This window comes from Citrus clementina, unplaced genomic scaffold, assembly GCF_000493195.1.
Source record: "Citrus clementina cultivar Clemenules unplaced genomic scaffold, Citrus_clementina_v1.0 scaffold_6, whole genome shotgun sequence".
NCBI classification, from domain to species: domain Eukaryota; kingdom Viridiplantae; phylum Streptophyta; class Magnoliopsida; order Sapindales; family Rutaceae; genus Citrus; species Citrus x clementina.
Genome location: NW_006262139.1, coordinates 1 through 58,629, shown reverse-complemented (window position 1 = coordinate 58,629; position 58,629 = coordinate 1). Strand labels below are relative to the sequence as shown.

Below are 58,629 nucleotides of genomic sequence, written 5' to 3'. Positions count from 1 at the left end.
TGATTCTACAATTATCGAGTGCATTTTTGCTTTTGCTGCAATCTGAACACCCATTCTACTGCTTCGGCTTTTGAGTATCTTGCTTCTCCTCTGAAAGGCATAGTTTTGAGAACTGCCATTACTATTTTGCCATTAACTTCTCTGACCACAACTCTCAATCCGACTGTTTGCGATTCTTCATGAATGGTTGCATCAACATTTATCTTATAAGTTCCACTAGGAGGAGGTCCCCACCGTTTTTTAACTTGCTTAGACTTTGACTTAAGGGCAGTGTCACCATCATCTCTCACTCTCTTAAAGGCTCCTACAACAGCTTCTGCTTTGGCTGCAAACACCAAAGAGTTCACCTTTTTGCCTTCAAAAATCTTCTTGTTTCTTGCATTCCAGGCAGCCTATCAATAAGCTATTAATAGCTCAATCTGAGATTTGGAAAGCTTCTTATACAAATCCTGCATCATATTCAAAATATCCTAACTTATGCCGCCATGAAGCTCTATTGTGAAAGAGGCTTGTCTCCAAATCTTTTGGGCATTTTTGCAATGTAACAGTGAGTGAGCTATGGTTTCCACATCCTTATTGCATATTCGGTAGATTGGGGATGGCGGGATCTTTTTTATCCACAGGTTCTCTGCAATGGGGAGAAGATTTCTGACAACTCTCTACATAAAAATTTTAATTTTCTCCTGCAACTTTAGGGTCCATAAGTCCTTTCAACATTTCGAAACATTACCTGAGCAACTTGGAGTGTTAGGATACTTTAATTGAAAGGCAATTTGATAACCACTTTTAATCGACTATTGCCCTTTTTTGTCAAAATGCCACAACACTTCATCATCTTTAGCTTCCCTTGGCAATAAAATTTTAATAATTGCTTTTGCATCCTCTTCCCTGAAATTTTGACAGATCAAGCCTTCCTCTCATTGATTCTCTGAGCCAATCATTTCAGCCACTCTAGCATATTTGTGTAAACTTGATGGGAAGATTGGTTTAAAAGTCACTGGCCTAAGAATCCAGTTGTCTTTAAAAATCTACACTCTATCTCCATTTCCAATTCTCCACCTAATTCCTTTTTGTAGAATCTGTCTCCCGCATAATATGTGTCTTCATATGAAAGAAGGGTTGCAACCAACCTTGGTGTGGAGAAACTCAGATTGCTTATAATATCTTGCTTGCATAACATTGGCTACTAGTGAGTTTGGATACTACAGCAGTCACCATCCTTGCTTAACAACCAGAGCTTAATTAAAGCTGGTGAGGTTTCTAAATCCTAAGCCCCCTCTGCTTTTTGCAAAGCTTAGCTTCTCCCATCTTGCCCAATAGATACCTCTCCTGTCTTCTTTGGAGCCCCACCAAAATTTGGGCACTGCCCTCTGAATATCATCACACAAACCTGCGGGAATCCTAAACACACTAATGGCATAAACTGGGATAGCTTGTGCCACTGCCTTTATGAGCACCTCATTGCCTCTACTAGACTAAAGCCTATGCTGCCACTTCAAAATTTTGTTTACTACTCTAAGCTTCACTTCATGAAAGAAGTCTATTTTTTCCTCCCCACCATAGAAGGAAGACCAAGATACTACTCGTGTCTAGACACCACTTTGAGCTAGAAAATATCTGTAATGGCAGCTACTTGTCTTTCTAGAATCTTGTTGCTAAAGAACATTGAGGACTTGTCATAGATGAAAACTTGTCTTGATGTTGAAACATATCATTCAAAGATGGCTTTACGATGCTTGCAACTTTCAACTGATGCCTTTGCAAAAATCAAATTGTAGTCCGCAAATAATAAGTGAGAAATGATTGCAAAAATCAAATTGTAGTTCGCAAATAATAAGTGAGAAATGATTACTTTTTTGTTGAACTTTAAGCCTTAGATTAACTTTCTTTTTTCTACCTGCAACAACATATTAGAGAAGGCTTTTGCACATATGATGAAAAGATAAGGGGATAAAGCGCAGCCCTGTCGTAGCCCTTTTTGAGGTTGGATTAATCCATTTGTAGTTCCATTAATAAGCACAGAAAAAGATGTAGTAGTGATGTAATTTAGAATTAATTATATCCACCTATCAAAAAATCCTAACCTTTTCATTGTTGCCTTTAAAAATCCCCATTCAACTCTATCATATGCCTTACTTGTATCTAACTTTAAAGATATTTTACCATTTTTCTTGCCTTTACTAAGCCTAATTGTGTGGAGGCATTCATACCCAATTATGATATTGCCTGTGATAAGCCAATTGGGTATGAATGCACTCTAAGTGGGGGCAATGATTTGAGCAAGGATTGACTTTAATCTATTTGCAATTGCCTTAGTGATAATTCAATAAATTACGTTACAAAGGGTGATAAGTCTATAATCTATGACTTTCTTAGGCTTAGCCAGCTTCGGTATTAAGGCAATTTAAGTATGATTCAAAGAGCATATGGTATTGTGGCTGTTGAGAATCTGGAGACATGTTGAAAGCACCCATTCTTTCACTGATTACTAGTGCGTTTGGAAGAAAACAACTGGTAATCCATCTGGTCCAGGTACTTTTGTTGGGCACATATATGTTAAAGCTTCCAAAATATCTTCGGCTGTGAAAGGTTTAGCTAATATATCATTCATCTCCTTTGTCACCTTCAGTATCATTCCTTCAAGGGCAGTATCCATCTGAGCTTGGGTTGGGTTTATAAATGTGAACAACTCTTGAAAATACTCGCAGAACTCCTTTTTAACATCATCTTTCTTTTCAGTCCACTCGCCCCTGGCTATTCACGATACCTCAGATCTTATTCTTCTTTTTCCTGGCTGTTGCTTTGGAGTGGAAGAACTTGGTGTTTTTTCCCCTTCTCTAATCCAATCGGCTCTCGATCGTTGCTTCCAATACATCTCCTCGTCAATGAGTAAATTGTTAAGCTTTTGTTCTATTCTTGTTCTCTCCTCCCCACCTTCATAATGCTTATAATTCTGCTTAATCTCCTTTTGCTACTTCATCAACTTTTCCCTTTCTTTTTGTCTGCCCCCAAAGGCCTCCTTGCTCCAAAGCTTTAAAGCAGCCAATGAGCTCTTGGTTGTTTTATGAAAAATTTGAACCGGATTTCCAACTTTCCACTCTTAGTAACTCGCTCATTCTTGCCTCACTATATCCTTGCATGCATCATAAGCACTCCACATATCTTCATAATGCACTCATGAGAAGGTTTTATTTACATATCTCGGCACTGCACTCTTCTCTTTTACTTTCATAAGGACTGAAGAATGATTCGAGGCCCATGTTATCAAATTATTTACTGCTGAATCATAGAAATTATTCCCTAAATATTTGTTGTAAAAGAACCTATCTAATCTTTCTTCAATGAAGTGCGGTCCAAACTTTCTATTCGACCAGGTAAAAAGGTAACCCGTGTAGCCTGCATCCACCAAATTGCAATCATCTATAGCCTTTCTGAAATATGCCACATACTCACATTTCTATTTTTTCCACTCGATTTTTCCTGAATATATAGGATTTCATTGAAATCGCCAAAGCACAGCTAAGGATAAGAGAACAGCCCAGCCAATCTTCTAAGCAACATCCATGTACACTTTTTTTTCTTCATGTCATAGTGTCCATAGACCCCTTGCACTTCTATTTCTAGCCACTTCCATTTTTAACCATCGTGTCTATATGATGACTACTGTAACACATGATTTCTAATTGCACATCAGCATCCCAAAAAAGAGCTACTCCTCCACTCATTCCATTTCTTCGAATCCCAAAGCCATTTTCAAAATGTAGATTTCTGTATTCTTTTTAAATTTGTCCAGACCTTAACTTTGTCTCACTCAAGAACAAAATTTGGGGCCTGTGCATTTAAAGAATTTTTCTCAATTCTAGGAGCGTCCAAGGATTCGCCAAACCCCGAACGTTCCAACTTAATTCTTTCATGGCTGTTGGCGGGGTTGGTCACCAGCCTCAGCCAATATTTCCTCCTACATTTCCCCTGAGTTCTCCATTATTACCTCTTCTGTTGCTTTTCCGTCCAGCTTAAGCTCGGTTTGAAGGGAGCTAATTTGTGAATGCCAAATCAAACATTTATTGGGCTCATCCCTTTTATTTTCTTTTTCTCTAGGCTCTTATATCTAATTTCACCACCTAACATTTTATTTCCAGTTAGCCCATCACGCTCCCTGTCTTAACTCTCATGGTTTTTGCTTGTAGCTTTCATTTTTTGCCTTTTGTCCTTTTCCTGTTTTGGTTAGTCCTATTATCCATTTCTTTTGCATCAAAATGGCCTGGAAAGATTTCTTGCTTTGGTTGGTTTAGGCCCATTAAACCCACCTTATTCGGTTCCCCTTCATTTTATTTTTCCCTCTCTTTTCCATTTTCAATTCTCGCTTCTATGCCCATGAGTGTCTCTAGACCAACTATATCAATCTTATCCATGTCGCCGGTTGTCTGTTGTTGCAAATCTCCCTCCCTTTGCATTAATGAGATCTCATATACCCCCACCACGTTGCTTAATATTATTGGGCTGATTTCTTCATTTTGCTTAAGTCGGTTCAACTCTGACATGTTTTCTTCATCCGAGTTTTGTTGCAAGTTGTATTGGGTTTGGTGTGTTGTGGTGGAGAAGATTGTGTTGGCCTGATTATGCACTTGATTCCCTTTTTCTCTGTTTTTGGCTTTGTTTTGCCTCGCTCTTTCTGCAAGAGTGATTGCGTTCATCTAGTCACCAAAAGCAAGCTTTTCTTTTGGTTGTCCTTTATACTTCAAGTATTCTCTGTATTGATGCCTAACATCCCACAGTAAAAGCAGAAATTCGGTAATTTTTCATATAAAACTGCTATTGGAATCTTCATTTCTTCTTCTAGTTTGAGAAATATGATTTTCCTTAGCGGGCGAGTAATGTCTATAGAGATTCGAGCTCTAGCAAATGCTGTAATAAATTCTCCATCTTCATCTGTATCCACCTCCTCCACTGTGCCTACTTTCTCCCCCAGCTCTTGAATGGCTTCCTTATGCATGCACATTATAGGCACATTATGGAATTGTACCCATAATGTTGCATGGGTGAACGATTGCTTTTGGATATCTCCTATTCCACTTGGCTCCGACAAAACTATCAGCGCTCTGTCAAAATGCCAAGGGCCTCTCGTTAACACCCTTCTCTTATCTTCTTCTGTATCGAACTTGAATAAGAACACATTGCTTCCCATGCTCTCTATTTTCGCCTCTTTAATGGACCTCCACACTTGTCTTATGGTAGATATCAGACCCTCCAAGTTTACTCCTCTTGTTAGAAGTATTTTACCCACTAAATAATTTGTCGTAATCTTTACTCCTTTAGCCCTCATCTTGTCAATCACTGTTACCGTGTCTTCTTCTTCTTCTTTTAGCATTATAGCTTGACATTTCCAAATAAGTTCTTCCATATTCATGTTGGATTAACCACCTTCCTCAGAAGAAATAACTATCCCACTAACCACACTTAAAAAGAAGACTTGTCTATTTAAGAACTTAGTAATTTAAGTGAACACCCAAGATTTGGGTGACATAAAGAGTCATAAAGACTCATACGCCTTTCATTCATGGCTTCTGTTTCAGAGAAAGAGAGCCCTTTGGAAGAAAGAGATTGAATTTCTTTGAGTTTTGCCAACATTAATCCTCTGATATTCAAGTTAGTTTCTAGTTTTCATCTAAAAAAATAAATAAAACATAGAATAAATAATGGATGTTTGATTTTGTAAAGAGTAGATGAGCGTACTTACTTTTATAGGGATTAGAACCCTAATCATTGTGGAATTTGATTTTCAAATCTCCTAAATCCGGTGGTTAAGATTTAATATTATACTCCCTAACTATTTGGCAAAGAACCTCCTTGTGAATTATCAGCTGTGACTTAGTAGAAAACCTCCACATGGATTTTCTACTCCTGTGAAGGTTTTTTTGCTCATCATGAAGAAAATCTTCAATGGTAAGTCTGGATATTTTTTAATATAAGGAGAGCTCGTTAGGTTTTTAAAATGAGCAAAATACTTGATTGTGGTCCTCGTTTTTATTCTCCAAGCACTAATCTCATAGTTTCTGTTGTTGAGAAAGTTAATGAATCAAGATTGAAAACTACTATATATCATAAATAGGGATGGCAATGGGGAGGGGAGGGGAGGGGACCGATCTCCCCGTACCCATCCCCGATATTTTGCGTATGTCCCCATCCCCTCCCCGTCCCCGTCAGAATTACTTGAGAGAATCCCCATCCCCTCCCCGAATAATAACAGGGGATCCCCGAGGGTCCCCGATCCCCGAATAACTAATACATTTTTTTTTATTTTGAGTTAATCATATTAAAATAAAAAATTCAAATAAAAATAAAGTTCGAAATATATCTTACATTAATATTTATTACAAAAGTCACATACATTAAATTAGTAAGTAACGCAACATGCAAGGGATACAAACTTATTTTACAAACTATCATGAACAAATTAATAGTCTAATACAAAATTGTTACAAATAAAATCGAATTTAGATTCAAAATTAACTTTTTCAATGGTGGCGTGGGCACTTTATAAATGTGAATTATTCCCTTTACAACACAATAGTTAAATCGGAGCAAATTAAAAGTAAATATTAGATTAGATTAGATTAGATATTAAAATTGTGATTCGTTGTGGACAATTATAACATCTAAAATTAAATAAAAAATAGATTTAAGTTTAAAATATTTAAAGAATATCAAAATTAAAAAAAAATGTTTGGCTAATAGAATCTACTCGGTCTTTTTAATGTCCTAAATAAAAATTTAGAACTTTAATTAGCTAATTAGGCCTAAAAGTTTAATAATATAAATATTTTGATATTTTTTATTTTTACCAATATTTATAATTTTATAATTTAAATTTTATAATTTATTTACTAATAATTTTAAAAAATTAAAATTAAATTAAAAATTAAAATGGGGAAATGGGTAGGGGATGGGGATTCCATCTCATCCCCGTCCCCTCCCCGAATAAGAAATTGGGTAAAAAAATTTCCCCGTCCCCTCCCCGAATAAGAAATTGGGTATGAAATTATCCCCATACCCTCCCCGAATGGGGAAAATCCCCGAGGGTACCCGTCCCCGTGGGGATTTTTGCCATCCCTAATCATAAAATGGCCTCGAGATGAGTTTTGCAAATTGATTCGAGGTTGCCAAAACACCCTTTTTTACCTCCCTAACAAACTTTTTTTCAAAAAAAAAAATTTGACTTAGAGTGTTTCCAAGTGGGGTTTAATAGTGGGATAATCATTTATGAAACAATAATAATGCATTTATTAAATAAGAATAATTTAGTGCGTTTTAAGAATATTTTGAGTGTTTTGATTTAGTGTCCTATATTCTACAAACTTTTGCAAATCATTTTATTACTAAATGTTTCATAACTAACAATAATAGTAACATATAATTAATTGAGTTTAATTACATATTTATTTTAAACTTGATAATATTGGGAAGTTCTCTTCATATGAATTCATGAAACAAGATATTCTGTAAATGACACTTGTAAAGCACTTAATTTTTTTTTGTAAGTGGGGAAACAACTTGTGCGATCGGACTGATTAAAAAGAAATTCTAAATTTTAGAAAGCTTTAAATTAAATACTTAATTTGCGCAGTGCAAATGAACATCAATTATCTAAAAATTAGAAAAATCCAAACTAGTGAAGTTTAATAAATCAATCCTATTTCTTTCCCCAAAATTAAAAAAAAAAGGAATAAGAAGAAAATGTAAGCAAAGTGCCACATAAAATAACCCAAATATCTTATTTTTGCAGATAACATTAGTTGAATCCTCAAATACCCAAAAATTAGAAAAATCCAAACTAGTGGAAATAAAAACCTTAGAACATATTGACCAAAAACAATTGCTTTAGGATTTTTTTAAGTGGTATAGCATATATTCAATTATATATATCTATATATATATATATATATATATTGCTTTAAGAAAGTATTTCATGTTTGACCCAAAAAAATTAAAAAAAAATGCCCTCTTCCTCTTTTGAAAAACAAAAAACTTAATTTCGAGTATATATGTGTGTAAAATGTATAGTAATTAGTTAAATGGATAGAATATCCACAGGTATATATAAGGAGCACAAAAAAAAAAAAAAGATAGAATATAAGCGAAACATATCGGCTAAGAATCATGATTCTCCTACCATATATGAACTTTTACCAAAATATAATTGATCATTTGTTGTTAATGAAATATAAAACCAAAAAAAAAAAATGACTGTATATAGGCAAATACAGCCTCTGCCAGTATATTTAAACTACACCATAAGAAATCTATCTGCGTAAAGTCTAACAAATTTATGATTGATTATGAGACAACCATAAACCTCTGAATTTAATTGCAGATCACAGTGATTATTTTTCCTGTGTATTAAAAGTGACTTGCGACAATCACATCCACAGAATTCAGCTGTGTGAGAATTCTATGGGCTCAACACAAATATTTGAGAATTATTAGTAAACATACTTAAATGAATTTTAATCTTCCTATATATATTACAATTACTTTTCTCAATGGCTTGTCCTCAAATCAAAGGTCAAATCAAAGGAGAAAGACAAAAGGGGTAGTAAATTTTTCTGTAATAACTAGTAAAATCTTTTAGCTGAAAATCGTTTCTGGTTTTTTCTGACTTGTAGTAATTAATGCAATTTGGTTGCTTGAAGTATATGTACATAGCCAAAGTTGACAACCCCAAGATAAAACTGAAAGCAAAAAGCTTTTCATTTATTTATTCATTTTTCTTTATGTATTGAAGTGTTCTAGCTATTGGCTTGTTGCCACACCTTTGTCCCATATATGCAAAAAAAGCCCAAGTGTTGAAAGAAATTAAAAATCTTGAACGGTTTCTAACCTTTGCATGAATAAAAAGTAGAGTGTTTGAGATTTACTTTCCCAAATTTTCTGTTGCAAAAGTTCTGACCAACTCTTTATATAGCTCAAGCATCGACATTTTCCTTTTCTCTCTTTAACTTTCCCTCTCTCCAAACACCCTCAAATAGCTAGTGTTGTAGCTAGCTAGGTAGCTGAGAAAAGAGAACAAAAGAGAGAGGGGGAAAAATGAGAATGTTAGATGATTTGATGCCATTTTTGGCCATGGTTACAGTGCAACTTGGCTATGCAGGCATGAATTTTACATCAAAATTGGCCTTGGATTCCGGCATGAAGCCTCTTGTTCTTGTTGCTTATCGGCAAATGTTTGCAACCTTGGCCACCATCCCCTTTGCTTATTTCATTGAATGGTATTTTTTTTTCTTTCTAAAAGAAATTAGACAATACTTTTCTCATCCTTTTCTTTGCTTATGCATTATTATTGTTTTTAATGTTATTTTGGGCAGGTTTTCAATATTTTTCCCCTTCTTGTTTGCTAATTAGACTTCACTAAATGGAGTAAATTAATTTTCAAATTAATTAGTACAAGTTTATATTATTTCTTCAAATTTCTTTACAGTGAATGCATGCATGGAGATGGGTTTCAAATCTGTTGCATAAAATGTACAACTCCCCCAAAACAAGGAAAAAAAAAGGGTTAATGAAGAATCTTGTTACTGTTTGGTTCCTGAGAAAGCATAAGAAAATGTCATATTACAGAATTCTGCATTTTTCAGTAAATTAGATCCATTATTAACAAATCAATAGCTTGACAGTTCCCGCATAATTTGAGCAACAAAATCGAGGTTTATATATTTACTTTTTTATTTTTCCTTTTTTATCACTAATAATTTTGTATTACTCTATTCCCTCTCTCATGTTTTCATTATGGTCTTAATTTTCTTGCTTTTCGGAGAAAATGTGGAGTTGCATTTTGAATCACCTAAATTAAAATTTCTTTTGAACTATTTGAAATTTGGTTTCATTAATGGTCATTGAATTTGAAAATAATAAAAAATACATATTTGTAATAAATAGAGAGGTTCATGCATGGCTGACAAGTCATTTGTCTTTGTAATTTTGAGCCAGCTAGCATACGAAAAACAGATGGCATTGAATTTGCAAGAATGCAATTCACAATTTGACTTTACAAATGGCAACTGCATGCTTGCCATTTCATGCATATTTGTTTGTCATTATAAGCGCCAGCTTTAGTGCCTTATTGTCAAAGATTCAAAAGCTAGTTGTTATTAGTGCTTTGCGATACTTACATGCATAAATAAACATTAATTGCTGCTTACCAAAAAAGATTAAAAAAAAGAGAAATTAATGAATTTATCTACTACTAATACTTGCTTTTGATGTTTAATTTGGGTTTAATTATTTTTTCTTAATTCAAACAAACTGTTATTTTGAAATTTGTCATTTTGAGTATGAATGAGAAATAGTGTATGACTATCGTACAAATGTTATATATGTTATAATGATCACAAAGTTTCTCATGAGCTTTTTGCTACACTTTCTCAGTTTCATATATGTTAAAAACCTCGAGTTAAATCATACATCTGTGAATTAGTGAAAATTTTGAGTAGTGTAATACAAATTGGCGATTGATAACCAAAAAATCAATAACCGTTGTAACCATAATCATTCTCAGACGCAAGTGCCGTCATTTTTTAAAATACGGAGATTTGCATTAAAGGAGGACTTTGCACAACCATTACAAGTAGTTTTATCCAAAAAATCGATGCTCATTAGTTTCTTATTTGTAAGAATACACACCTTATTAGCCAATGCGAGAATTGTTGTATTAGTGACTGATGTGGCCTTTACAATACACTTTCTTTAATTTTTAAACATAAAAGCTTGACTCAATTAATTTTATATATTTTTTGTAGGAAAACAAGACCCAAGATCACATGGCCGATTCTTTTCCAGATTTTCTTATGTTCTGTTACTGGGTAAGTGTTCTGTTCTCAAACTTATACATAAAAATTATGATGTGCGTGTGTATATATATAGAGAGAGTGATTCGTGAAACTTTGAACATTTTAAACATCTTTTCTACTAATATATCATAATTTGTACATATCGTATAACAATTTTGATATTTTGTTACTTATGACTTATAGAAGATTCCTAACTATCGTTTTAAATTCTTAACCGTTACTAAGGTATTTTTTTTTCTTATGATTATTGTACTATAGTAGCTATTTGAGGTGATAAGGCTCTTTATGTTCTCTGAGATAATTTTCCAACTCATTTTTATGAATACAAATTAATTCCCTCTATTTAACGAGTACAAAATTGTTTCCCAAGTAACTAACCTTGAGTTCAATCCTGAAGAGCGACCGGAAACCAGGTGCTTTACTTTGTTGGGCTAGAAAATTCTACTCCAACAATCGGATGTGCATTGACAAACATACTACCGGCAATCACTTTTGTCCTTGCAGTCATTTTCAGGTAATGAATTAGTCGCGTCATGTGCCCCATTTATTCATTAAATATTGCAAATCTTAGGTAACTTGATCTGTAAGTCATTTGAATTTTTGTATGTTTGCTAGGCAAGAATATGTGGCAATCAAGACCAAACCAGGACAGGCCAAGGTATTCGGAACAATAATATGTGTTGGAGGAGCCATGGTACTGTCATTTTATCATGGGAAAACATTTGGAATACCGAATTCTAGCATTCACTGGAAGTACGCCGAGAAAATGAGTGAAGAAAATTCTGGGAATAAATCAAACTTGATTCTGGGTTCCATTGCAATCATAGCTAGTTCCATTTCTTGGGCAGCGTGGGTCATAATCCAAGTTAGTACTCTTTATTTTGAAATCTATGCATTCATTTGTCTGTTCTGTATTTAAAGTGTTCGATAAATTTCAGACAAAATTGAGCAAGAAGTTTCCAGCTCCCTACACCTGTACCACACTGATGTGTCTCATCAGCAGCATTATGTGCAGTGTGATTGGTCTGATAGTTGAACGCAAGCGGGCTGCATGGAAATTGAATGCCACCATCCGGCTTGTATCAGCTCTTTACTCGGTATATACTTCACATTAATATAGTACTTGTTTTGCAAGGCCCCACTGATCCCAGTGATTTATTCTATAAGCACCCATCTATTTGTAATCTCAGGGAATTGTGTGTTCTGCACTTGCTTTTTGCCTCATCGTATGGAGTATTCAACGCAAAGGTCCTCTTTATGTCTCCGTGTTCAGCCCCTTGCTACTCGTGATTGTAGCAATTGTTAGTTGGGCTCTGTTTCAAGAGAAATTGTTCATTGGAACGTAAGTATGGGAATGGTTTTAACTCATTATTTCTATATTTACTGTGATGTTATTTAGTTGCTTATAGCTTGTTATGACTTGTATGATTAATTAAGATGTTTTAGGCTCGAGGAACTCTTTTCTGCTATGCTCAATTAACGCTTTGCTGGATTTCTTGCATATGAAGTAAACTTTAGCTGAAGAATGGATCTATTTCAGCTTATGCTTATTAGTGGTTATGTGATTGATACAGGGCTATAGGGTCAGTTTTGATTGTTACTGGGCTCTATGCCGTGCTGTGGGGAAAGGACAAGGAGCTGAAACCAGATAATGTCATTGTGGAACCAGAACTAACAAAGGATGCTGAAAGCGGGGACATAGGACAGCAACAGCTGTTTTGTACTCGTTCAAATGGCAACATTCATCACGTCGAAGGTTAGAAATCGAAGACTACAAGCACGACGAAGAAGATGATCGACCGCATTTCATTGTGTTAACTAGTATTTCGAGTGCTCCAAAGAGAAGCTGTTGTGCATCATTTGTCCATGAAGCGTTGAGAAGCCTAAAGGGAGATGCATATTTTCAGTTTCCTTTGGATTTGCTTGGAGAGTGTCAATAAAGAAGTTATATATAATGTATGTCATAAAACATGTCCTTTTCTCCTGTACTTTTTTTTTTTTATTTGTCCCCAAATACGTTAAGTGCTTTTTGAGTTTTCATAAGTGCTTCCCTCTTAATTAAGCTCAAAATTTATTTATACGGAAGCTTTTCAAACTGAATTGCATGACGGAAAAGAGAAGCAATTAATTTCAATCAAATTATTTTTCGGTCTTCACCTAATTTCGGGTACGCACTTAGTCACATATTAGATCTATGTCTCGCATGAAGGCCTACTTAATATGACCCATCACAATTGATTTTTTCACGTTAAAAATAAGAGGTCAAGTTTTCGACGTTTAATTTGGAATGAGATGAAGTAGGGTGTTTGATAATTAAAAGAAATGCCTAATATGAATTCACCATGATTGGGTTTAAGAGAAAAGAACAGCCCTCAGTGATTTGCCGAAATAGTCACATAAGCCTCTTTACTTTCAGAAATTATCAAACCGGCTTTTGTTTTTTCTAAAAAATAAACCTCTAAGGTATATGTGTTCCAAAAAAAGATTAATATGAATATTTATAAAAACAAAGATGTCTCTATAAATATTTCACCAAGAAGCAGAGCCCGCTTTAGAGTTTTTGGGGCTTTAGGCAAATTTTATTTAGGAGGTCTCTTTTTATTCTACAACTTCAATATTGAAAGAAATATAAAATATGTCAAAATTCATTCCATATTTAGTTCTTAAATTTGAACAATAATTAAAATCTTAATTTTTTTTTAAAAACCTACAAAAAATAAACAAATAAATAAAAAAATACTAATTTAAAATAGAATATTTAGATTGTAGCACATAGAAAGTTGAGAATATGAATTGATGATCAGATAATGGATATGAACTTTATATTTCAAGAAACTACTTTTTTCATTTTTAAATGAACCAATTAATATAATAATTTTCTTTATAGATAAGACATCAAGAAATTGTTTCATCTATTGATTTATGAGATGATAAGGTTTTTAATAGAAATTAAAAGAAATATTAAAAGTCAAAGATTCGAACATTAAATAATTAAGTTTTTTTAGAAAATTGAAAAGGTAAAGAATTTAACTTTTTTTTTTCTTGGAAAGACTAATAATGAATGAATTAATGGTTAGACAATATTATTAATTATATCTCTTAATACTAAGGTTAACAAATAAAGATAGGCTTTCCTACGATACATAATTTTTTTTTAAAAATTATTAATTAAAGAATTATTAAGAAAATACTCAAGATGAGGCCTTCCCAAAATATGAGGCCTTAGACCACCTTATTTTCCTTTTATTTAGAGCCAACACTAGTAAGAAGTTGTTTATTAAACTCTGGACGTTTGATATTTTATTCATTTTAATTTGTTTTTAAATTTATTTATTTTTTATAACTTACGTCTAATTTTCAGACATTTGCATCGAAATAGAAAAAATTAAACTTTTGTAACTTTTGTCTCAATTGAAAAATATTTACATGAGGAGTAAATATTATATTAAAAAAAGTCTTTATAAAACAAAGCTTTTTTTTTTTTTGATTTGAAAGAACATAAATGTCAAATAACCCTATTTGATTATTTTTTATTTGTAGAAACAAACAACATGATACTTCATTCAGACATTTAAAAAAAATAAAAAAATAAATTCATTATTTAGATATTCATATTCTTACCATTTAGAGTTTAGAAAAATTAAAATTGATTCGGATTCAGACAAAAAAAAAAGGTTACGTGCCTGTTATTTTTCCGGTTAGTAATGAAATAATAACAAATAAAGAAGAATATCATTAACAGAAGGACGAACGATGATCCTCCTTCAACTGCATTAATCTTCCCATGCACCTTCCCACACCAAACACAATTTTCTAACGATCGTAAACGCCCATCACCAGAAACAAACTAAACGCCGTCAATCATCCGTCATGTCACCCCATCTATAAATAGCATTATAGCCCCTCAAAATTTCATTTACCATTCTCCTCGTTTTCCCTTAAGCAGCCTCCTCCTTCAGATCTCGTAATCTCTCTCTCTCTCTGAATTTGTTTTCCTATTGCATATATTTGATTTCAATTGAATCATTTGTTTCTTTGTTCAATGTGATTATTGGGGAATTTATTAATTTTACTTCATGCTTCGTATTTAACCTAGATCTGAGGTTATGTTTGGATCTGATACCGTTTGAGCTTTTTTTAGTGATTTTCGTATATTCTACACGAAATCTGATCTGGGTTTCTGTTAAAGCTTTAAAATTTATTGATTTACTTGTTGCTCGAATCATTTAACTTGATATGTGATGCTTGTGGGATTGTTTGTTTGCTTAATCTGGATTTGATTTTCAAATACTCTATTTGGTTTATTTCATTTTTATTGTTTGTTTCTCGTTTAAAACGAAATATTTTGCTGACCCCATTTGAATAAATTAATGTTTTTATGAGATTTTATCTTTGTTGGGCTTGTGTAGATCTAGTGGTAGTCATTAGTACTTTTTGAGGTTAATGATTTGCAATGTGATTTAAAGATTTAATTTTTTTATTTAATTTTGTATTGTGTGTATGAATGAAGATTTTATGATTATGTTGATTAGGGTTCTGATTTGTATTGCTTTTGGTGTAGGTGAGATAACAGAAAATGGGGCTGTCATTTACGAAGCTTTTTAGCCGGCTTTTTGCCAAGAAAGAGATGCGAATTCTGATGGTGGGTCTCGACGCTGCTGGTAAGACCACCATTTTGTACAAGCTCAAGCTCGGTGAGATTGTGACAACCATTCCTACCATTGGTATGCTTTTGCGTTGCTTATACTCAATGGCTGTTTTCAAATGTATGCTCAACTGTTTTGAATGAGCACATGTAAATTATGATTTTTTTTTTCTAATTTATTGTAGGTTTCAACGTGGAGACTGTGGAATATAAGAACATTAGCTTCACTGTTTGGGATGTTGGGGGTCAGGATAAGGTATTTGATGATGAAATCATAATTATTTGAATACAGTTGGAGAAGGGAAGTTCAAGAGATTGCTTGTTTTCTATGATTGTTAAAGGATATCAAGTCTTGCTTGTGCATTTATTTTGTTTCTTGTGGTTATTAATTGTTGTTTGTGATTGATGTGCTAATGAATGGCCTTGTGCTTAGTGTGTGGTTCATCAGCACTTAATAGGATCATAATCTACATCTATCGCACCACCTTGTCTTTCAAGTTCTTCCTTTGGATGAATAGGAAGGGCTATCCCAGTTGTGGTGGGGATCTGTTTATACATTCATATATGGATGTTTGCTTATGAATGGCCTTGTGCCGACTAGATTATGGTTTGTCAGCACTCAACAGGATCATAAGCTACATCTATTAACACCAACTTGTCTTTCAAGTTCTTCCTCTGGCTGTCAGAGGAAGGGCTATCCGTTTAGTGGTGGATATCATTTATCTTATAAGTACGAATATTGATGAGTGTTCATCAGCGCTCACCAGAATTTTAAGATACTTCTGCCTCCACCTGTCCTTTAAGTTTTTACTTTGGCTGTATGAGGATGGCTCTCTGTGTATTGGACATCATATTTAGGCTAGCATGTGTCCCAAATGCATTTAGTGAATATCATTTTAGACGTGCTTATTGACGGTCTTGTGCTGAATAGATGTCTCTCCTTCAGCACACAACATAATCATAAGCTACAGTTGTTGATGCTGACATTATTTTCTGTTTTTCCTTTTGCTATGTATGGAAAAGCCATCCACAAGGCATCATAAATGCATGTTTTTGTATTGCTTTTCCTAACCCTTGTTATTCATTATTGCTGCAGTTGTTGGTTATGCATGTGCTTATGGACGGTCTTGTGCTGAAGATGTTTCTCCATCAGCACATAACATATTCATAAGCTATATCTACTGATGCCCCTTTGCTTTTCATGTTTTTCTCCTTACCATATGAGGAAAGACAATTTGCTCTGAGGCGCATATGATTAAAAATTTGTGTTTTAGTTTGCGTTTATATATAGTTGCAGAAATTAGTTATATTCAGCTATTAGTTATGCATGTGCTTATGGAGGCTCTTGTGCTGAAGATGTTTTGTTGTCTGTACATAACATATTCATAAGCTATGTCTACCGTTGTCACCTTGTTTTCTAGTTTTTCCTCTTACTGTATGAGGGAAGGCAATTTGCTATGTTGCACACATGATGTATACATTTGTGCCTGGCTTTGTCTGCATTTGTGGTTGCAGGAATTGATTGACATTAAGATGTTTGTCCATCAGTTCTCAAAATCTTAAGAAAGATCGGCATCCATTTCTATTTTGATGCATACACATTACGACTATTTCCAAAGATTGTGCTTGTAGATCATTTGTTTATGATGCAACATCTCTTCTTTACTAGTCTGTTATGAGAAAACTGATTTTTGGTAGATATTGGAATCTTATACATTGTACTGTTGTCCACATTCAGATTCGTCCTTTGTGGAGACATTACTTCCAAAACACTCAAGGGCTTATCTTTGTGGTTGATAGCAATGATCGTGACCGTGTGGTTGAAGCTAGAGATGAACTGCACCGGATGCTGAATGAGGTATTGAAACAAAGCCTTTTCTCTCACTTTTCTTTTGTCATGGGTTGGAATTTCATCATGATTATAATGAAGAAAATATGCTGAAGTTGGAGTTGGATAATGATTGAGTTTATTTGCATGCACAGGATGAGTTGAGGGATGCTGTGCTGCTTGTTTTTGCCAACAAGCAAGATCTTCCAAATGCCATGAATGCTGCAGAGATCACTGATAAGCTTGGTCTTCACTCACTTCGTCAACGCCACTGGTACTACAAATACTCCTAGTCTCTCTCTACCGGACTTATGTTTTGATGGTTATTGACAAGAGCTGGCATTTTGTGTGTTCCTTTCAGGTACATCCAGAGCACATGTGCAACATCTGGGGAAGGACTCTATGAGGGTCTGGACTGGCTCTCCAACAACATCGCTAACAAGGTGGGGTTATGATTTCATTTGTTATGTACACCGATCTTTTATATCAATTACCTTGCTTAACCGTTCTAGTTAAATTTCATCATCATGTGCAGGCTTAAGTGATTGGTCAAGTCTGAGCGACTCTTTGCGGCAGCATCTATGTGAATGATGTTACTATGCTTTTGTTTATTTTGTCGGGGATTCTTTTTGGGCTTTACTACCTACGTTCAGTAGAATGTATTTGTTTGTGTTAGATATTTGATTGGCACCATACTATAAAGTTTTCTGCATTGTCATTGTAGAGTTTAAATTACCCTCATTATTCAGAATTCAATGATTTTTTGGCTGTTATTCCTCTTAGCTTCTCTTTAGTCTGTAGCGTTGCAGATATTCTTTAATCACCAATAATTGGCTTATTGATTTATTCTTAATATTGTTCTCAATGTCAGTTTGTATGTATCTTTTGATTAATGTGGGCAATTTCCCCTCGTGCTGAAAATGAAGCTCTTGTCAACGAAAATAATCACATACTGAAGAAGTGAAATGTTTAGGTGTATCATCTGTAATTTACTGTAAATATTAATTCACCCATGAGTTCCCACTTGTCTAAAATCCTGCCGTGAATAATTTTGGGTGGTTGTAACACCAACTCAGCTAGCGTTGCAGCGTGGTGGGCGTTTGTTACCCACGGCTGTGGCTATAGTGTAGGCGTGTGTGTGTGTGAGTGAAGGTTCGGTCTCTCTATCTTTCACGATGGAGCAGAAGAAGTGGAGAAAGAATGAAATAATTAGGGATTGCGTTTTTGCCTTACCCAAGCCGAAATATAAGTCAATTGGTTTATAAAATCGAATCCGATCACACCCTAAGCTACGGGACATAAAATAAAAAAATGTTGATTTGGATTGGGAACACTGTATTCTTATTATCAAAATTAAAGAAAGAAAAAGTGAGGCTCCTCTATTTCAACAAAAAGATACCTAAATTCCATATATAGCTTGGGGCTAGAGGCCCCACTCGGCCACTCTCTCTTTAGTGAATGCATTCTCGGAAGTACGCTTAAAAAAGGAACCTCTCAACCATTTCTATTTGGAGTTAAAGATGTGAAAACGTAAAATATGTTTCTCTCTACAAAAACATGGTGGGTCACAAGGTATAGCATATGGGAAAAAAATGGTAAATAAAATAAGAAACTGTTTGATATTTCATATAATATATTAACGAATCACATACCAGATTACGCTTCGCTAAAAAATCGTATACCAGCATTTAGTGATTAGTGAACATAGAGAGATCGATCAGGCGTTTTTTGAGTATATTGAAAGAAACAATAAGTGTTGCAAATCTCAGGTAAGGCATGTAAAAGTGATTCTTTATTAACTTCAAAACAACTTCATTATACACTCCATGTATATGCATGCATGGGTGGCTTTTACTGATTGTGGAAATTACAAACCCTAGCTAGCCATATATCCATGAAGATTAAGGTTGGTCATCAAGTAGAAAGTATATGGCCGGATACAAGAGACATAGCAATGAGAATCCTCAACTGCCTATTTTTTTCTATTAACTCGAAAAAAGGGTTCACTGGCGGTCCTGGTTCAAAGCTAATGTTGCCCTCACAAAGACCCAATGCTTTTGGTGCTGGAGATTCCTGAACAAGCATTTCTTTGAAATTTCGCTCTCCAAACGCCTTAAACGCCAACGTGAAAGCATTAGTAATTGTCCGATAATCCTTCACACATTCGGTAAGAATGTCTTTGACTTCAGGAGTGGCTGCATCATTGAGAAGTGATTGTGCATAAGCAAGTACTGAGGTCACATTCTCTGTTGTTCTCTCAAGTGCTATTTGAGTTAGCCCTTCAATGTTTGTTGATGGAGTCTTCAGGTTTTGATTGAAAACTTTGTTGCAAAATCCGTAGTCCTCCAATTGTCGACAGATTTTATCGATCAATTCTTGGGTTTGGGGGTCAGCAGCCAATGCAGGAGAATGATTATTGCTGGTGATCAAGAGAAAGATAACAAGAAAAGAAAATATGAGATGGGAAAAATTATTAGTAAAAGCCATTGTTGTCATTAATCAAACTACATTTGCATGCAGGACACTGAGATTTGAGGATACAACAAGTGTATTTAAAGACTACTTCATCAACTACTTACTTAAATTGTTTATGCATTATATATATGTACATATTTGTAGCATTGAGAAAGATTCATAAGATTTGTGGCATTTTCAGAAAGAAATCCTGCAATGTCATTTCAAATACAATAGATTTTGGCATATCTTATTGCTTGACAACATATTTTAATATATTTAATTTATTGTTTTTTATTAGGAAATAACAAGTTGAAATGTGTCTTGTAATGTTGAATTTGCTTATATTTGAATCTACATGTGCATGGATAGATTTTGTCTGATTATTTAAATTTAATTATTGTATTGGTTTTTGTATACCAATTTTGGAGAATTTGATCCCTTATTGGCACATTATGTCGCTTGGTGCTAATTAAAAAAAAAATTGGAATATGACCAAATATAAAATATAAATGAAGTTTAATTTATTATAAAAAGAAATCAGTAGATTTTTTTACATGATTATCGTATTCTGAAAAGAATAATGAATTTAATTTATTACTTGATGTGGTGTACAGAGTGGTTTAGATATCGTTTCAACCTCTAAGAAAATAATTTTGAATTAACTAAAAAACTCTTGGAATCGACTATAAAATATTCTCAGTAAAAAAAAAAATTAGTCGATTTTTAAGCATCATAAAGATTTTTTTTTAGTTTAGAATTATGTTACATTTTAGCCTATTATTTTACAATAATAAAAGAAATCAGCTGGGGTGTAAATTGTTATGATTAAAAAGAGAAAACAAAAGAGTTTATCTATTGATTGTTGATGAGATCGTAGTGAGTGGGTGTCGAGTATAAATTTCATTTAGATAAATTATCACAAAATTATCCTTAACAGCATTTAAGTAATATAAAATTTAATTGAATATGATGGTGTAGAATACGTATTTTTTTAGAACGTAAATTGGCCCACCCATATATTTATGTATTGTATCAGGCCTATTGCTGGAGTTGCACGGCGGAACGAGTATGCTTGATAACATATTATTTATAATAAAATCTAGATAAGTTATTAGTTTGGGACTTTAAAAAAAAAAAGCTATGAATTTAACGAATATTAATTAATTTATAAATTAATAAATTATCAAGTTAATGAAAATTACATTTTTAATTTATGAATGTTTTCTTCTTTTACTAAATGTTGTATCCGATATCTTTTTCCCGGTAATTAATTGAATTAAGTATTTCGTTTGATGAACTAACTATTATTTACTTCACCAACTTTTGTCGCTGCAGCTTGAGCTTATGTTGAACCTCATATATATTTGATTATTTACTAGTATGAACCTCATATATATTTAATTATTTACTAGTATGATTATAAATAAATAATATTTATTGATGCCTCAAACAGTCTAACTCTATTGAAGAGCCCTTCTCACAGAAAAAGAAAAAGACATTTGAAGTGAAACTTACATGAATATTTTTTAACTGTAATACGAGAATGCCATACTAGAATATATATATTTTTTTTCGTTTACACAAGATTAGAAATGAGATCTAAGTAGATATTAATTTCAAGAAAAGACGAGCAATATTGTACGCAAATTTCACGAAAGCCTCTCCTAGATATATCATTTTAATCAATAAACAAGATACATGACACTTCTATCAAAATGCTCAAAACCTATTTCTTTCGATTAATTCGGAAAACGGGTTCACCTCCGGACCTGGTTCAATAAAATCCATATATAGTTTCTTTCACAAGTACTTCTTGCTTGCGGTGTTGGAGTTTCCTGAACAAGCATTTCAATTTTGCTCTCCAAATCCTTAAATGCGGACGCAAAAGCATTGATCACAGACCGCTATTCCCTTTAAGCACTCGGAAAGAAAATATTGCACTTTCGGATCAGCTGTAGCATTACGAAGAAGTGATCCTTGTATGTGATGTATATGTTAACCTTATATTTTCTACTGTTTCCTGCTCAAGTGTTACTTGGGTTAGACCTTCTAAATCCGTTCTTGGACATTTCAGGTTGGCATTGAAAGTTTTATCACAAAATTTTTGATCTTCTGTTTGTTGACAGATTTTGTACGTTGATCAATTCTTGGGTTTCAGGATCTCTCAAGGCAGGATTAATGAAGAGAAATAAGATCTCCCAAGAAGATAGGGTGCAAAAATGTAAAAGAGAAGCCATATATATATTTTTCATTTGAACTTGGTTCAAGGAGTGAAAGCATGGGAGTGTATTTAAAGAACTATTTTATAAGTCCTGTGACTAGACCAACTGGTTTTTAAACAAAATTCTTTGAACTATCACTCGAATTCAAATCCTAGAGAGGTAAGTGGCTCAAATATCAATATCGGTGTTCCCCAATCCCTTTTTTTTTTTTTTTTTTAAAGAATTATTTCACAATTCTTCATAAAGTGTATTGAATTAGCTGAATTTTAGTTTATTACTAGTTTGAATGATATCAAACATGCATAAAAATAATAAGTACTTGCACTGAAATTTTATAAAACTCGTAAGGGTAAATTTTGATTACCTCTTTGTAAAATGAAAATTTTTAGAATACCTTCAAGTTATTATAAATTTCAATTTGCTCTCATTTTTATTCAAAAGAAAAGAAAAAAATAGAGGCAGATAGATAATTTTTTTTTGGCTCTTTTAATAAAAATGGGGATAAATTGAGATTTACATTAATAATTTAGAGAGTATTTCATAAATTATTTTCTGATGAGAAATAATCTAAAATTAACCCCAGTTCATAATGGCATAATCTAGAAACTACGAAAATTATAATATCTCAGAGAGGCTACTGTTATTAATTTCCTCAATCTATAAGAATCTACTAAATAAAAATGAAATTGAAAACCTAATATAAACAGCTAAGTATTAATGTTATTTTAGAGCCATTTGTGCAGTGGAGATAATTCTACAGTAACATCAACTTTTTTATTTGTATCTCTTTGTTCATTTATATTATTAAATACCTATAATCAGTAAACGTTCATTCCACGAATTTTCCTTTTACTATAAATTTTATTATTGCCCGTATTGATATTAAAATGTAGAATGAGACTCTACGTGGACATTGTAAGAGATTTATTTTTGGCTGTGCCTAGAGTACTTATCCACTAGCATTGATACAAGTATATAACGGTAAAAAATTTATTCATAATAAAAATGCAAAATGAAACATTATAAGAGAACACATAATAAGCCTTACGCGCTAACCCATTAACCTTGCCAGTAGACTTAGGTTCCAAGTAATTAGACTACGAGTCAACTTACAATTAACATAGACTTCTGATAGGTAACCCCCTCTATATATCTCAGCATCCCCTACTAAATTAAATACATGTAATTACCAAAATTATCCTTACTCTTTAATAAGGATATTTACTATTTTTATTTTTTATTTTTTACCTCTCATCAGCTCTCACTCTCTCTCTCTTCCTCAAGCATCACCATCATCCCCACCACTTATTTTCATCACTCTCTACCCATAGGGGCGAAGGTAAGAGTGGGCTAAACCGGGCTGCAGCCCGGGTAAGCCTTTTTTTTTTTTTAAAGTTAAGTATAATTTATAAATTTAACTTTATTAATACTTATAAAAAAATAAATAAATCTAATAGCCCACCCCATAAAACAATACTAGCTTCGCCACTGTCTATCCATCATCACTTGTAAAATATAATAAGATTTTGTTATTGGTTCTTATTTAAGTTTATAAATAAGTGATGGAACTTTGGTGTTATTATTGTATGGATTTTGACGTATGATGAAAAATTAAAATAAAAAAACTACCATATTACTAGTCTCTATTATTTCTTACTTCTTGAAACTCATCATCATCATAAACTAAAGTTGTAAAATAAAATTATGAAAATCCATTTTTAACTTGATTTTTTATTTTCATGTTTTTGTTGTTTTTTTCTTTTTTATGTTCCCTCTTGAATTTGATCTACAAAATTATTGATCATGATGCGTTAAATATTGAGTTCGGTTCATTAAAGGAGTAAAGTAGGTTACTCCAAAAATTAAAAGAAAAAAAAAAACAGTGCAAACGAGAGGAAAAAAATTAATTTTTAATGAGGATTATTTTAGAACTACATTCAATTAATTAAGAAGTGGTAGTTGCTAAGATATATGATGGTGATTTTTAAGAGAGAGAAAAGAATAAGTTAGAAATATAAATACTTTATTTATTTATTTTTATTATTTTTATTATTTTTACTTGTAATGAGGATAACTTTGAAAATAGGTAAAATAATTAGAAAGTGGGGTTGTTGAAATAAATAGAGGGGGACAAATATCACCACTCATTGAAATATTATTATTATTGGACCAAAAATAGAATGAGCTTAATTAGAGCATAAATAAATGTGATCTCAGCAAAACCATGAAGAGATTGACAAAAGTTCTAAGATTTCGAGTTTCCTAACCTCCATGATTCTAAGGTTAATCGGTTTCGAGATTCATAACATCTAAGATTCCTGGGACAAATCACTTAGGATAAAATCTCCTAGGTTTAGACACATTCAAGGTTCTTAAATTACAAGATTCGAAGGTTTATAGGACCAAAAAACAAAAAAACAAAATCTTAGGTTATGAGACTTATAAGGCAAACCACCTAAGATAAACCTCATAGGTTCCTATATTCCAAGGTTTTTATTACAAACCACGTAGGATAAAACCTCCTAGGTTCTGACATTCCTAGCCTTTCAGATTCCTAGGACAAGCCACTAACGCTTGTAGGTTCTAAATTTAAGAGATTCTTAGGTTCCTAACACAAATCACCTAGGTCAAGCCCCTTAGGTTCCTAAGTCCTCAGGTTCCAAGGTTCCTACGATTATTCAAGGACAAAACATTTACAATAAATCTTCTAAGGTTCCAAGGTTCGTATGATTATTTTAGGACAAAACACATAGGATAAACCTCCTAATGTTCCAAGGTTCTAGGATAGACCATCTAAGATAAACCTCTTATGTTCCATGGTTCCAAGATTCCTAAGATTCCATGATTCTAGAACAAACCTTCAAAGATTCTAAGGTTCTCAGAATCCCAAGATCTTAGGACAAACGACCTAGGATAAACTTCATCAAACTCAAAGGTTCCTAAGACAAACTACCCAGAACAAATCTTCTAGGTTCCAAGGTTCCATTATTCCCAAGATCTTAGGACAAACATCCAGAAGTTCCAACGTAGACAAACCACTTAGGATAAACCTTCTAAGTTCTAAGAACAAACTATCTAAGATAAACCTCTTAGGTTCCATGGTTCTTGTGATCCTAGGATCTTAGTTTAAAAAAAAAAAAGATTAAAACACTTCCTCCTCTGATTCGAGGATAAGATTGCATATCCATGTGATATTTAACATAGGCACTAGAAGAGAAGTGTGCCCAGGAGTTGCAAAAATAATGATACTTGTCATCAAAGCAACTATAATTCAAGTCAAATTTATTCTGCCTGTAAATATGCCCACTATTCTCAGTTAAAAGTAAGCAAAATTCACAAAAATGAGAAAATACTCTCTTTCTCCTTTTAAAATTTCTCTCTCTAAATCATATTTTAAAAAATCTAGTTATTGACTTGATTGTTGGAAGGTTTATGTCAGCAAAGTAAACCAGTAAACCCTTTAATCTTTTTCTTATGTTTGTATAGCATCATCGAATAAAGTTGTGCTCATCACCTAAGGAAGCATACCCTATGAGTAATTTAGAGGTCCGTTAAGACCAATTTTAAAAAGAAATTCATCATCATCTGATCTAACAAAAAGAAAGGTGAATCTTAAGAGGCCTATCCTTAATTTGAATTACCACGTAATAAGTTTGGACAAAATTTATATCGTTTATTGGGAATTTTGACTAAAAATCTTGGAACCTATACCAGAAGCATGGATGAAAACCATGAGTATTAACTTTGAGCATGATGATAAAAGTTCCAAAGTTGACAAGAAAGCTCATTTTGATGAATAACAAGACAATGAGATTTGGAAGATGATGACATAGTGCAAAAGATTTGTTAACCCTCAGTGAATCTCAATTTAGTGGTTAACCAAGTGAATTGTAACTATATAGCTTGGGTTTTTAACATGATTGCATATCTTAATCAAGTTAATAAGTTGCAAGGGACTTCTACTATGAGATAAAAAAAATTTCTCGGGAGAAAAACACCCGAGCTAATGCTTTGACTCAATTGGCTTTCTCAATCGAGAAAGACTTACTGAGATCAGTTCCAATAGTCATCATCCCCAAGCCAAGCATAATCAAATTTGAAAAAGAAGAAGTGGCAATCACTGACCATCAAAATTCCTAGATGGACCTAATCATGAGTTATCTCATGAATGTTACTCTGTCTGGGGACAAGAATGAATTTAAAAAGGTGAGATACCAAGCTATAAGGTATGTGATCATGGATAATCAGCTCCACAAGCATAGATATTCTATTCCTCTTCTGAAGTGTTTAATGCCTAAAGATGAGATTATGTCCCTTATGAAATCCATGAGGGAATATATGGAAACCATTTAGAGATCAACTCGCTTACAAGACTATGAGGCAAGGATACTTATGGCCAACTATACAATGAGAAGCCTTTGAGCTAGCAAAAAAGTGTGATAAGTGTTATTTCATGTTTTAATAAAATCATGAGGACCTCGTTAACGATGGTAAAATAATAATTTTTATTTTTATTTTTGAGATCAATCAAATTAGCACATATCTTCAAATTTAGATTTAATTTAAACACGTTTGTGAAGGAGTTGGAATCCAAAATGTTGAATTCGTCCTTTTATCTTCAAGCTCTAAAATTTTTGAGCATCAGTCTTGTGCTTGCAAAGATGTTTTGAAGCTCAAGTTTGCATTTGGTTGATAAGAGAAAAAAAAAATCAAGAAATTGTGATTGACTTGTACCTTAGAAGTAAGAAGTTGTTTCCCTACAGTGGCGAGACCAAGATTTTGGTTTGATGTAAGCTTTGGAGAAAATATAAATTAAAGTAGGCTAAAACATAATATCAGTAAAATTAAGGAGGCTAATCATAAAAAATTGCAGCCAATAACAAAATTATATAAACCCGAGGGGTCCATATGTAAAAAATCACATTCATATGGTGAAACATCAACTTTAGAATTTTAATTTTTTTCATTATTTTACCATCTTATTTAGAGTCAAATCAGGCATACTTTTTCTGGTTTTTTAATTAAAGTTTGATAATATTACCCTCCAACCTTCTTTTAGTTAATTTAAAAAAATAAATTTATCTTATTATAAAATACGAGGTCTTGTTGTCATTTTATTTTGTTGTTGATAATTTTCCTTTTGTCCTTATGAGATTGTTATCTTCCACTCTCAACATTCAGTGTTATTTAAAATCTCATAATTATGTTTAGAGCTATTAAAGTCTAGTCAAGAGTTCAACAAATGTGGTTGATCTCATTCACTATGTCAATGGCAAAAGAGCTCCATCCCTCGAAGTTAGACAACGACGACGTGATGATTTATTCTTCCTCCTTTAATCACATTGCATCATTGTACCTGTGAAGAATCAGTTTCTGTGTTAAGGGGTTAAATGCAAAGAGTTAAGATTTTTGTGACTTTTGTGCAGATTGACTTAAGTTTGAGGGTTGATGTGCAACTTCGTTGCTGACGTGTCAAGAATTTGTTATGTTTGTTAAGCAACTTCTGGAAATTTTCAGAGTTAGCTTTATAAACAGAGCTGATGCTCGGCATTTGGTGTCAGTTACATTTCTCTTTCATTTCTCATCCAATTTGAGTGATTATGAATTCTTTGTAAAGCTTGTGGTTTCTTCTACAAGACAAGACAAATTTGTATTCATTTTGAGTAATAAAAGAGTGCTAGTTTTTCCCTTAGAATTATGGTGTCTGGTATTGGTATTCAAGAACTGTTTTTGATCTTGTGAGTGGGTCCTCGTTTTTGCTTCATTTTTAGAGATTCTTTTTGGCTTCTGTTGTGTTCAAACTCAACAGGTGGTATCAGAGCCCTAGGGGGATCGCAACAATGTCACTTCCAAAGCTTGAAATTGAGAAATTCACCATCGGTGGTGATTTCTCACTTTGGAAGATGAAAACGAAAGCTCTTCTTATTCATCAAGGATTGGAGTCAGACTTAAAAGAAGAAGATCCAGAAACTGCTGAAAGTTCGAGATCTGATGAAAAGATGAAGCAGATGCACAATAGAGCCCATAGTACCCTGATCTTGAGTCTAAGTGACTCGATCTTGAGAAAAATCCCATAAGAGAAAACAACTCTGGGCATCTGGAACAAAGTGGAGGATCTGTGCATGAAGAAGTCACTTGCTCACAGACTATTCCTAAAGAAGAGGTTGTATACATTTTCTATGAAAATAAGTGTGTCAATACAGGAGCACATTGATGTGTTTAACAAAATTATTCTTGATCTCGAAGGAGTGGAAAGAATCAAGATTGGTGATGAAGACAATGCATTCTTTCTGCTAAGTTCATTGCCAAAATCCTATGAGGGTTTTGTAGATACCATGCTATATGAGAGAATAACTCTCACACTAGAAGATGTGAAGGCCTCCTTATGTTCAAAAGAAATACAAAGGCACTCTGGAGATCTAAATCAAAACCTTAGTGAAGGGTTGGTGGCAAAAGCTGAGAAGAAGAAAAAGAAGAGCAAGAATCAATCCAAAAAAGATGATGAATATGAGAAAGAGAAGATGAAAAGAATAAATTTTTTTTACTGTAAGTAGACAGGCCATTACATCAGAGACTGTGCTGAAAAGAAGAGAGACAATAAAGAAAAATCAGGAGATGCTGCTGTAGCATCTGATGAATCATCTGATGGAGACTATCAAAGTGCAAACTTACTGGTGACATCTAATAGAAAGATTGAAGGTCAGTGGGTTCTAGACTCTGGGTGTTCTTTCCATATGAGTCCTGATAAAACCTTTTTTCATGAGTATGAAACTATAGATAAAGGTAGGGTCTTAATGGGAAACCACAATGCCTGTAAAATTGTGGGCATTTGGTCTGTTAAAATCAGAATGTATGATGGAACCACAAGGACCCTAGAGCATGTTAGACATGTACCGGGATTGAAGAAGAATTTGATACCCTTAGGCATGTTAGATAGCTCAGGATATATCTTTAAGTCTGACCATGGGGGCTTAAAGGTAATGAAAAACTCCAGTATAGTGATTAAGAGAGTCAAGAAAAATAGATTGTATGTGCTGGAAGGGTCATCAGTACCTGTGTTGTCTGCATTGCATGTTGTGTCTGATGTAGATAAAGCCAAGCTATGGCATCTAAGACTTGGGCACATGAGTGCCAAAGGCTTATAAGAACTAAGCAAAAGGGGGCTGTTATGTGGAGATAAGGTTGAAGAGCTGAAGTTATGTGAAAATTGCATCTTTGGGAAGGCTCACAGAATGAAGTTTGATAAGGGAATGCATAAATCCAAAGCTGTATTAGATTATGCACACTCTGATCTATGGGGGCCAGCTCAAGTGCCATCCCTAAGTGGTGGCAGATATATTGTAATATTTATAGATGATTTTTCAAGGAAATTCTGGTTATACATTCTCAAGACCAAAGATCAAACTTTTGAGAAATTCAAAATATGGAGAGCTCTGGTTGAGATACAGTCTGAAATGAAGCTGAAAGCATTGAGGGCTGATAATGGACTCGAATTTTGTAATAAAGAGTATGATGAATACTATTAGAAGCATGGAATCACCAGACACAAGACTGTCAGGTTCACCCCTCAACAAAATGGATTAGCTGAGAGGATAAACAGAACCTTCATTGATAAGGCAAGATATCTATTCTTAAACTCCAAGCTACCAAGAAGCTTCTGGGCTGAAGCTGTAACTATAGCCTGTTACTTGGTTAACATGAGTCCCTCTGCAGCTCTTAAGTTCAAGACTCCTGAAGAAGTCTGGACTGGTGTATCTGCAAATTACAAACATATGAGAATCTTTGGATGTATAGCCTATATGCATGTTAAGTAAAAAAAGCTGGATTCAAGGGCTCTGAAAGGGGTGTTTGTTGGATATCCTGAGGGAGTTAAAGGGTATAAGGTGTGGTGTAGTGCCACTCATAAATGTATAATCAGTAGAGATGTTACATTTCATGAGGAAGTTATGCTGGAGGATAAATACTCTACTGTCTTTGACTTCAACCCTTATACTAATGAATCAATAAAGGTAGCTGCAGTAGTGAAGGATTCCAAAATTGAGGTGGAGTCAACCAGTACCAATCACAGAGGGGATCAAGATATGGGTGCTATAGAAGATCTTCAACAAATGTCTGAAGTGGATGAATCAAGAACTTCAATGCCTGAGCTGCATGACTATCAGCTAGCAAGAGACAGAGCAAGAAGGGAGACAAAACCACCTTCTAGATATGCATATGCTATGATGATAACTTATGTCCTTAACAGTGTAGTGGACATAGCTATTGAAGAACCAACAAGCTACAGAGAAGCTGTGAAAAGTAGTAACAAGAGTAACTGGATCAAAGCCATGGATGAAGAAATGGATTCCTTAATTAAGAACAAGACTTGGACTCTTATCCCAAATCTGGGTAACAGAAGATTTGTGAGCTGTAAGTGGATTTTTAAAAGAAAATAAGGAATTTCAGGAGCTGAAGCTTCAAAATTCAAGGCTAGATTGGTTGCTAGAGGTTTCACACAAAAGGAAGGTGTGGATTTCACTGAAGTTTTTTCACCTGTGGTTAAACATAGCTCCATAAGGATGTTACTGTCAATGGTAGCTCTGACTGATATGGAGATTGATCAGATGGATGTGAAGACAACTTTTCTGTATGGGAAGCTTGAGGAAGAAATCCTGATGACACAACCAGAGGATTTTGAGGCTAAAGGGAAGAAAGATTGTGTTTTTCATTTAAACAAGTCCCTTTATGGACTAAAGTAGTCTCCAAAATAATGGTATAGGAGATTTAATGAGTTTATGATCTCCAATGGCTATCTTAGTAATAGATATGATAGTTGTGTTTATTTTGGGAGCTCAAGTTCAGGTGGAGTTGTTTACCTTTTGCTGTATGTTGATGATATGTTACTTGCTACCAAGGATAAAAGTGAGATTAAGAAGCTCAAGGACATGTTAAATGTAGAATTTGAAATGAAGGATCTGGGATGTGCTAAAAGCATACTTGGGATGGACATAATGAGGAATAAAGCTGCTGGAACTCTATTTGTCAGTCAAGAGAGATACATTCTAAAAGTCCTTGACAAATTTGATATGCTGGATGTAAAGTTTGTTCAAACACCAAAGGTGCAAGCTCCTGTCACAAATCAAGATAAATTTATGATGAGTGAAGTGCCATATGCACAGGCAGTTGGGAGTCTTATGTACGTAATGGTATGTACTAGGGCTGATATTGCTTATGCAGTGAGTCTTGTTAGCAGATTCATGAGTGATCCTGGAAAGGAGCACTGAGATGCTGTGAAGTGGATAATGAGATATCTTAGAGGTACTCCTGATCATGGTTTGATGTATGGAAGGTCAAAGCATGATGACAATAGTGTAGTGGGATATGTAGACTCTGATTTTGCAAGTGATTTAGATGGGAGAAAATCAATCACAGGCTACTTGTTCATGGTGAATGGCTGTCTGATCAGTTGGAAAGCAACTCTTCAACCTGTGGTTACTTTGTCTTTGACAGAGGCTGAGTTTGTTTCTGCAACAGAGGCAGTAAAAGAAGGAAAGTGGCTCAGTGGAATTTTGAATGAACTTTTGTTAAGACATAAGACTTTTACCATCTTCTGTGACAATCAAAGTGCCATCCACCTCATTAAGAATCAAGTATATCATGAAAGAACTAACCACATTGATGTTAGACTCCATTTCATCAGAGATGAAGTATCTAAAGGTGCTGTGTCAGTGTCAAAAATACACACTGATGTAAATCCTGCTGATGTTCTTACGAAAGTTGTCACACTGCTAAGTTCAAGTTTTGTGTAAATTTGATGGGAGTCGTGGCAAACTCACAATGATTACTTTGTGTAATTGAGTATAAAGCTGTCTGCTTAAAGGCTATGTGCTTAAGGGGGTTTTTGGGAGCAGCTTTTATGGTCAAGAATCAAACTAAATCAAGTATGTAAGGTGGAGATTGTGAAGAATCAGTTTCTGTGTTAAGGGGTTAAATGCAAAAAGTTAAGACTTTCGTGACTTTTGTGCAGATTGACTTAAGTTTGAGGGTCGATGTGCAACTTCGTTGCTGACGTGTCAAGAATTCATTATGTTTGTTAAGCAGCTTCTGGAAATCTTCAGAGTTAGCTTTATAAACAGAGCTGATGCTCGACATCTGGTGTCAGTTACATTTCTTTTTCATTTTTCGTCCAATTTGAGTGATTCTAAATTCTTTGTAAAGCTTGTGGTTTCTTCTACAAGACGAGATAGATTTATATTCATTGAGTAATAAAAGAGTGCTAGTTTTTCCCTTAGAATTGTGGTGTCTGGTATTGGTATTCAAGAACTGTTTTTGATCTTGTGAGTGGGTCCTCGTTTTTGCTTCATTCTTGGAGATTCTTTTTGGCTTCTATTGTGATCAAACTCAACAATACCTAATTCCTCCCCTGCCTTTTCATCTCTCAATAAATGAGAGAATCCCCATTTTTTTTATATTTAGCGTTTTATTGATATGGCCGTCCGGAACTTAAAGGACGAGTCTAGTTAATTCCATTTAAATGATTAAATAAAATCATCAATAAGGGTCTTCTTGAAAATTAGGTGGTGTCTTCCCTAGATGTTTTTGGGTGGGGATATTTCCACCACATTACTTGTGTAAATCCACCCCACTTCTAAAAAATATTTACAAGAAATACACATTCTTTTTAATAAATACAAATCAACAAACAAATTATGTAAATAATCAATTAAATCATTCTTATATATTTTTTTTCTTACTTAGTTTTTTTTACTATTAAAGTAGCTTTAATATAAGTTCTATTTAATTATTTTCTTTATGAGAAAAAATGGCTCACTTGCTTGAAAAAATATGTTTTCTTGTATCTAATACTTTACTTAATTTTGTGACTTATAATCTAATATTTAAATGAAGTCCAATAATTTTCAATATTTTACATGTAATTAATCAATTACATCATTCATATATATTTTTTTTCTTGCTTAGTTTTTTTTTCTTATTAAAGTAGCTTTAATATAAGTTCTATTTAACTATTTTGCTTTATGACAAAAAATGACCCACTTGCCTAAAAAAAAAATATGTTTTCTTATATCTAATGCTTTAGGTACTTAATTTTGTGACTTATAATCTAATTTCTTAAATGAAGTCTAATAATTTTCAATATTTTACAAGTAAATGACATAAATTTGACAACCTAATAATTTAGTGAGTATTTTCTCATAGAGACATTATGTTAGTTTAATTAAAAATTAATAATCATACTAATAAAGTAGAATTAACTACTTGGAAATAATGAATTTTTTATAAAATTAAAAAATTATTGAAGTTAAATTATTTTTTTTATTTTTACCCTTTAAGGGTAAATTAGTCAATTTAAATTTAGGTTAAGGCAATCTTATTAGAAAAATATAATAAAAAAACTTATTAGACAAATATAATAAAAAAATTAAGGCACAACAAAATAAATTAAGATAAATTTAATTGATTAATTCTTCTGAATTCTTTTTTATTTGAACTTTTTAAAAATAATGAGAACTTTTTGTAATTATTTTATAAAAGTGCAGTGGATTACAGAATTCGTGAGGTGGAAATATCACCACCCTTTTTATATTTCCAACTTGTAAATTGTAAAATAAATACTTTCCCAAAAACTCCAATATTCAACCAATTTCATTTTTCAATCTCTTCAAACATAATCTCACATAACATTGTAAATAATACTCTTAAATGATCTCATACAATTAATACCCAAAATATATCCAAGAGTAACGAAAGTGTATGTTGTAACTAATGCCAACATATGTTATGCATCCATAATAATCATATCATAATTATACAATTTGAAATAAGGTGACCAAAACGCCCTAATAATATGATCACTATCTGCTAGTACATCACGTGGCCCAAACTCAAAATAATTATGTCGACTAATATACTTGCAACCTCATGAGGGGAAAAATATTGTAAAATGGGATGAGCATAAAACACAGGGAGTGAACATATATTTTAAAAGTAAACTTAATTTAAAATAATTATATAATTACAATACACAATTTTCATCAAACTATGTGTAAAAACATAAATAAAATGTCTAAACTTTAAATCAAATAATGATGTTGTACTAATAATCATGATAATCACACCAACGAAGAACATATATATATGATTCTAAAACTGTCACTAAAAAATACATAGGGTAATAATCTTGTCATGCCTGAACATCATACAGGTCGCGCAATAACTTGAAATTGTATTATCTTGCCCAGAGCTATAACTAGTGGAGTAATGATGTGCCATCCATATATTTGATCACTCTGCATGTGTAAAATAGCTCCCAAAGGGAAAAAGGCCCAAGCACACGGCAAAAGCTCTATGTGTGTGCTTCGACTGGCTCTAAGGCCTCTATCTCAACTGTATATTTGTATTGTATCTATCTCAACTGTATATTTGTATTGTATCTTTGTAATTGAATATATTTAACTATATCACTTTACTCATCTTTATATCTAGAGGAGAAAGGTGTTGTCTAATGATTTTGAAAACAAACTTTCATACACATGTAAATAAATATTTTAAACATATTTTAAACAAACTTTCATATTTTAAACAAACTTTTTACTAAAATACTTTCATACATTTATAATCAAAATAATAGAGAAATCAATTTATCATATCATTTAAGAAACACATCAGTAAGCAACAAAAAATTATTTCTTGAAAATTTAATTGATGCATCAAAAATTACGTCTAAACATACTTTACTTTATTATAATTAAAATCGTAAGAAAACTTTGGCATCATGATGCAATCATATCACATCTCAACTGGGTATGTATATTTCTAGGATTTCAAACTAGAAGAAAAATGACCTACCATGACAGTCCTCTTAGTGACATTTTTTGGTTTGCAGAGCTACTACGACAGATGGATGATAAATTTTTTTTTATCATTCATTTATGACATACTTGTGATAGAAATTTCATCTATCAAGCACTTATGATAGACTTATGATAAATTATTTGGTTATCAAGAAGTATTGACAAGTTTGTGATATAATTTTGATCATCAAGTAGCTTTTTATTTTGACTTTATTTGACAAGGTTGACTGAAAATTTTAAAATGAATGAAAAAAATAAATAAAGAATAAATGGTACCATTTGGATTAAAAGTTTCTCTTTAGACAAGAAACGGGACGGTTTATATTGAAACTAAATAAAAACAAAAACCTCTTCAATTTTCACTCATCGATTTTTTTTCCGTAAGTGTTGGCACTTTCACTCTCGTCTCTCGCTCAGTCACTCTTGTCAATCTCACACTCACAAAGCCCTTTTCACCCGAAATCCTTGCATGGGCACTGAACCACTGCCGCCATTCTCTTGTATTTCACTATCGATTTTGGCTCTCACCGAGAACTATATAAAATACCCACCAAACACATGTGCTACTACTATTGAATTTCAATACCCTAACTGAGAACCCTTGCTCACCCACAGAGAGACATTTGGGGCATGGTGAAGTCTCTAGGGAGGTTTACAGCGGTAATTTGATTTGTGAGTGGAAAGTGGAGAGATACAAAGAAAGATCTTCTAGGACGGTCTCTTTCATTTTATCATCCAGTCCACTTTGTCACGGAGATGGTATAGTTCAACTAGAATGTCTTCAGTGAACAATTGGCTCGACCAACTCTTCTTCCTCTCGTTAATGCTTCACGTTCAGCTTGTCGTGGAGTTCAACAAAGACAGCCTGAGAATGCTGCTTCAGCTTACCTTCGGTGCTGTAGCTCATGGCAGTGGAGCAAAGATTTCCATTGTGTACGAGTCCCCCCTTGACCCATTTTGGGAGGCTTTGTTTGGCCCTGCTCTAGTGGATGAGACTGCTAGGGTTGTTCCATTCAATAATGGGCTAGTGATAACTTTGTTTGGTAGTGTGAAGTGGAAAACAATTTAAAGGGCATCTTGTATTAGCTATTGGACATCATTTTGGGTTAAAGATTTCTCCTTTCTTTTGGGGATTGCCTTGGCTGGGGCTTTTCCCTTAACAGCCAGAGTTTGGCTGGCTATGGTTTGGAACTATTGATCATTCCCTTGAATAGTGTCTTCTTAATGGGTATCACCTTCTCGTGAGTTATTGGTAACCAAGTTTTGTGGGTTAAGGAGGTATCTTTATAGATGAATAAGATATCTTTGTGGGTAAAAGAGAGATTTTAATGGGAAAATATGTATCTTTATAAGTAAGAGAGGTATTTTTATAAGTAAAGGCAAAAGCTTTTTGGATAAATGTGTGACTTTTAGGGGAAAAAATGGGTGTTTAGTAAGAGAAAATGAGTAGGTGTATTTTAAGCAGTCGAATGTTTGAATGTGAGAAGCTCTTTTTGTTAATGGAGGTTGGAACAATTGCTTTTTTTTTTAACCCGACAGAAGGTGCCAAAATGTTTTGGTCTGATTTTGGTTTAGCCTAAAACACTATGAGAGCTTCTCTGCAATAGGTGGTTCCTTAGCGAGGTTAGAGACTCAGCTGTTTGGAAGTATTTTTCTATGGACAATGACGTCTTAAATGAAGTTAAAATCACAATAAGCAGCTGCTAAAGGCGACGCCAATGGTGGCCAGCAATGGTCAAGTTAGTGCGAGGTTGAAGGAAGTGGTGGGTTTCCAAGAAAACCCAAAATAGAAGAAAAGTTGAGTATCTTTAGTGAATGAGTGAACTTACTCCTTTTATGAGACCGACCTGACCTTTTAGATGGAACACCGTTGTGGGCATCTTTGTATTCTTTGAGACATGATGTGTATCGGTATTGGTTGTTTCCCCCCTCAAGTAGGGCTTTAAGGGTAATTTGGTCTTTTTTGTTGAGGCTTTTGAATTTGCTCAGATTAGACAACTGGGCTTTAGGGGACAGTCTTTGTTGCCATCGTGTCCTCAATTCTAACTAGTCCATTTCAAACGAGCAAATGGGGCTGAGATACACCTAGTTCCCCTGGAGGTTATGCTAGTAGTTGTGTTTGTGGTCCCTTCTTCTTAAGTTTGATTTTGACAGCTTGCAATATTTTGGAGGCAGCCTAGATGAAGACCATGCTATAGTTACTTATTCTAATGTTGTTGGCGGGGCTATCATTGTTCTATGGTCCCATACGAACATATGGTAAATTGGATATACTGTAAGAGCATTCTTTGTGACTCTCAAATGATTTAGTTGGCTGGCGCTAGCTTTTCGAGATCTTTCGATTTCGTCCTCCCCTTATTAGTTTCCCCTTTGTCCTTAGGAGGACTATCACAGTCTTGATTCATGTTCCCCATATGTCATGCCCTCATTATTTCCTGTCCACCTTTTAGTACCAACAATTATTATTGTTGCAATAATAATAATAATAATAATAATATTACTACTACTACTATGGAGCTTACTGAAAAAATTTATTACATTATGCTTAGTATTATAATAAACTTGCATGTATTTCATTCAAAATGTCAAAGTAAAAAATACATAATCTTAACTAAGAGCATCACCAAAAGGCTCTTCAAATAAGATTTTATTACTTATTTGAAGAGCCACATTAATATTTAAAGCTCCAAAAGACACTCTAATTAAAATTCTTCAAATAAGAATTGATTCTCTCTCTTCAAATTTAGAGAGTTAATTTCTCCTTCTTTAATTTGTATTTTATTACTTTTTTTTTTATTAAATGGGGCTCAAGCGAGCGAGCTAAACACGAATAAGGCGGGGTTGAGACACCCCAAATAAGTCTTGCAAAATAATTGAATAAATACCCACAGGTGGGCTAGAAATTAAATGCAACCCATGGGGGTGTGAATGAGCCATATTCGCCATATAATCCGCTGCCGAATTTGCTTCACGATAAATATGAGTGATGGAAATCCGCCAATTTCTGCTAGATAATTCCTGGACAGCAGCAACTAGTGCATAGAATTCATTGGGCACAACCACCTGCTTCGAGATCATTTGAGTAACACAAAGGCTATCCACTTCAACCAAAAGGCACTTTACCCCAGTATCCCAAGCTATACGTAATCCTTGATACAATCCCCAAAGTTCAGCCATGAGCACCGAACATTCTCCAATATTCATACAAAATCCAAAAATCCAAAAATCCAGTGGCCGACAGAGTCTCGAAGAATTCCCCCAGCTCCTGCTACCTCAGAATTTCTACAAGACCCATCCGTATTCAATTTGCACCAAGGCCATGGAGGTGGAATCCATCCAATAAAAATTTCCTTTTGCCGCGGCTGCTGATTTATGAGAGAATTATTTAGTCTATGGATTTCGTTAGCTCTGGCCATAATATCTAAATAGATTGTTGAGCTGTCCGTCAACTTTCCATCCACCATAAAGTGATTCCGCCAAAACCATAATCTCCAAACCGCTACTCCGAAGATACATTCCCAAGTTGATGAAGAAGCAACTTTCCACTTATTTTGCAAATTAGCAGTAATCCACTCACGTAAAGTAGACTGGAAAAAGGATAGATGACTCCGAGCTGGTACCAACCGAAGCCAAACCCGCTTAATGCACTGACAATCTCTCAAAACGTGGATAATATCCTCAATTGGAGCCCCACAACGTTCACAATCTATAGAAATAGGAATATGCCTCCTAGAGAGTTCTTCCTTGGTTTTCAGCTTAGCATGCAGAGCCTGCTAAAGGAAGATGCGTACTGCTTGCGGCCCCTTCCAAGTCCAAGCTAGCTTCCATGCAGTGTCAGTATCATTTGAATCTAACTGACAAAGAGCCTCATATGCCGAGCGAACCGTGAAGTTTCCTCTTGGATCATACCGCCAGAAGATTTTATCTACACCAAGCAAAGGATTATGAGGCATTACCGAAGCAATTCGCAACAGAACAGAGTTGGGAAGCAGATGTTCAAAAGCTGACCAGTTCCAGTCCCCATGCACGTTTATAAAATCGCTCCCCGTAGCGTTAACCAGCTCTTGAGACACTGGGTGAACAGCTAGATTAATCAAAGGGCCTTGCTTTGTTGCCCAGCAGTCCAGCCAAAAACGAGATCGAGTTCCATCACAGACTGCCCAGCGAGCTCCCATCATGGTGGCTGACCACGAGCTTCTTATAGCCCTCCAGATTCTCGATCCTTGTTTTTCAGGGAGGGACAGCGGTAAATGTCTAGGATCTAACCCATACTTTGAACAAACAACCTTTACCCATAGCTTGTCAGAGTTCGAGACAATTTGCCAGCTCAGCTTCATCAACAAAGCCTGATTCATCACATCCAGGTTCTTAAACCCCAGGCCACCTTTTATTTTCGGCATACAAATTTTGTTCCAACCCACCATGCTCATCTTGTGATTCTTCGACTTCCCATCCCATATAAACCGACGGCAAGACTTCTCAATCTTCCACGCACCGGAGCCGGGAGTAGAGTCGTCTGCATTGCATAGATTGGCATTGCTTGAAGCACCGAATGAGCCAAAGTGATTCGGCCAGCTAAGGATAAATGCGCTGCATTCCAGCCCGTGAGCCTCTTATCTACCTTGTCAAGAATCGACTGATAAGTAGCTTTGTTCACTCTCGAATGGAGAAGCGGCATTCCAAGATAGCACCCCAAGTCCTTTGTAACCGAATACCCCAAAACATCACTGAGCAGCTGAGCATCTCTTGAAATAACATTTTTGGAAAAATAAATTTTAGTTTTCAACTTATTGACCTTCGCTTCCGAGCTCCGACAGTAATTTTCTAGCACTGCATCTACAATAAAAGCTTGATCCATTGATGCTTCTGCAAAGAGGAGCAAATCATCTGCAAAAAATAAGTGCGTTAGTGGGGTTCCATGCTTGGCCAAGCGAACATGCTTCCAGTTACCATCCCTCACGGCTTGGGTTATTCCATGACTCAACCGCTCAATGAACAGAATAAAAATATACGGCGACAGCGGATCTCCCTTCCGGATTCCTCTCCCCGGGGCAAATTCAGTTGTAGCCTCACCATTCCACAAAATACTCATTCGAGCCGAGGTTACACATTCCATGACAAGTCTAGATAACTGAATGGGAATACCGGTTTTTTGAAGAGTATCAAAAATAAAGTCACAATTGAGTCGGTCATACGCTTTTTCCAGATCCACCTTGATAGCCATAAACCCTTTCTTCCCCATTTTCTTTCGCATGGAGTGAACCACTTCCTGAGCCACTACAATATTATTGATAATATGGCGGCCAGGTACAAAGCTAGTCTGATGGGGGCCTATGAGGTCAGGCAACAAAGCTTGTAGGCGGTTAGCAATTATTTTAGTTACTGTTTTATAAGCAACTGTGCACAAACTGATGGGCCTAAACATACTTAGGCTAGTAGGGTGTTCTACTTTAGGAATCAATACCAAAAGGGTAGTATTGATTTCCTGGGGAATTTTGCTCGTATTAAAAATCTCAGCCATAAACTTACAGAAGGAAGGCCCAACAACTGGCCATTGAGACTGGTAGAAGATGGCATGTAAGCCATCAGGACCTGGAGCTTTAAGAGGCTTCATGCTAAAAATCACCCTTTTAATTTCTTCATCCAACACTGGGTCAACAGTACGCCCTAAATCATAAGCATTCAAGACTGGAAAAAAATTCGGTACCTGATATCTTTGAGAGGTTGCCGCTTCGCTTCTGTATAACGACGAAAAGTATCCAATTGCATGATTACGGATCTCTTCCTCGCTATACATCCAGTTTCCTGAACTATCCTGAATCGCTTCCATTCTATTTCTCCGTCTTCTTGCCATGGTTTTTTGGTGGAAAAAATTTGTGTTCCTGTCACCGTGCAAGAGCTCATCTTTCCTAGATTTTTGCCACCAAAAAATTTCCTCTTGGCCCATCACCATCTCCAACTCGTTCCGCAATCTAGCCTCTAGCCGCTCAAGCCCTCGGGAATAATAACTTTCTAAGGCTGCTTGAATCCCATTTATTCGAGCCATTAGTCGTCGTTTTCGCTGGAAAATATTCCCGAAAACCTCCTTATTCCATTCTTGGACCGCCTGAACAAAATGGGACGCCGCATTACTATAATGAGCTTGAGGTTCCCACACTTTCTTAACAAAAGAATTGAAATGATCATGCGTCAGCCAAGGTGCCAAAAAGCGAAAAGGCCTAGACCCTCGATATCCTGAAACAACTTTCTCGAAACGAACCAGAACCGGCCTGTGATCTGAAGCAACCTTCGGAAGGTGAAGAACAGAATTGTCCGTAAATTTTGTTAGCCAATCACTATTACATAGGGCTCTGTCAAGACGCTTAAACAGAAGTCCACGAGCCCAAGTAAACCAAGGACCTTTAAATTTTATATCAAAAATCCTGTGCCCATCAAACCACTGTCGAAAGTTGCTGCAAACTCCAGAGCTTCGTGTCACACCCCCCTGCTTTTCAGAAGCATACAAAATAAAATTAAAGTCCCCCCCGATAAGCCAAGGTCCTTGAATCGACATAGCAATGCTATCCATATGCTTCCACAACTGTCTCCGCAACATAGGGTTTGGGCTTGCATAGACAGCTGTTCCCCAAGACACAAATATATTATTCCTACGTATTTTATAGTGAATGAACTGCCTGTGATTCAGCAGTACCTCCACCTCTATGCAACTCTGCCAAAGGAACCAAATTCCACCAGAAAAGCCCTCTGCTTCCACTCGGTGAGAGTGATCGAAACCACATGTCTTTATGAAATTATCAGCTTTGACCCCACTAATGCGAGGCTCCATCAAAACCACCATAGATGGATTATAATTTTTAATAATTGTCTTGAAAGAGCGCCGAAAATTAGCCGAGGCTGCCCCTTGGACATTCCAATACATAATACTAATCATCATGAGATAAACAAAAGCAAAATAATGGAACGTAGGCACCTTATTAGTGCTGACCATTCACATCAGGCATCAACTCCGAAGGCGTTTCCTCAATCATCGAGTCCTCCTCATCGGACATCACCTCCCCATCATTTTCACCCATATATACAGCCAGATGTGCTTGGGTATTAATGTCGTTTGTAGTAGCCGCAATGTGATCGTCTGGAGGGTTAAACGAGTGTTCATAGTCTGGTTCCAGCCGCTCTCTATGCTCACTGACTGCCTCCCCTACACTCCCAGCAGGAAAGTTTTGGGTAGCACAAAAAACCGCCGTATGCTTCCTTGGGTCCATGGTTGTAACAAGAGGGGAGACTTGTTGATGCCTAGGGTTAATCTGAGGGTTGAAACATGATGTGGGCTGAGGGTTTGCATGGAGTGAGAAGTTTGTAATCTCCTCTCTAGTATTAAAGGCACTCTGTTGGAAAGGGTTTCGGGTTGAGGTCTTCCTCTGAGGTTTTGTGGTTACAACTGTGGTGTGTTGTTTACGTCGAACTGGAGTTTTTGTTCTATCTTCATGGTTGGCTTTGAATATCCGGTGAGGATTGGCTGTGGTTGGTTGAGGATTACTTTTCATTGAAGAAAGAGAGAGAAGTGTTTTAATTGCTATTGACTTTTCCTTTAAAAAAATAATTATTTGATTAAAATAATATTAATTTATTTCTATTTGAAAAGTCTTTTGGAGAATATCATATTTTTTTACCCTTCTATTTGCCACATAAGTAAGCAAATAGATATTTGAAGAGTAAAATTTATAGAGACTTTTGGAGATGCTCTAAGAGTATTTTTGTAACTTGTGGCATTTTATTCTAATTATAAGACAAAAGTAAACACATGAGAATATTGTTGATTCTAGTCTAGATTCTTATAATTCAAGTAAATAACTTATTCTAATTCGTATTCCTCATTTTGATTCTAATTTATTCCAATTCCTATCTATTTCGACTCTCAGAAAGTAAATGCACCATTAAGAATGATGATGAAATTATAAACTCTTATAAAAACTTATGTTAATTTGCGTGACCTAATTTATTTATTTTTTTTTCCTGCTGCTTTAATAATGGCTGACCCCATTGGCAATTGTAATATTTAAGGGTTCTTTATTAATTATACACAAAATATTGACTTTAAGATTCCAGAATACGTAATAATAATAAAATTTGGGGTTAAGATTTACCTTTTTCCCCCTTAAAAATTCCAAATTTAATATCTTTCCCGAATTGGCGTCGCGGGAAGGAGAGGGTAGAGGGGGGGGGGGGGGGGGTACCGAGGTACTAGAAAAACAAAACAATACAAAACTTGCACTGCCCGGGTTTTCCTTGACCGGACCTTATGTCAACTGTACAATAGCCATCGAGCCCAAGGGCCCAAACCATACAACATTTCTTAGTCCACAGCTGTTTCTTAGAGCTAGTTTGGGTTTTCTACTGTATATAAAATAAATTAATTTTGTTGGGTTGATGAAACAATCAACTGAGGAAAAAAAAAGAAAAAAAAAGCGAGTTTTTGAAAGTAGAGTGGGCGGACATAGTAAATTATATTATTAAAGCGTGGTGTTATAAAAGTAGTGTTATATATTTGATAAATTTTATTATTATTATTATTATTATTATATTATATTAATATAAATAATTAAAATGGACATAATGTTTAATGAAAGTTACATGCACATTCTTTTTTAGAGTAATACCTAGTCCCAATATTTAAGTTCTATTTTGAATCTTAACTAATGTGACATTTAAGTTTAACTATTGAATGGTAGAATAGTAATTTTATAGGTTATGAAATTCATCATCTAATAGATAAATGACACATAACAAATTAAGATTCAAATATTAGAAACCCTAGTATCCTTGTAAGGGAAAAAAATATAATTACAATGAAAATTTAATTAATGCTTATTGTTTAAAACTCAATAATGAACTATTTAAAGATAAAGTACTGTATAAAAATAAATGAGCTTATAAATTTTTAGATACTGCTAAACACATGATGAATATATTAACTTTGTTATCTACAGAGTAGGTTTATGGAAAAATATGTTTCATATATAGGGTGGGGTTATTTTAATTTAAAATTTTCACTTAAAATTTTGACACGAATTTTGAACCATTAATTTCAAACAATCCAAAATGTATTATTACTTATAAGGTAATGGTAGAGAGTCTAAAAGTGTTATTATTAATATTATTATTTTTCTAAGCAATCCTCAACCCTTCAAAACAATTGCCTCAATCCTCAACTCTTGATTTAAAAAAAAAAAAAGGAAAATTGGTAGAGTGGCAAAATAGTGCAAAATCTGAAGTAAGCATACATAAAAAAGTTTATCAAACAGTTTTTTAATAAACAATTTTGAATTACGCGACCATTAAGGTTATAGTTATTTTTTCTAACCTCAAATGTTGTGTTCCCTCAATTATATATATATAAATTCGATCATCTTAAGTACATCAATATTCAAATAATAAATCCACATATAAACGTAAATATCCACAAAATCTCAATCACATCGATAATAGGATAAGAGAATTATGCCTTTCTTTTTTATCACATATTTCCATCTCTTTTTATTACTCTATGTCTAATTGATTGTATACGTAAGACAACAATTTTCCTTTCTCTCACAATCTAAAGTACGTAACTTCATAGGACCTTGTAAAGTGAGAAACCTCGAGAGGAAGACTAATTAAGACCATATTTACCACTAGCTAGCTTTTATTTCATGACTTTCATAATTCTATAATTTGATATATATCCAGGAATGCATGGATCATTTTTTGACAGGCCTTCGGCTGGCGCTGGATCCGGTCTCCCTCTGGCAGTTGAAGTAGACAGCAGCCACCGGAGATCCAAGATTGTAAAGCTCAGCAAAATCCTTGCAGCTGAAGTTCTGACGCCACCCCGGAGCACAAACATTCTGCTTTACGTGTTGCCGGAACAACACGAAAACGAATCTGTGAATCCCCACCGTTGGCTTAGGGCTTTCATAGCTCACAATTTCTTTCCCTGCATGCATGCAAAGATCAATTATATGTGTGAGTATTATATATGTTTATAAATATGTAAATAATAGTTATTTGTATTTTTACATTAATGTTAAATAAAATTTATCAAACATGTATAATTATTTTAAAATGCATAATAATTTTAAAATTAAATTTTATTAAATATTTAATTAATTCTTTTTATAATTAATTATTTTATGAAATAATTAACAATAATTATTATAAAAATCACAAGATTAACAAACTTATTCTAAAGCTAGCTGAAATATGACACGACCCGTTCTCAAGTACAACTGCTCAAATAATATTTGTTTATTAATATAAAGCCTGGCACTTACCAAAGCTAGCCTCTGTGGTTTCTGGAATATCAGTCACCAACCTGAAATTTAATTCACAAAAATCAGTAAATTTCTAATTTAATCGACAAAAAGGAGAGAGCATAATTTGAAAATTAATAAATAAATCATAAACAAACAGGTAAGGAATTTGGGTCTTTCATGAGAACTTGATTATGGTACAACTATAGTACCATATCACAGCTGTACCTAATCATTAAATCTCTTAACATAACTGGATCCAATGGCTAGGTGCCCAACACCATAGCTGCATCCCTTTCATGATCATGAATATTTCGGACTCCTAGCTAGCTACCTACCTACAGCCTCTGCTTGTTCATGGTAAAATCAAAAGTCCTTTTTTACGTTGCCTTAAAAACCCGTCTCATTTTCCAACGTTAAGCGTCTCGATTGCCTATATCTCTCAGACATACTATATGATTTCTTTCCTAGATCAATGGCACAGTAAATTAACAAACTCATTAGCAATACAGTTATTTTTCTCTTGTAAAACAATTACAGAATAATATATAATTCATCCTCCCGTAGGATAGTTCGGTTTAATAATCCATTACATTGCTATAGTTTGTAAATATCTCAACACATCATCTCTTTCAATTTTTTACGTAATTTCACAGTTTTTACCCTTAATGAATTTGGATAATTCAAATTAATGACATAAATCATTGTGAATTATTAAAAAAATTCTTAATAATAAGAAATAAAAAAATTTATTATTAAAATCGACACTAATTATTAATCATATAAAACATATTTTCCTTAAGGAAAAATTATTTTAATACTAATGGAAAAGAAATTTTTTATTAAGAATATTACTGTTAATTATTTAATTTTCCAAACTAAATTAGAATAATATGTTACAAATTTCTTCATTTATTAGAATTTAGCATCGACTAATATCTATAATAGTACATAAAATATTAATTTGTAAAGAAATAGCAAGTTATTAATTGTTTATACAATAATAAGTTAAAATATTTAGTGAGTATAATTGTTAACATTTTTTATTCCCTTGCGAATTAACTTAGAAAAACTAAAACAAATTATAAAACTCATAATTTTTTTTGTCAAATACGTTATTTTTCATTAATTTGAATTATGGAAACTCATTGGGGGTAAACATGTCAAATTGTGTAAAAATAATTGAAAGGGATGTACTGAGGCATTTTAAGAGATGTAATACTAAAAGAACCACAGGAACTTAAAGGGTACTTACCCTTTCGGTTTGTTGGAATAATTGTATGCAACCACTACTTTGAGTGCCTTCACCTGGTGGTCCAAATTCTATATTTAGATGGTTTATTTCGAGATGCTATTAGTGTCCCAAACTATAGATTCTGCGAGTTTTTCTATATTTTCCTCATGCTATGTCCAGTGATTTTACATATTTTTCACGCATGCATTGCTAGCATAGTTTTAATGGTTCTGTCGATGGACAGTTCTGAGTCTTTTTCTTGGGAGTAATGCTCATTGCTTGCCTATAATTAGGTGTAGCTTTTCCGTTTTTAGCCAAAAAAGGAAAATTATGTTAGAGAGAGAAAGGAAAACAAAGAGAATCAAATCCATATATATATATATATATATATATATATATATATATAATTCTCTGCGTGTTTATTTGTGTGATTATTAGTTAGAGGTCTGGAAGAGACTACTTACCAATGCAAGTACTCCCTCAGCCCGGGGTCACTTGGGCTTGGTGCATCCGGATCCACCATCACCTGAAAGATGTCACAAATGATACTCAAAACATGAAGACTCTAGAAAACGGAATTAATCGAAGCACAAGCAAAAGCAAAAGCGTATTAATTATTACCAAAGTGTAAAATGTCCTAAGATCATCACCACCAATTTCAACCCTAGGCTGGTTGATAACTGCAGAAGGTTTGAGCTCACAGCCATTCTTGACGTCCTTGCCTGAATAGGTAACCATCAGAGGAATTGTTCTTGTAAAATTGTCAAGAACATCACCAACCACACGGCCAATAACAAGAGGGTCTCTGTCACCAGACATATTATCATCAACGCTAAGCAAACACGCACAGAATAAGCTACAAAAGCAGTATAAACATTCAAGTGATGAAATTTTCTTGGTTGGTTGATGAATTACAAGGATCTTGGAGCTATTTATATAATTTTTTCTGTGGTGCTGCTTTACTCTTTAGTACCACCAATAGAATCTGACTTTATTTTGATTATTTATTTATTTTTCTTTTCACATTTTCTCACCTCTGATTCCTCCTAACTTGATCAAAATGTTGGATACCTAAAAAATTATAAAGTGAAGTGGACCTATTTATCTTATATATATTCTGATTGAATCAAGTTGTAATCTAGGTAGTCGGTCCAGAGCATCGTGTCCTTGTATTACATGTCTAAATCATATCATTCAGTTTGATGATTAAAAATGAATAAATAAATAAAGAAAAAGGAAGAGATATATTTTGAAACTGAGAGATAGATACCTGAGTGCAGTCACCACCGAATTTCAGTTACATGAACATTTTGTTGACTTATTTGTTTAAAAATTTGTTACAAGTATAGAAGTCTAATTGTCCAACAAAAAATTAATTTAAGAGTTACACTGTCACGGGCTGCTTAAATTTACCACCAAAAGAGGCTAAATTAGCATGCCAAGATGCATTCAATAAAGGACGTCCCAAAGGTAGACTGTGCTAAGCAACAAGATGCGCTTAGCAATAGGCCGCCTAATACATTTGCAGCTTGTGGTGTGCTTAGTAGCAGACATCCTAAATTCACAAGTCCAATCCGATTCTAGAAATTTCTACAACACTCCATTCTTGTACATAGCTAAATATTTTCTAGATTAATTACATGACTTGTAGAATTTCCTAGGCCTTAGATTTTTTGGCAAGTTGCACAAGTTGTATAGAACTCTCTTGATCAAGGTAAGGCTCCCTATAAATAAGCATGACACTTGCCATTTTGCTCAACACCACACCACACACGACACACCACACAACAAGCAAGCAACTCAAGCACACTTGTAAAGCTTTCTTGTATTCTCTCTTTTGAGTAATAAAATTCTCTTTGGCTATATTGCTTTCTTCTCTCTATCTTTCTCGCAAGCATCTTGCTTAGCTAGCTTGAGAAATTTGATAGGCTTATTTAGAAACTTTTGTGCTAGAAACTGTCTAAGTATCACTTGAATTGTTGTGCAACATACTCACCCCGTGACAAATGGTATTGGAGCTGAGGTTTGCATCCACACAATCTAGCTTATGAGCAATGGCCAACCCTTTGACTCCTAGCACATCATAAGAGGGCATTGTTCGTGTGGAGCCACCATAAAGAACCGGTTGCTACGAGGAGGGACGCACGTAGGACAAGTCCTGTGGAAAGTCCAAGGCCACCTCCATTGATGCCTTGGAACCTCACGTTGCCATGCTCGAAACATCAATATCCACGACCCAGGACACCTTCAAAAGCTTAGAGGAAAGCGTAGATGGTCTTAAGGGCGAGTATGCTGACTTTACAATAGCCACTAAGGCCCTCATCCAAAACCAAGCCAACACCCTTCAAGGGGCATTTCGAGCCTTCCATGATGAGTTGCTTAAACTTTGTAGCTTCGTGTAAAACGAGCTACGAGCAATCCGTCTGGAAGTGGAGGAAATTTGCTCGGATTAGTCCTAGCACAAGCGCACACTCTATGATAACCTAGCTTCCACAATCTAAAGTGAATGCTCACCGCATTGATGTGCCGAGCCTTGACACCTATGATGGCACAAGCAACGCCATAGTCTTAGACAGCTTCCTATTTAGGCTAGAACAATACTTTGATGTTGTTGGCATGTGCAATGAGGCATAAAATTATAGATAAGGATTCCAACTTGATAGGTAATTGGTCAGGTCGAACACAAGAATTAGGATTTATGAATCATATGAGACAAAAAAAAAGAGTGGGACTATTGGCATCCGTCCAAATATCTCTTAAAACCCATTTAATTATTATACAATTTTAACTTTTATTTAAAATTACTTAATAGGATAATTTCTAATTAAGCCCCCACGTAAAAGTCAAATAATTTTTTTCTCTTTAAAAAATCTAACATTTTATAAATTAAGAAGTTTGCTTTTTTCCTCTAATTTTTGGGTGAAGAATTTACCACCGGTGGCTATAATGGGAAGAATAAAAACTTGTTGTTTTTTTTTCTTTTGAATGGAAGAAATTATTATTGAAAAGGGGTTTAATAATTGATAACTTTATAACATGAGAGTTATCAGGGTACCTTTAGGCTTAAATCAATATTATTTAGAGAGTAAATGATGTGTTTTGTTTCATTTTAGTTATATTTTGCATAAATATTTATTTAAGTTTAATTTTGATAAATCAATCTTATTTTAGATCATTTGGTGCTTAGAATATGTGCATGATTGTAGGAGACCCAAAAGCTCAAGTTTTATGGATGGAATACTACTGCAATAGACTTGCAAAGATGACAAAAGAACTTGACTGTAGATGAGTTAAAACAAGTATGAAATAGTGAAGATGTTGTAGTTGTTGCTGCAGCAATTCTGTAGCAACGATAGACTGGATTTCAAGCGCGTTAACTGAAAGATTGTGATATGAAGTTTCCAAAAATGGGAGATACGCGTCCACATGCTTTTGGTTGCTCTAATTCCAAGTTATAAAAGGAGCACGCATGAAAAGAAAAAGAGGGAGAGTTGTCACTCAAGGAAAATAGCAGAGAAAAACAACAAGAAAACATAAATTAAGAGAGAATTGAGGGCTGCAACAGAGGATTCACAGAGAATAAGAAGGAGAGATTGCAAGATCAAGTGAACTTCAACTCTTTATCTTAGTTTCTTGTTTTTATTTATTTGTGCGAATGTATTTGATGGCTAAAACAATTTTTGTTACTGTTCTATCGCAAATCATGAACTAAATATTATTGTGGTTGGGTGATGAATAAGCTTAATGGTTAATTGATTGTTATATGCGTATTACTCTGAACTTGCTGCAGCATTTTGTCTTAATTTCACTCATTGCAATTCGCATTTCGGTCGACCACACATTTAGTGGATACTAGCTAAAAAAGAGCCTAAAAAATGTGTGACTTAGTGGAACAAATTAAGACAATACTTGGTTTTAGATTGTGTTTCTCAAATTGAGTTAATCTCAATTTGAATAGGGTCATGCTTGATCTAAAATTAGTGAAGAACTAGACATAGAGATTCACCTCATAGGGTAAATGGAACCTATAACGTTTAATGTTGTATCTAATGTTAGTTTAACAATTTTTCACTGTTATGTTGCATTAGGTATAAGATATCCAACATACAACATTTGAGGATACATGAGGGATTCTACCCAGTACTGTAGTAGATGCTGTAGCAACGGTACTGAAATTGAAAAAAAAAATTGTCAATGCCATTAAGTGAGTTTAATCACTCAACTACTTTTTTCCCATTGAGTTCGTCCTTGTGTTTGGTTTGAGAATTTTTCTTACAATATTTTATTTATTGCATTTACTTTAATTTAGTTAGTTCATTAGTCTTATTAATTATTTTATTTTAATCTAGACTGAAATTACACTGTTAAAATTGCTGTAGCAAATCTGATAACATCAATCCTTGTAGAGACAATCTGAATACTCATCAGTATATTATTTGTTATGTACACTTGCACATTGACACCTATTGCAATAGAAATCACCCAACAATAATTAAAATAAATAAAAATCAGAGAATTGGGTTTACACTAATAATTTTAATTAAGAGTATTTTTGTCATTGATGAAGGTATTAAAAGAATTTTATAATTTTTTAAAATATTTTAATGGGGTTAATTAGGAAAAAGGATGGTAAGAGATATTTGGAGGGGTGCCAATAATCCCAATCTAAAAAATAATAATAAAGATAAAGTAAAGGCTTTGAAACGGAAAATGCCTTATTAATTACTCTCCTGTCTCAAAAGTTAAGCTTTAGGTAAAATTTTGCTTAACACTAATATCACGGTGGGGAACAACGTTAATTTTATTTTGGTGTCGGATATTCAGTTATCAAATTGACCACGTATTTACTTAATAATATAACCATATACTCCAAGTTCATTTTCTATTACGTGTTTGAATGAAATCACCAAATATGAGCAAACATTAGCCATCGCCCACTTCACATTGTCTTTGGAAATTTTATCTTATTGTTGATACGCAAATTAGAAGTTGAGAGATCAATAAGAAAAAGAAAAATGTAAATACAGCGGCCTTTGATATATTAATGGATAATTGATCGTATACCATTTATAGTCAGTCATTCCAACTTAAATTGAAAGGAATCACATGATAGTTTTGCCTGAATTGCTCAATACAACTTTATTCTATTTCAAACTTTTCATAATGTTCAATAAATATCAACTAGTTGCCACCAAGGCTTGTTAGAGGGGTGGTGGCGTGGTGCCATCAAATTGTTCAAGGCGCTCGCTCCACACCATTCATAGGGGTATACATCATAGATCTATTTACAAAAAATATAGGCGGAGTAGGTCCAAATATTAATTTAGGAGAATGGGAAATGTCTGGCTTTTAATGGATCCAGATTTTCAAGCTACATGTACGTTTGCTAAACTTTGTATCACGCCTCACATATTTCTTGACAGTGCATTACAGCATTTGATCAAACACTTAGGACCCCACCCACCAATGAAGGCTTAATCCATCTAGATCACTCTAGAAGATTGCGAGAGACATGTACATTGTAGATAAAGTTTCATTATAAATGGCCTGCTGTTTTGTATTATGGGGATATATTGAGCGATTTCAAGAAATAAATAAAACTTCCTTCATATAATTTCTCAGTTGCTCAAAGAAATATTTATGCAATATATTCAGTATTCAATAACATAAATGGAAAATAATCAAGCACTACACATGAGAAATTGTCTTCTAAATCTAGATGCACATAATGGCCTTTGATTTTTTCAACATATGTATAAAAATATGGCCTTTGATTTTTTCATATGATTTTTTCAAAACCATACTCTGAACTATAATAATATATAAGGATAAATGCTTGTTTGGCCCTTGTATTTTTACTTACCTTAATATAACGTTGTTATTGAATACGTTACATTCTTTCCCTCACTTTTTTGTTTACTTTTACAACAATGCCCTAGCAACAATAGTCTTCAAATTAATTAATTGATCGATTAAAAAGTTAATTAGAAAATTAAATAATAATTATTCAGTAGTAAATTAATCAATAAATATCAGTATAAAAGATCTAGTTTTTTTTATAACTTTGTAACAATCTTGCTACTAATTATTTATAAATAAATTATATCAGCCAACTTAAAGTAACGTTAACATCCTTACAACAATCTCACTAATAATTATACATACAAATTTAATTTACCAAATTAATCCTAAAAATAAATACATAACATAACAATTTACATTAATTTTTTTTTGTTTAAGGTCAGTTAGAGGAATTAACATTTTTTTCTTTTTATTAATATCCTCAAGAATATTGTCGTAAGGGTATCATTGTAAAAAGAAGAAGAAGAAGAAGAATTATGAGTAGGAACAAATATATTTAGCAATATGGGTGTTTTGAGGTACTTTTTAAAATATTAGGGGTGTTCAGAATCCAATCCGATCCGCTCAATCCGTCTGATCCGTGAAAATCCGGTCCGTATAAATCCGATCAGTGGATTGATGGATTGGATATGGATTGAAAATTTAAAAATCCGCAATCGATGGATTGGATATGGATTTACTTCTGTAAATCCACAAAAATTCGTGAATTCGCACAAAAAAAATTATTTATTTATTTAGTTAAAAAAATATTATAAATTTAATTAAAAAATATTATAAATTTAATTAAAAAATATTATAAATTTAATTAAAAAATATTATAAATGTGACATTACATAGTTGCATAAACACTATAATATATCTTAGCCATTACCCAATAATAATAAAAAATAAAAAATAATTAAATAATCAAATATACAAATATAACTTGTAAAAATTGTAAAACAATTTGCAAAGCCACCCAAAAGCAAAGTAACATAATGCAAGTCACCAACAATTTGCAAACAAAAAACCCTAAGCTTCCCTGCCGTCACACGTACTAGCAACACCCAATACTGGTTCGATACACTCTCAACACCGATTTGAAGGACGTCGGCCACGCGATTCCAGCTAGAGCAAGCCATCTTCTTCCCCGAGTCCATCGAGCCACTTCATAATCATTGGTTCCAGCCGAACAATTGCACTATCACAACCTTCAAGATCACCACCCATATGGCTTCTCCTGGTTCCCATCGTTGACGGCTCCGTAATCACCACTTTTCGACAAGCACAACAGCCCTGGTGAAGGATCAGACTGTGTTTGGTTTCAGAAACTTCGTCATTTCAATTAATTGTGGCTTTATTTGAACAATTAATTTCAGTGTTATATTAATATACTATTGTTACTTTATTTGAACAATTAATCTTAGTGTTATATTTTGAAACTTTGAACATATTATTATAGTTTTATTTGAACAATTAATCTCGATGTGTTATATTTTAAAATTATGAATGTATTATTTTATTTTTATTTAAACAGTTAATTTATTTAAATTTTATTCAATTTTTAATTTAATCAGTAGTGAATTTATTTTTATTTCATTAGTTCATGGTAGGGATGGCAATTTGGGATGGGATTGAGACATATTTTTATCCCATAAAAAAATTTAGGAACGGGACTGGGACCTTTTTTCCCACTTGCATATAGGAGACGGGAGTGAGATTGGCAAATTCCGTCCCATCCATCTCATTGCCGACTAAGAATGAGAATATTTTCAATTGGGATGGGATCCCGCAGGATCCCATCTCTTTTGGGACGGGATCAGGACGTATTTTTGTCCCAAAAAAAAAAATATAGGGAAGGGAGTGAGACGTTTTTTTCATCCCACTTGCATATACGGGACGAGACTGAGATTGGTAAATCCCATCCCATCTCGTCCCATTGCCAACCCTAGTTCATGGATTGGAGAGAACTAAAAATTTTTAATTCGGAAACTAATGCGCAAAATGGTGGATTGGATATAGATTAAGTTAAATCTGCATCCGATCCTCAGACGTATGGATTAGATATGGATTGAGTTAAATCCGCATCCGATCCGTAGATGTATGGATTGGATTTGGATTGAATTTATTCAATCCGTGGATTGGATTGGATTGAAAAATTATAATCCACAAAATCATGGATCAGATATGGATTGATATCTAATGCGTAAAATCCGATATGTGAACACCCCTACAAAATATAGGAACTAATTGACTCTTAAATTAAAATATAGGGAATAAACGAGCATTTATCCATTATATAATTACAATCAAGTAATGAAATATCAGTTGCAGTGCTTCTTCTTTAAACTCAATAATAAACTATTTGAAGATAAAAGTACTATATAAAAATAAATGAGCTTACCAAATAAAAAATTTTAATTGTGGTAAATATGTGAAAGATAGTAATTGTGGCAATATAATTTAATGAGACTATAATTTCATAGTAGCCATGGGAAATTAAGATATGATGGTTGTTTTTTTAATTTATTAATTAAACATACATGCACGCTACATAAGATTCAAACCAAAAACTTAAATCTTGGTAAAACTATCCACTAGCAGGTGGAGCTAGGCCCTATCTCCATGGTTTTTCTGTTAAATGAACTAATTAGTAAGCTTCCTATAAAAAAATAATAATTAATAAGGTAATCGTAGAAGTAATCTAAAAGTGTTATTATGTGGGGATTCTTTTATAATCTACTTCAAAAAAATAACTCCCAACATCCTTTTAAGACTGATGTTAAAATGAAGAAATTTTTAATATATGAAGATTTAAAAAAGTTATCAAAAAAATTTTTAATAAAAATTTTGAACTCTGCTACTCTTGGCGTTTCAACAACAATTCCAAATGAAACCTTAAAGTTACTGATTTTTCAATATATATGAAGATAGTGATAGAACCATAGAATCTGAGCATCCTCAGGTGTGATATCGGAGGTTCCACATCCATACCCATGGAAGGAAGAAGTTTGTACAGAAACAAAGAAAGGGGGGAAACCAAACACATAATTATAATATGATTAAAGGATATATATGTGTGTGTGTGTGTGTGTGTGTGTGTGTGTGTTAAAAAATTGTTTTTCTAACTCTGTCCGTTAAGATGAAAACGTACTCCGACAAAAACAATGAACACCCTAAAATGTTTGATTGACAAATAACAAGTTGCAATTGGACTTGTTTTTGAAGCAAAAAGAAATAGTTAATATTGGACTTCAAACGAAATAACCGTCCGAAACTTAATACTGAACGGTTATTTTTCTAACGTAATTTATTCATTTATAAGAAAAAGTTAATTGTTGACAACTTCTAACCAACGCCGACCAACTCAATTAAGCTAATAATATAAAAGCAAAATTTAAAAATAAATAAAATAAAATTATGCACTTATTAGTATAACTGAATAAATTATGCCCTTACCTTTTTTTTTACGAGCTTGTTACAATTTATAAATATATCACAATATGAATTCTGTTGAGATTTTAAATACATTCACTTATAGCTTAATTCAAAATCGGTCAAAGATTATTTGAAAATTTATCCCACAAATAAGCCAGGAGAAATATACTCCTAATCCATACTTATAGAATAGAAGGTAGAATCATCGCCTACGAGGTGTCAAACTCATGCCTTCAAGTATTTTCAGGCATGGGTTACAGCTGAGAATTAGGCCCAGTGAAAAATTATATCCTTACTTGAGAAACTATAAAAGATCAGGGACCCAAAAAATATTACCCTTACATTTAACAATAGTTCCTTTAAAAGTCTGTCAAACTTCAGCTCACCTCTTAAATATGTCCTGCCCTTTTTATTTTCTATATATCTCCTATCATCTTTGAAAAATAATTACGAGAATCAAAGGCATTATGAATATTCCATTCGTAGTTGATACAAATCCTTTAACAGTAATTTTTTTCAGTTCTAATGTTTGTCCAACATGTTTCAGTTTGTTTTTAGTTAAAGAGAACAAAGAAGGAAAGAATTTGTTGGCTCCTAAACTTACGCTGAACAAAATAGCATCCTTGAAGAACACTGTAGAGAGAATCGTGGAGTAAATATAGCAATAGGAAATCCTTTGTGATAAGGGATTGATTTCTTATACAAGATTTACTTGAAAGAGTATTATTTTTTTTTTTGCACCTAATAATCCAGACTTTAAAAGAATTACAAAGAATTAAATAACAAAAAAATACTACAGAAATAGTATTTAATTGTGGGCATGCATGCCACATACAATCTAGTTAATCAGCCAAACAGAAATCTTCTAACAAATCCACATACAGAGACATAAATGTCCATAAAAACTCAATCACACATATCCATACATTAGCTAGAGAGTATAATTATACCTTTTGCTTAGGGAGATTGTCAATTTATTCTTTATTGACATTAATTTGTATCATTTATTCTTCTATTGTTATCATAATACCCAAAGACTCCCTAGCACCACAATTTAAAGACTTGATAATTTATCTTGAAAATATAAAATATAAATTTATTATAAGAAAAGTACTTAAAACATAAAAAAAGTACAAGAAAAATATATTATTATTAATTTTTTATTCACATCGAAACACATATTTCTTATTTTTAGTACTTAATTTTTTTAATAATAAATATGAATAAAAGTGTATTTAAAAATAAAAATAATACTATAAAATTATGGTGCCACCTAGTTATTAGTTATTATAAAAAATACTAAGAGAGTAAATGGTATATATTGTTTCAGAAAGAGAAAACTAGTGATCTCCCTAAAAGTGAACATAATGAATAAAAATAGGTTAAATTATTTTACTTACAAATTCATTATTATTGCTATTTCCTTGCACAGTTTAAATGGAATAATATTATTGGATACAAAAATTTTAAAAAATATATAATTAAATAACACAAATACCAAAACGTTCATTCATGTCTTCGATTCAATATGGACAGCATCGCCAAATAACATGCATACAATTATTTTTTTCCAAAAAAAAAAAAAAATTCCATCTCTTTTTATTACAATCTAATTAATTGTATACACAGTACAACAATCTTCCTTTCTCACTGTTTGAAGTATTTAACTTCATCTTCAGAGTACGTTACAATAAAATGTGAGAAAGCCAGAGAGGAAGATTAACCATGACATAATAATGTTAACACTAGCTAGCTCTTAATTTTGGATATATATATATATATAGTGTGTGTGTGTGTGTTTGTGTGTAATTTGATATCAAATTAAGCATGTATGGATCATCGTCTGACAGGCCTTCCGCCGGATCCGCTCTCCCTCTGGCAGTTGAAGTAGACAGCGGCCACCGGAGGTCCCAGATTGTAAAGCTCAGCAAAATCCCTCGTGCTGAAGTTCTGACGCCACCCTGGTGCATAAACAGTCTGCCTCCCAAGTTGCCGGAACAACACAAAGACAAACCTGTGAATCCCCATCGTTGGACTAGGGCTTTCATAGTTCACAATCTCTTGGCCTGCATGCATATGTAACAATATATGCAAATGAAACAAATTAGCGAACATGTATAATTGACTAGTTGGTCAAGTGATAATGAAATATTTTGCTTCTTGCTTAACGAATAATATTCTGTGTGAAACCTAACTAAGAATGGCTCAGTCGTACAGAAATCCAAAAAGATTTAATAAAATGTATTTATTTTGGTTGTGGTTTTAATGAAATTTTGTTTAATTAAGGAGGGAAAAAGAAAAAATCACTGGCCACAGCCAATTGACAGATCGAGTGTGGAAGTGGATGAAAGAGATGGCGCTCTTACTCTGTAAGCAAAGAAGGGAAATAAGGAAAGGAAATGGAGGGTAATTGTTTTAAGTAAAAAACTTGAAAACTAACGACAAGATCTCTTGCTTTGTCCACAAGGGCTAGAAAAAAGACCAAAAGCTATAGCTACAGTGTAAAAGCTGAAACATGAAACAACTCATTCACAAGTAGAAAGGACCGTGCAATATTGTTTGATTTAATAAAGTCTGGCACTCACCAAAGCTGGCCCCTGTGGTTGCTGGAATATCAGTCACCAACCTGAAATTTCATTTTCAAAAAGCAGCAAATTTCTAATTAATCCAAAGAAAAAAGGTGATCACTTACCGCGAACACATGTACTTGCAAGTTGTAATCATCACAATCAAGAAAACCAGAGGTAAGCATAAATGAGGGAGGTGGAATTTATGGGAAATAAGAGGACAAAATTGATGATGGATTCACCGCCAAGTAGATATAAAATAAAATTATTATTTGAAAACAATAGAAAAAAGATGATAAGTTCGTGATGTTTTTTAGCGTTTTTTCCTTTTTTTTTTTTGGAGGTAAGCTTAATTAGGTTCCTTCTAAATGTCGTATTTTTTTATGTAATAAAATTTTCGTTGTTGTTGTCCA

At 33.7% G+C, this 58,629-nt stretch overlaps 5 protein-coding genes across 6 annotated transcripts; 2 read left to right on the top strand and 3 right to left on the bottom strand.

Moving 5' to 3' along the window:
- The first annotated feature begins 9,084 nt into the window (after positions 1–9,084).
- Positions 9,085–12,605, top strand: LOC18039626 (WAT1-related protein At1g09380). The gene is made up of 7 exons (XM_006428171.2): positions 9,085–9,266; positions 10,794–10,856; positions 11,242–11,358; positions 11,460–11,709; positions 11,783–11,941; positions 12,035–12,186; positions 12,419–12,605. Exons 1-7 carry the CDS (start codon positions 9,085–9,087, stop codon positions 12,603–12,605), a joined length of 1,110 nt encoding a protein of 369 aa, XP_006428234.1.
- Positions 12,606–14,707: 2,102 nt separating this feature from the next.
- Positions 14,708–18,099, top strand: LOC18039953 (ADP-ribosylation factor). 2 transcript variants are annotated; one of them, XM_006428170.2, is made up of 7 exons: positions 14,708–14,808; positions 15,406–15,568; positions 15,675–15,745; positions 17,228–17,347; positions 17,473–17,591; positions 17,679–17,760; positions 17,853–18,099. In XM_006428170.2, the coding sequence occupies exons 2-7, from the start codon at positions 15,421–15,423 to the stop codon at positions 17,856–17,858; spliced, it is 546 nt and encodes a 181-aa protein (XP_006428233.1). In that variant the 5' UTR covers positions 14,708–14,808; positions 15,406–15,420; the 3' UTR covers positions 17,859–18,099. The 2 variants fall into 2 exon arrangements, with proteins under 2 accessions (XP_006428233.1, XP_024037745.1); XM_024181977.1 differs by lacking the exon at positions 17,853–18,099 and having other exon boundaries at positions 17,679–17,787.
- Positions 18,100–19,231: 1,132 nt separating this feature from the next.
- On the bottom strand, positions 19,232–19,804 carry LOC18037919. Its single transcript, XM_024181791.1, has one exon. It carries the CDS (start codon positions 19,802–19,804, stop codon positions 19,232–19,234), a length of 573 nt encoding a protein of 190 aa, XP_024037559.1.
- A 24,780-nt stretch (positions 19,805–44,584) lies between these two features.
- On the bottom strand, positions 44,585–47,189 carry LOC18037948 (protein HEADING DATE 3A). Its single transcript, XM_024182303.1, has 4 exons — positions 46,992–47,189; positions 46,835–46,896; positions 45,158–45,198; positions 44,585–44,820 (listed from the first exon to the last, which is right to left on the bottom strand). The coding sequence occupies exons 1-4, from the start codon at positions 47,187–47,189 to the stop codon at positions 44,585–44,587; spliced, it is 537 nt and encodes a 178-aa protein (XP_024038071.1).
- A 10,249-nt stretch (positions 47,190–57,438) lies between these two features.
- LOC18039584 (protein RICE FLOWERING LOCUS T 1) lies at positions 57,439–58,275 on the bottom strand (the record flags this gene model as incomplete). The annotated part of the gene is made up of 2 exons (XM_006428167.2): positions 57,439–57,715; positions 58,235–58,275. Coding segments are annotated over 2 exons (271 nt in total), but the record flags the coding sequence as incomplete, so codon positions are not given.
- Between the last annotated feature and the right edge of the window lie 354 nt (positions 58,276–58,629).

Bases quoted from the DNA above. Each gene is read 5' to 3' on its own strand.
- LOC18039626 (XM_006428171.2), top strand. From the start codon at position 9,085: ATGAGAATGTTAGATGATTTGATGCCATTTTTGGCCATGGTTACAGTG. The intron at 11,359-11,459 runs GTAATGAATTAG...TATGTTTGCTAG, and splicing joins GTCCTTGCAGTCATTTTCAG to GCAAGAATATGTGGCAATCA. The intron at 12,187-12,418 runs GTAAGTATGGGA...TGATTGATACAG, and splicing joins GAGAAATTGTTCATTGGAAC to GGCTATAGGGTCAGTTTTGA.
- LOC18039953 (XM_024181977.1), top strand. From the start codon at position 15,421: ATGGGGCTGTCATTTACGAAGCTTTTTAGCCGGCTTTTTGCCAAGAAA. The intron at 15,746-17,227 runs GTATTTGATGAT...GTCCACATTCAG, and splicing joins ATGTTGGGGGTCAGGATAAG to ATTCGTCCTTTGTGGAGACA. The intron at 17,592-17,678 runs GTACTACAAATA...TGTTCCTTTCAG, and splicing joins TCACTTCGTCAACGCCACTG to GTACATCCAGAGCACATGTG.
- LOC18037919 (XM_024181791.1), bottom strand. From the start codon at position 19,804: ATGGCTTTTACTAATAATTTTTCCCATCTCATATTTTCTTTTCTTGTT.
- LOC18037948 (XM_024182303.1), bottom strand. From the start codon at position 47,189: ATGTCTGGTGACAGAGACCCTCTTGTTATTGGCCGTGTGGTTGGTGAT. The intron at 46,897-46,991 runs GTAATAATTAAT...GACATCTTTCAG, and splicing joins TTAGGACATTTTACACTTTG to GTGATGGTGGATCCGGATGC. The intron at 44,821-45,157 runs GTAAGTGCCAGG...GCATGCATGCAG, and splicing joins AACCACAGAGGCTAGCTTTG to GGAAAGAAATTGTGAGCTAT.